The sequence below is a fragment of the Diceros bicornis genome, chromosome 20, assembly GCF_020826845.1.
Source record: "Diceros bicornis minor isolate mBicDic1 chromosome 20, mDicBic1.mat.cur, whole genome shotgun sequence".
Classification (NCBI taxonomy): Eukaryota; Metazoa; Chordata; class Mammalia; order Perissodactyla; family Rhinocerotidae; genus Diceros; species Diceros bicornis.
This window is the reverse complement of record NC_080759.1, coordinates 3,244,621-3,316,069: the sequence shown is the minus strand read 5'-3', so window position 1 is coordinate 3,316,069 and position 71,449 is coordinate 3,244,621. Positions and strand designations below refer to the sequence as shown.

General features: G+C 47.1%; 1 protein-coding gene and 1 long non-coding RNA gene across 4 annotated transcripts; both read left to right on the top strand.

Annotated features, from left to right (window-relative positions):
* The first annotated feature begins 24,432 nt into the window (after nucleotides 1-24,432).
* On the top strand, nucleotides 24,433-50,357 carry LOC131418834 (ral-GDS-related protein-like). The gene is made up of 5 exons (XM_058563429.1): nucleotides 24,433-25,339; nucleotides 25,420-25,919; nucleotides 48,371-48,683; nucleotides 49,453-49,668; nucleotides 50,346-50,357. The coding sequence occupies exons 2-5, from the start codon at nucleotides 25,645-25,647 to the stop codon at nucleotides 50,355-50,357; spliced, it is 816 nt and encodes a 271-aa protein (XP_058419412.1). The 5' UTR covers nucleotides 24,433-25,339; nucleotides 25,420-25,644.
* A 149-nt stretch (nucleotides 50,358-50,506) lies between these two features.
* Nucleotides 50,507-61,904, top strand: LOC131418971 (uncharacterized). 3 transcript variants are annotated; one of them, XR_009223114.1, is made up of 3 exons: nucleotides 50,507-50,710; nucleotides 60,662-60,783; nucleotides 61,739-61,904. It is a non-coding gene; the product is annotated as an uncharacterized LOC131418971 (long non-coding RNA). The 3 variants fall into 3 exon arrangements; XR_009223115.1 differs by lacking the exon at nucleotides 50,507-50,710 and adding an exon at nucleotides 51,634-52,320; XR_009223116.1 differs by lacking the exon at nucleotides 50,507-50,710 and adding an exon at nucleotides 53,852-53,905.
* Nucleotides 61,905-71,449: the final 9,545 nt, after the last annotated feature.

Sequence of the window (71,449 nt, the reverse complement as noted above, 5' to 3'; positions counted from 1 at the left end):
TCAGTCACAGCCTCTGGCTGCCCCCTCACAGGGTTGTGCCTCTCAAACACTGCTCCCAAGGTGAATGGATGTTGAGGGTGAAGAAACCTCCTACCCATGAGAACCGTTGTGATCACGGCCTCCCACAAGAGGCCTAGGATGATGAGCAAGGGACAGAGGGACTGACCCACACGACTTCCCCTCGGATGCTGAACATGCTTGTGATTCACGGGGCCAATCAGTATCTGTCCTTCTCCTCCACTCCTCTCTCCCCAAAAGGACATGTCAGTGTTTACTGTGACATCCACAGACACAGCAAGGGCATCTGGGAAGAATCATGTGTACATCTGGAGAGAAGGGAACTGTGAAAACCAGTAATATCTGCATCCGTGTGTGCAGATACTGACATCTACATACAGCTGTCACATTCCTCCAGCAGCCCTGGAATACTCTGCAATTATGTTGGCGGATTTTGGCACATGACAGCCAAACCAACTGGTGGTGTCCCTGAATGCCACCACTGCTGGGGCCTACCTTGAGGTTGAGGGGAGGCAGGGTGCCATGCCCTGTCTCACAAAAGTCTGGCTGGTGTCCAGGAGGGTCTCACAGCCTTCCCCGAACACGCCCTCCATGGCTATGTTTTCCGGGATGCTCTCTGCCTCGTTTACTTCATTGTGCATTATCCTGTGGGGACAGAAATTAAGTCAGAGACAGGCTGCCCCCACCTCTCAGGGAGAAAGGAATGCCGGGCCTCTGGCCAGACCTAGGAAGAAGGCCTGGCACCCAGGATTCTCAGGTGGAGAGTGTGGTCACGAAAGGGGAGAGAACATGCATATTGAATGCCCACTGTGCTGGGCACTCTATGGGCATGATCTCACATCATCCTTCTGACAGCCCAAGGAGACAGGTGTTCTTATTTCAGAGAGAAGGAAATGGAGATTAATAGCTAGAATGCAGGTCTGATTTAAAAGTCTGAGCCACGTGGAACAGAGATGGCAAAACAAGGAGGAGGACGGGAGTACAGGAAACAACCTTTCTTCATTACTCTGCCCCCACCACCACTACTGGCCTTATCTCCATCCATAGAACTCCACTCACCCATCCTGCCTCAGGGCCTTTGCACTTGCCATCTCCACTCCTCCCCCAACTGTACTTTATACAGTTGCTTCCTTAATGTTTGGGTCCTGGAATGGCTTAGTTTTGGAGCACCTGGCAATCGCGCTGGCTCATGGAAAGACTGACTTCAGTAGGCTCCAGCATGTCTGGGGGGGAGCAGGACACACCTTGTCCCTTAATCTGAGAATAAGGACAACTCTCCTATTTGTCCTGTTCTGACTGCCGCAACGCCCCTCTTCCAGGAGTTAGCACCATTTAACTGCTTTTTAAAAATAGCATTGGTGGGAAAAGAGGCGTGAGTTGCCAACTTTGCTAAGAGCCTTGGTGGGTTTTCAGGAGTCTTAGGAAGTTAGTAATTTTGGAGGGATAAGTGTTTGGAAAAAGTACCCCACCTACTCCAAGAAAAGCATAAAACCTCTTATTTGTCTGCTGATGCTTCAAATTCTACAACCACGACCAGATCACCAAGAGGGCTGGTTAATATGCGTGGCTTACGATGTTCTCTAGTAGACACTGTCCAGTTTAACCCTCCCAGCAATGAGAGATGACACTGGTCGAGCTGGATCTGTGATTAATGAACTCAGCGTGATGAGCAAATTACTGGGCCCCTCTGACCCTCAGTTTGCTCACCTGTAGAAGGTCGGAGTGAGGATGGAAGAGAACGCATTTCACGTGCTGACCTCAGGCCCAGCACACGGCAGGTGCTTGAGTAAAGGGCCGTGATCACTGTTGCTATTATCACTGGTTGCAAAGTGTTATTATAAAACTACTATTATCGTTGTTTTCTGGTTATCAGACTGGGGCATGGAGATGGGGTCTCTTCCCTAGGAGCCTCAGTCCCTTCCTTCCAGCAATGCTTTTCTCAGTAGCCCAGGCCCTAGCCCTCTTCTGGAAGGGACAGGGGACAGGGAGGCACCTTTCAAGGATATGCTAGTTCCCTGGATAGGGATTCATTTTTGGAAGTTAGCAAAAGTAAGCAGAACCATTTCTTTTGACGAGGGTGGGGATTTTGCTGAGGAGGGCTGTATTTGCTACAAACAAGGGGGCGATCCCAGAGTAGCAACACTAGTTTCACTGTTAGACAAGTGCCAGCTGCAGCTGCTCAGGACTGCTGCCAGCCCCGGCTGGGGTTTGTGCTGAGAGCCACACTGTCCACGCAGCTGGCGAGGAGTTCCTAGGGACGCAGCCTCCCAGGGGAACTGGAAGTGACGACCTGGGTTACAGTGAGCCCAAGAGATGAGGTTCAGGAGAAAAAGTAGGACAAAGGCCAGAGGTAAGAGAGAGCCAGCCCCTGGGGAGGAGTGTTTCTGAGCACAGCCAGGGAGGGTTGGTTATCTGATAGCTTCCTGCCAGGCTGGGAGCTTTCCTCAGTCCCCAGAAGGAGAGAGGAGCATGAAAGGGCTGCTGTCAGGCCGATAGGAAAACCGTCTTCTGTGCCAGTAGGGCTGTGTTCAGGCCAGGTACAGATGATCAGGTGGGACAAAGGACGAGTAGGCTGCGGGAAATGGGATCAGAATCTTAAAATAAATGCCTTGGCACCCATGTGCCTTCCTCGCCACTGCCCGCACTGGGACAGGGCATCCCACAGGGATGAGGAGCCTCGCTGGAGCCCCAAGTCTTCTCCTTGGGGAAGTGTGCAGGATTTGGCTACTTGTGGTATGAGAGGACTGGGGTCCCCACCCCACAATGGTTTTTGTTAGTCTACAATCATGCTCTGATTACATCTGCTCCCTGAATGAACCCCCACTCCGGGGCCTGTGCCCTGCCCTGGTCCAGCCTGGTCCTCCCTCTGCCCAGCTGGGAGCCGTGGCCCTACTGGCTGCCTCTTGCTGGACTCGGGAAGCCATTTAGGGCACTGAGTGGTTGGAAGAGCTGGGAACAGCACCTCACACGCTGCAGACCGACCCTCCTTTGCAGCTTCTGGCAGCCCATCACTGAGTACAAGGCTGCTCATCATCTCTTGGCCTCCATAAGGTGCAGAGCCCAGGGCTCAGCTCCTGGTGCGCATCTCGTTCCTGCCTAAACTCACTCCCCTGGTGATCTCACCAGTCTTGTGACTATAATCCCATCTCCATGCTAATGGCTCTCTAATGGCTCACTCCCTTACACTCCAGACTCAAACGCCCTCCTCCCTTCTTGTCCTCTCCACCACTGTTGTCCATCTCAAGTTCAACATGCCCCCAGTTAAGCTCCAGTGAAGCAAGAAAGACTTCCCCTCCACACCTGCCCCTCCTGCACCTTTCTCCATCTCGGTTAGCAGCAACTCTAACCTTCTGCTTGCTCAGCCAAAAACTCTGGAATCGCCCTTGCCTCCCATTTTCTCTCTCCCCACATCTAGTGCATCAAAAACTCTTGTTGGTTCCATCTTCAAAACACACCCCGAATCTGAACCTCCTCCTCACCTCCACTGCCACCACCTGGTGCCGGCCACCGTCAGCTGCTGCCTGGGCTGTTGTAGGTGCCTCGTCCCTGGTCCCTCTGTTTCTGCCCTGGCAGAGGAAGGTTCCCCCTGGGCTTTGGAGACTGAAAGAGGGGCAGCAGAGGGGCCTTGACCAGAGGGCTGGGGCCTCTGACACTGGTCAAGTCATGGGCTTGTCCACCCGTGACACTGCCTGCTGTTGACTGCAGTCTTGGGCTCATGAAGGCCCATCACCCAGGCTCCCCTCTGGGGCTCCTATACCACAGGTTGTGACACACTGACACTGGAGAACAAAGGAAGTTGGCAGAGTGCCTGGGAGTCCCTGGGCGGATCCCCATCATGGCAGGTGGGCCCACGTGAGTGCCCAGGGCCCTTCCTCGAACCCCGTCTGTGCCAGGGACAGCACACCACCCACACCACCCCACCAACTGCCCCCTGGGCTTCAGCTGTGAACTCCTCAGATGGCTCCGGGGACCCTGCTTCCAGGTGGGGCAGGCTGGGTGTCCCCCAAACCCCACCTCTTGGGATCCTAACCTGAACATGAGATTTACCATCTGGGGTTCAGCAAACTCCTGCTGGGGAGTATCCTCAGCCCTGGCCTGTTCACTGGCGGGGACACCCAGGATCTGGGCTCACCCAGACAACCCCCCCCAGTTTAGCCATGGCATCGTCCAGGCTGTTGGCTCGATGTGTTTGTGAAAAGTGGGCCAGAAGCTCGTGCAGTGTCAGACTGTGCCTGGGAATCTGCAGCAGGGAGAGGCAGGGGGAGAGGGACAGAGGCAAGGATGGGGAAGGAGAGAGACTGTGATGAAGCAAGTCAGAGAGAGCAGCAATGTAGAGAGGGAGAGAGAAAGCAGATGGAGAATGGTTCTCTCAGCTCCCAGCACTCCCACGAGCAGGGCTGAGGACGGACACCCACAGCACTTCTGATCTCAGACTCTAATGTGGAGGCTTTTCCAGGGTCTTGTCTGGGGCAAAAGCCCAGAGCTTGAGGCTCTAAGCCGGCAAGAGGAAGGGCCTGGAGGTGGGCTCAGGACCCAGGAGCTCCCCCTCGCCTTCCCACACTGCCTGCTCTGTGGAGCTGGACAGGCCTGTGGTCCGCTGGGTCAGGGGCTGGCTCTAACCCCATTCTCCAGGCAGCCCAGAGCTGGGGCCTGTTAGGGCTTAGGATCTCCCGGCCATGGCCCGCTGGTGCCCCCAGGTGTGGCTTCCTCCCAGCTGTGGCCCTCACTGTCATGGCCCCCAGTGGGTTCCTCATGCATTCGCCCTCAAGGACAGGGCTAAATGCCAGCTGGAACATGGGGTCAGTGAGGAAGATCTCCAAAACTCTCTCCTTGCAGTCAGTTTGGCCTCATAGTGCTTCAGCAGCTTGTCAGTCACTGTTCTGCTTGCAGCTGGCCAGGGTCTGCAGGCTGTACTGCTGGCTGGATACTAGCTCCTGATAGAAATTGACCATGGGCAGCAGGATGGCCAACAGTTCTGCTCGGTGAGATGCCCCACAAATGCTCGGTCACCCAGCACGACCCACGGAGGTCAAGGCCAGGCTCAGACCTCCCACCCAGAGACACCCTTGCCTTTGGGGATGACTCTGGCACCACTGCCCTATCCAGGGCCAGATAGGTGGCCCCAGACATTGGGACCACATCAGAGTCACAGATCTTTATAGAGATGGGGCTCCGTCTACTCTGACACCTGTGTATTGGAAGGTCGGAGAGGGCTGTTGTGGGTGCTGTGGTGTGCCTCACCACCTGAAGGGTCTGAAGGGCCATCCAGCTCCGGAGTTTTGGGGGTTCAGCTGAGGCCTCTGTGGTAACTGAATTGCAGCTCCACATCCCCCTCAGCCCTGACTCCCCCAAGAGGCCTCCCAGAGTGCCCCACCAGTGACAGAAGTGACAAATCCGTGGTCATAAGGTGAGTCAGTAGCTGGCCTGGAACCAGCTCTCTTGAGTCCTCCATTCCAGTGCTTCCCCCACATGACATGCCTTCCTGAGTCATGTCCCCTCAGCTGTCTGTCCCTTTATCTGTGTGTCTCTGTCCTTCCATGCCTCCCCAGGTTCAGCAATGTGGGTCTGCTGCTGGCCCGCTCTGTCCCAACCTCCTGGATACACAATACCCTGTCTTCCAGCCCTTGAAAGGCCAGCCAATCTCCCCAAACCTGCCCTTCAATACTTGATTGGCAGGGATGAACCCACTGAAACCTCTGCTTATAAACTCCATTAAAAAAGAAAAACGTGCTTCCTTTGCGATAAACTCTCAAGTGGGAGCTCTTACACTACCCAAGGGACAGCCCGTTCAACGACACAACTACAGAAAGTGCAGACCTTTTCATTCTAAGGCGTCTTCTCATTGTGACCTTGGGGAAATGCGGGGCTTTCTGACTTAGGAAAGTGAACAATAAAAGGGTCACACTCAGTGTGGGAGAGGCACAATGCAGGGGTCCTGCTGTGCAGGCCTCAGGGCCGTCAGGACGGTGCAGCCAGCTCGGAGAGCAGTGACGCAGGGTGGACGGAGTGGGAGCCTTGACCCTGCTTCTACCTTTTGTTTCAGTCATTCTACTTTTAGAAACCTGTCGCAAGGAGATGCTCTCTCATATGAACATTTCAGATGCAGAGATGAGTGTTTCTAGTAACAAAAAGCTGCGACAACTCTAAGAGCCAATGATGGGAGATGGCTGCATGGATGAGGGCATGCTCACAGGTACTGGAGCATCATACAGCCATCGAAAAGCATGTGCTAATCTTAAGTAAAAAAAAAACACATCAATATTCAAATTCAATATTCATATGTGTGACATTATGTAAATGAAATGGGGGGGGGAATCCCAAGATCTGTGTATAGAAAAAAGTTTGAGGAAAACACATCAATGTGTTTACAGTGGTTATCTTTGGGAAGGAGAACTATTGACATAGCTATTAACATTTTCTGCTTTTCTAGATTGTCAAATTTTCTCAAACGTGTTCATATATATTATTTTTAAAGGGAAAATAGATAAGAAACTAAAAATATATCTCTTCCTCCTAGAAAAACAGCTTTTGCCAACTTGTCTTTCCTCTTCTGCCCCCTCTGAGGGATTATGTGAGTTTTTAAGGGGCCACTGTTACACTCTGGGAGGATGGAAGTGCCGCCAGCCTGGAGGAGTGGGCCCTGGAGAGGGACTTCTCAGGTGGAGGCGGGGGCAGGAGGCCTGGGGACCTCTACCAGGGCTGCCTGCTCACCCAGGCCCCAGTGGGCCAGCTGGAGATGCAGGTCTTCAGGCCTTGGCAAAGATCTGGTGCAAACACATGATGGCCTCACTGACAGAGGAGCCACAGGGTAAGCTCTGGCCACGGAGTTCCTGCCCCTTCAATGGGCCCTCGCCCCCAAGTCCAGCAGAGCTGAGGGACCCAGGAAGAGGGCAGGGGCTGGCACCACCGGTAGGACTCTAGCAGCAAACGCCTTTCTCAAGTGACACCTTATGTGAAAACCCCATCAGCAGGATGGACTATGTAACTTGTGGGGCCCAGTGCAGAGCAAATATGCAGGACCCCTTGTTAAAAAATGACAAAATTTCAAGATGGTGACAGCAGAGCTCTACACCAAACACAGGCTTTTCTAAACATGGGTCACACGCCCCGGAAGCTGGCCGAGGATGGGAGCTGCTCTCGCTGCCAGCCTTCTTTGCACCCCCAGTGCCCATCTGCTGGGATGACCCTGAGGGGTCTTAGAGGATCTCAGGTCTCTGGAAAATTCAGAGGAAATGCCACTGATGATGTGAAAAGAGCTAGGGCTTTAGACCCACACAGAGCAGGCTCAAATCTGCCTTATGCTGCTTCTCAGCTATGTGACCTCCAACAAGATGCCTAACATCTCTGAACCTCAGGTCTTTCCTGTAAAATATGAAGGTGAAATGAGGTCACTTGTGCAAGTAGTGGGACAATTTGAGGGCCTGGTGCAGAGAAGGTGCTCAGTAAATGCTAGCTATCCACCACCGCCTTTTGGGGGAGAACTTAGAAAAGCAAAAACACCCAGCATCTTCCAAACACCTGCCCTGTCACCACCTGAAGAGCGCTGGGGAACATGCCTCCTCACTGGCAGCTTAGTACCAGGCTGGGCAATGGCCCTCTGAGCACCCCTGGCAGCCACATTTTCCATGGCTCCCCTCCCAGCACCCTCTTCCCCACCCATGCTCCCCAGCCAGCCAGCTCCAGAACACAGCACGGGTCTCCTCTCCCAGGATGAGCTGTAAGGATACCAGAGAGACTTCTGCTACTTTCTGCAGCCGCTTCCCCTCCCAACTGTTCCTCCTCTGCCCCTGCTCATCATCCGCAGCTCCTACCACCCTGGAGACCTCGGAACCTCCCCAATGTGTCTGGGGTTTGAGCTGAAAGACAGAGGGGAAGCCAAAGGGACTATGTCATGTATCCCATTTGTGGACAGGAAAACAGTCCCAGAGAGAAAGTGTGAAACCCCCAGGAGTCAGGGCAGCCCCAACCTAGGAGCCTGTCCCCCTCTCCCTGCAGCTGTCTCTCTCTTTCTCTGCCACATCAGATGCCCCTCCCTGGTCCCATTGTCTACTTGTGCTCTCTGCTCCCTCCTCTGTGATGACCCAGAACTTTGACTGTGGGAGGCCCCTGGTGTTGTCCTCCTCGGGGATGCGTCACAGGGGGCTGTCCCCTCTCCCAGCAGTTTGTGCCCTGAGGGCAAACCCCCACCCGGGGGTCTCACTCCCTCAGTACAACAAGAGCAGGAGTGGAAGGTGCTGAATGGGCACAGAGACACCCCTAAGCTGTGTGGCACACGTCCAAAGATAGTAGCTCAGGAAATCACAAACATGCCACAGAGTCAGCTCTGCTCCCTTTTCAGGGCACGTGGCTTTGTCCCCTCAAGGCCACTTGATGAACCGCAGGGTGAACGGGCTCTGACAATTGAGCGAATGGAGCACTTTGAAAGCAAAATGGGACAGTTACCCTCTCTCCACTTTTGGGTTGCTAAAACTACCCCGGCCTGTGCTTGAAGAGTGGCTGAAAATATCTAATGGAGTAATATTCATTGCTGATGCAGGCTTTTCTATTTTTTCGATTCTCTGAGAAAATTGGCACATGAAAAAATGGCTGTTCTTGGATCTGAACTCTAAAGAGCTAAGGGATTCACACACACGGGCTTGTGGAGAGCTCAGAGACACGTGGATGCCCAGTCAGCACCCTCACTGCCCTCATGTCATCACCCCCACGCCAGTCTGCTCTCTTTGCCAGTTCTGGGATTTGCACGTTGTATCTTTTTCTCTTTAGGATGGTGGTGTGTGTGTGTGTGTAACAGTAGTCTGTATGTAAAACTGATGGCACTCTTCTCAGAGACATCTACAGGACATCTACTCCCCAGGGACAAGAGCAAAAACCAGATGCAGTCAGGTCAGGTGCTCTGCTCCCAGCACAGACAACACTGGCAGTCTGGGAGTCTGATTTAAGGATCGGGCCGGGTGGGCAAAGCTCTGGAGAGCTGTGAGCCTGGGGACCCTGCAGAAGCCTTGGGACACAGTCCACCCCTGCTATGAGCCAGTGTCAGGATGGTGGCAGGAGCCCCAGCCCCACTGAGATCGCAGAGGCCTCCTTTCCCTTATCCTGCAGGTCCCTTCTGGGGATGCATTTGCTTTGGATCTGGGTTTGCTTGGCTGACATCAAGGCCTGCTCAGCTGACCCTTGTCAACGATGTCCATGGAGAGCTCGAACTTTGGCTTACACCCCAACTCACCAGCTAGAGTCCAGCTCTGTCTGCCCAACCTGGGTCAATGCCTGGTGTCTCAGCTGACCCCTGCCCACTTTCCACCCCACAGTCTGACCTTCTTGGCCCATCAGAGGCAAACCCTCATTTGTGACACTCCTTAGCAGCACTGCTCATCGGCTCCTGCCACACCCCAGTCCCCTCTCTGGAGACAGTGTCTTTAATCCAGAATGCATTTAGTCAGTGCAGTCATTGGTGGAGGAATTAGTCCTGGGTTTTCTCTCTTTTGTTAGCAAAGTTTTGCTAAAGATCTCTGTACTTCTTGCTTTTCAAACAGCTGCCACACAACTCAGTTCTCTCTCCTTCCTCCATTCCCTCTGGCCTCTTCCAAGCCTAAGAGATGCCCATCTCTGTATCCCTTTGTGCCAATCCTGTCAGCATGTCCTGATGGAGTCTCTGTGGTGGGCACCATGCTGGGCACGGGTGAGACAGAGCCAGAGGTAGATAAGTCAGATCCCTTCCCTGGAGGAGCTTCCAGCCTAAGAAGCGGGTCAGATACCCACAGAGGTAACTTATACTCCAACAAGGTGCACACCTACTGCAGTGGGAGGGTCTCACCATGGAAGCCACAAGCGCTACCCAGAGGTTTTGCAGGACAAAACAGGAGCCCAACTGCACTGGCCCCGTGGTGTACCAGTTAAGTGCATGAGCTCCACTGCTGGCGGCCCAGGTTCAGATCCTGGGCCTGCACCGATGTACCTCATGTCAGGCCATGATGTGGTGTCATCCCATATAAAAGTGGAGGAACATGGGCACAGGTTTTAACCCAGGGCCAGTCTTCCTCAGCAAAACGAGGAGGATTGGCATGGATTTTAGCTCAGGGCTGATCTTCCTCACAAAGAAAAAAAGAAGCCCAACAGGTGTGTTATAGAATGGAAGGAATTGGAGCAGAGGGGATGATGTGAACAAAGATGCAGAGTATGACAGGGTGTTGAGTGCAGGACAGCAGGGGTGGGGATGGCAGGAGGAACATGGGAAACAGGACTCAAGGCACAGAGTGGGCCCTGCAGTGGGGCTGCCTGGGGGAGGGGTCAAGGCTGCCGTCTCCATGTCAAAGTTGGTTTGCAAACCTGATTCCATGGCTACAGTTTTACCTTAAACCCTGAACTAAAGATCTCTGCAGTTTCTTGCAGAGTTAGGCTTGCAGGATTCTGAGTGCTACCAAGTCAGGAAAATATCACCACCATCTCTAAACTCCTACTCTGCCCTTTAGAGCTGCCTGAGCCATCCCAACTTACTTCCAATCATAAATGGGAGAAAAATAGCTATTAAAACAATGAAATGGTGCCAAACTGAGGATTCTAGAGGAGGGGAGGATTCTTCTCAGAGGCGGATGTTCCCTTTGTTTTAGATGGTCCTTGGAGCTTTTTGGTTACAAAAGAAGAAGCCCAAGAGGGCTGTTTAGATGGAAAAGAAGAGACTAAGCAGAGCTGGATAGTTTTGCTTAATAAATTTTGTGCAGACTTTTGTTTGGGTATGCTCTCCCGTTACCTCTAGGGAGACATGGCTGCGGGTGGAGGCTCCAGGGATGGAGCATTGGACAGGGCCAGTGTCCTTGATGTGTGACCTGTCCACAGCCCGCTTAGAAGGGCCTAATGCCTGGTTTCAGGCTCTGCTGTTGTTGCCTTGAAATTCTTAAGAGCCTTGCATTTTCATTTTGCACTGGACCCAGCAAAGTATTTAGCTGGTCCTGAAGAAAGTGTAGACAAGGGTATATTGGTAAAGGATTAACGACCAGCTCTCTGAAAAAAAAACTCTGACTGGTAGCACTGGCCGATTTCCATGGTGTAAACATTCCAACCTTGGCCCATTTTAAGCTACCAAAGGGCGAATAACAATCTTGAAAGATTCTTGAAAATTACAACAAACTTGCAAATTGGTATAAGCCAGCTCCAACACATCACTGGACGGGGGCGAGGGTCTTGGCAGATAAAGGGATTATGAACACCCCCACCACCAACAAAATGGTGTTGGAAGCATGTGGAGAGAGGCCAGCGTGAGGAGAGGAGGTCAGCAAGAAATCCGTGTAGCAGGAAAGGCTGAGTGACAGAAGGGCAAGGATGTCTTCTATTCACCTTTAAGCCATTTTCTGTTTCAGTACTGGAAACCCCTTCTACTGTATCTAAGCATTTCAGAAAGTCTGGTCTATACTTGGCTGGTGTCAGGGGCTTGGGGACTGAAAGAGGAGCCAGTTGGGTGTCATTACGTCTTTCCTGGATACTCTGATTCTCCTCCTGGGACAGGGCAGGACTGTACTTCTCAAGCCCCTGAAGTTGAGTGTGTTCATGTGACTCGCTTTGTCCCATGAAATGTGAGCAGAGCTGTCAGTCACCATTTGCCACGTTGCTTCCCCTGTCATGGGACTGGTGAATTTCCTGATTGTGGGAGACCCATCAGCCTGTGACCCTGACTCTGAGTGAGAATGTTGTGGAGCGGAACCCACAATGGACGCACAGTGTGAGAGAAAAAGCAATCTTTGTTGTTTTAAGCCACTGAGACTTGGGGGCTGTTTGTAATTGCAGCAGAATCTAGCTCCACCTGATGGACACAAGGAGTGCCCATACAGGGGTAAGGAGCAGTCAAGACCGAGTGAAGACAGCCACTGTGAGAAGTGATACAAGAAACCAGGAGAGCAGTATTGGAAGCCAGACGTGGCCATGAAAATGGAAGACCCTGAAAATCCTCAGGAATAAGTGGGATGGGGCTTGAGGAATTTTTCTGGCTATCAGGTGGACCATGAGTGCTTGAGGCCATCCAGGTGACACAGTGGATCCCGAACATGCACCTTTTATCTGGCTCGTCTCCCCAGCAAGGAAGGAATAAATTTTGGGGCAGGCACAGGCCAAGGATCCGCAGCCAGGAGACGCAAGGTTAAGCCTGGATTCTAGCACTAGAAGTGACCTTGGAGTGACCTTGGATAAGTCCCTTCCCCTTTGTGGACCTCAGAGTTCTCAGATCCCTCCCAGCTCTGACGTTCTAAGACACTCTATCTTTGTCACGGGCGTCACTCATCACTTACTTGGCTTCTCAGTGCCTCCTGCCTACCTGATGGCCTACTTCCTGGGAAATGTGCTCTGTTTCACCTTCCTGGAGCCCCTCCAGAACACACAGGTGCCCTCTGTCCTGCAGGATGTGTATGTGTGTGTGTGAGAGTGAGTGAGAGTGAGAGAGAGTGAGAGACAGTGACAGAGAGAGAGAGACTACAGCCAGAAGGCTTTACCAAGCTGTTCTTTCAGTCTTAAAGAAATCCTTTGCCCTGGAGAGTAATGCACTTAGTTGGAAACGTTGCTCCAAATTCCCACCAAACAGGCCTCTGCTGCCACACTGACAAACACACACACACACACACACACACACACACACACACACACACACACTTTCACTCAAAACTGACCATTTTTGTGCTCCCCAGCACCAGAGAGGGCCCTGCCTTTTGCACCCAACCCTTCTCTGGCCTACCAACCCCTGAAACCTTTCAAGGTCATATGCGACATGAACCCACACTCTCTTTGGCCATAAAATGACTCATTTTCTAGCTGGGTTCACACCGCAAGCTCTATTATGGCACCAATCACACTCTACCCCAATCAGACCTTAAGGGTAGAAACTTCCATCTCTTTACTGCCTATCACAGAGCCTGATGCCCATTCATTCATCAAGCCCTTACAGAGTACCTACTATGTGTGAGTTGGAATGAACAGAGTGATAAAGAACACCCCTGCTTTCAAGGAGGTCTCACCAGGCCAGATTGGGGACAGACACCCAAGGACCTTGCTCTGACATGGCATGCTGAGGGTGGGAAAGCCATGGGAGCAAGGGGCAAGAAGAGCATTCTGGGATGAGAGTCCCCAGGAGGAGGCATTCGAGCTTGGTAGGATCCCACCAGGCAGGGAAGCGTGGGGGTGGCAGGGGCACTCCAAACAGAAGCCCCAGCATGTGCAAAGGCCAAGATGTGCACAGCTCATGACCAGGGAGCACTGGCTGGAGCCCCAAGTGATGAGGGAAGAGGAGCCTGGGGAAGAGGATGAGGCAGTGGTCAGCTGATCTTAAGCAGTTAGTGAACGAGTGAGTGAGTGAATGAATGACACCCGACACCCTTGATCATGATGCCACTAACCTGGTGCTGGTCCCTAGCAAGGACTCAGCTTGGTTTCAGGGATATGTGTAGGGCTAGGATAGATCTCAGAATGAACCGTATGGTTTAGACTCGGGACAAGCCCCCATCCCAGGGGCGACATGGGAAGAGGCTACGAGTAGAGTGGGAAGACTAGCAAGTAGACATGGAGACGTGGGTTCTAGTTCTGGCTCTGCCACCTTCCAGCTGTGTGAGCTTGGACAGGTGACTTGAGTTCTCTTAGCCTCCTTCCTCGTTCAATCCTATGATTATAGTTATGGGGACTGACTAAGGAAGCATGTCTGACAGTGCCTGGTGCAGGGTAGAGGAGGTATGTGGAATCTGAAACTTTTGTTCAACCTCAAGTTCTGAGCTGATGTGACCATCAGTTCAGAGCTTGGCAGTGGCACCATAAGGTGGAATTGGCAACTTCAGATCTCTGAACATTCCAGGCAGAGCTGGCTTCAAGGGCGTGTGATGAGGTCCTATGCTCAGAAGGCCCCATGCTTGGGGCTTCAAGTTCCGCAGTTGCAACCTTGAAGTTCTTAACCATTTCTCTCTTAATTTGTTTTCACGAGTAACATCTGACGGAACAATGGAGCACACCCAAGGGGCTTGGAGCCTCAGACCACATGTGTTCCTGCCTCCTGCTGCCTCCCTAGGATGTTCTCTCAGCTACTCGCTCCACACATGTTAGCACCCCAGAACCCATGACCTCCTCTACCCTCTGTCTGGGAGCAAATGGGTCTAGTCAGCAAGGAAAACTCACATCCCTCCGTGAGTCACCCTCAACCCTCTTCAGGAGCCTCGGTGTAGGTGCAGTAAGAGTGAGTGCAGTGCACTCCCGATGGTGTCTCAGGGCAGGGCAAGGAGACAATGCCTGGGCACTAGGTGGGTGACTCAGCATGGGCATCTTGCCCACCCCTCATCTAGGTACCAAGTGTATCATGGCACAGAGGTTAGAGGAGGTTGGAGGTTGAAATTGGGGGGGGCGCCTGTCTGCCATGGGTGGGTTGGTGGGCTGTGAGAAGGGGAGGTTGACTTCCCTGACTCCACCCAGGGCCTTGCATTTTTCCCTTGCATCAGGCCCTACAAATCATGCAGCCGACCCTGGTTAGAATCTGTTTCCATTTTCCCATCCTCAGCTCAGAGTCCACGGTCCTCGTGTGACGTGGCCAAATGGCTCTGAGCATCTGGTGAGCATGGTGAGATGAGGGGGGAGAGGCAATCACATCATTCGGCGCTGGGGTAGACAGCTGGTGAGGGGCGTCTAAGGGACAGAGAGCCAGCGCCTCCCAAGCTTTAATGTAAATGGCAATCGACTGGGATGTTGTGAAAGTGCAGATTCTGATTCTGGAGGTCGGGGCAGCGCCTGAGATTCTGCATTTCTAACATGCTCTTGCTTCATGGACCACATTTTGAGTAGTGAAGTTCTAGAAGGCTTAACCTAACAACAGCATGGCCTCCAGACCGATGAGCCTGGAGCCGGTGAGCCCCTGTAGGAGCTCTTATGACAGGCAGAGAGAACGACTGCTTGGAACTGTGCCAGGAGCCCACACTATGATGACCTACCAGGGAATCTGTGTCCCCGGACTCTTCAGCTGATAATGTGGGAATGCTTAGTCAATGTGGTCATCAGCAGAGTAACTAAAAACTCGCCCATAAATAACCTCACTCAATCCTCACACCCTTGTCAGGCAAGTATAAAAGGCTGTTTTATAGAGGAAGGAACGGACGCATTGAGGATGGGGGCGGTGCCTTCAAGTTGCAACTGTCAAGTGGCAGAGGTAGGATCTGAACTCAGATCTGACTAAGGCCCTTCCCACTCTGCCAGCATCACTAAATTTAAGTTTGGAGGCTGGCTTAGCTGTGGCTGGAAGTTGGTCCCCCTTGCCGGTCATGTGCCCCCCCGATCCTGCAGGAGCCTGGAGTGTGAGGTGTTGGGCCTGTGTCCTGGGCACCCCGGCCACCCTCCTCTGCACCCCTAGCCAGCAGTCACTTCTGCCTTCAGCCGCTCGATATTGATCTCCCCATCCTCGATCTGCTGCCGTAGCTGCTTGGCCACTGTCTTCTCGTCTCCACGATGTGCAGCAGGTGCAGGTACTTCTGCATCAACGCTTCATGCTCCCTGGCCAGGGTCTGGGAGCTGTGGACAGACAGACGTGGTAAGACACTGCCTTCTTGTCCCCCAGAGATCCAAGCAGAAGTGGGGCTCCCCCACTGACTGCAATTAGAAGATCCTGACTCCCAGGCATGGTGCACAGGGCCTTGACCTGGCTGCTGTGCTGTTACCCACTGCTCTAGCCCCTTCTCCAACTCCTGTCTCACACTCTGACCTCTAGTTCCTCTAACTGATCCTGTTCTCTCCCCTCCCCCTCCAATCCACCCCCCCCCCCGGGCCTTTGTACAGGCTCGCTCTCTTGTTAGGGGTAATGCATCCGATGACTTTAACTTAGAGTCAATGCTCAAATGGAACAACAAAGCCTGGATTACAGCACATCTGTTTAGTACATCGTTCACTGAATATTTTGAACTCACTGTTAAGACCTACTGCCCAGAGAAAGAGCTTCCTTTCAAAATATGACTGCTCACTGGCAAGTGCTGTGGTTGCCATGGAGAGACTGATGCTGGTGTGTGCCCCCCTCCACACACACACAGAAGTTAGCAAAAGTCTTATGACTCACATAATAGACGTCTCTGAGGAGAGCAGGACCAAAATCACAAACAGCTCTGAAATGGCTTGAGGGAGCAAGGAAAGAAGCCAGGCCTGGGTTTTTATTGTGGTTGGGGGTTTTAAAGAAAAAATATTCAATGACACTTGTCAAAAATGGTAAGGCATATTTTATTCAGAACCACTGCAATATGTAGAGGCCACTGTGATGGGATTCACAGCAGGGAAGAAATGAGATTGGGCTCGACTCTGAATGCAGCATGGGCAAGTGAGCATTCATGGCCAGGCAGCATGGTGGGGGTCAGGAGATGGAAAATTACTAAGAGAAAAAACAAGTGTTGGGGTTTCTGTCTAACCTGACCTAACAGAATTCTTACCGAAGACAGGCCAGAGTTATCAGACACCACCTGAGTGATGCGGGGGGACGTGGAGGAGCCCAAGCAGATCTCGAGGGTGATCAGATCTACGGGTGTGGGTTCTGCTTAAACTGACTTAACAAGGTTCTTACTAAAACTGGATTTTACAAGGAAGTGCACAGACAAACCTAGGAGAAGGTTCAGGATCCTGACTAAAGTTTGGTCAAAGCAAGAAATCTTTGCCAGGGGTGAGACCAGGACGAGAGTTCTGCACACAGACAGGGATTGTGTGGTTGGATCCAAAGCCAATGCCAGAGAAGGGAGACTCTGGACTTGCTCTTCAGCTTGTCCAGGTGTGGACATGAGGTGAAGAGGGAGAGGAGAGGCGTCAGTTGTCAGCACACACCAAAAAGTGCGGAGTCTGACTGCTCATTACAAGGACAAACATGCAAAGAAAAGCATGCATTTGCAATGGCTTGTTTTTATATAAAGAAACACTAACAGAAGCTCAAGAACGATCAGAATTGTGCACTGGGGGTGGCTGGAGTAACAGCCCTGGAGGGGACCCAGAAATGTTGGCAGTGACTCTTCTGAGGTTAGACTTTTCTATCTTACAGATTTATCTAATATAAACAGAGAAATTTACACATACCATGTTTTCCCATTTAATAGTTTTCTTTAATTATAACTTTTGTACATAGGAAACCAATCTAAGATTTAATTCCTTTAGCACACTTATGGTTACAAAAGAGTAAATCATAACAAATGAAATTTGCATATCTCTCTCTAACTAAAAGGAAAACTGCATCCTAGTCTGTCCTTCCACTGTCCTGTGTCTCACACAGGCAGTATTTTCTGGAAACAGTGGCATATTATAATGCCATAGGGGTTTGGGTTTAGCTCCTTAAACATAGTAGGATTAGTTTGATTAGTTTTCTTCACATCAATTAAAATAGAAATTCCATTGCTTTAGCTTTTTAAATCTCTATATTCTATAGGGACACGCACACGCAAACACTGATGTAAAAATGCAAACTGAACCTGAAAACTTCAACACATTCATTTCACATCTTGAGATTCTCTTGCCTAAAAAGAACAAAAATTCTATTTAGTTCCACAATTTTCTTCCCTTACTGACATTGTATCTCTCCATCAATTCACATATTTAAGCCCAAGAAACTCAAAATGTTATTTCTCATACAGGAAATAAAATTACAAAGAGCCAAGGGAAGCCAGAAGCACAGGGCGGCAGGGTTCAAGCAGTACAGGAATCCAAAGGAAAGAAACACAAATATTGGGATCAGCACAGATAAGCAGCCTGCTTCCCACAGGACAGAGGGAAAACCACATGCAGAAAGTTAAACACATTCTAAAATCTCCTGGTGGAGACAGAAGCCCTGGAGTGGGTCAGTCCCTGGTGCAGAAGGGTGGGGATACCTGAGCAGCCACAGGAATGGACTCTGGGAGCTCACACACCCTTCTCTGCCTGGGGAGGAAGAGAAGGGCTCATTCTCTCAGCTTCCACTCTCACAAGTGAGGAGACTCTCGGCAGGATGCAGTTTAAGGTTGTGACTCAAATGAACCCTAAATTCATAAACCCTAATCCAGACACAGAACTCCTGACATTCACAGACTTTTTCAATGTGCACACATCACACTATGTGGGCACCTACACTGTGGGTGCAAAACTCCACCCTACATGTGGACACAGGCCAAAAAGGAGCACAGGGACAACCTCAGGAAGGGCAGCACCCCCCAGCCCCTGTGGAGGTGCCTTCCCAGCTTTCCAGGGCTCTGTAGCTTCTCTCAGCAGAAAGGCTCCTTCTGCAGTGGGTATGGGCAGGGAGGACACCCAGGAAGAACGTGTGGGCACTCAAGTACTTCCCTGTGCAGGCTCAAGGGGGGCTTAGCTTAGAGACCCTGACCCCAGGCCTCTGCTCCCAGTCACGTTGCTTTGGACCACAGTGATCATGTAAATGGCACAACCCAGTGTTTGAAGAATCCAGCAAATTCACACGAACCTACAGTTTACGTGGAAAGGAGGGAAGAAAGTTGTAATGCATTTTTCTAGTTCAACAAGAAAAGCCACATGTATTTATTACTTTCAGAAAATAATGTTAATTGTTATTTCCATGGCAAGACCCTGTTTTATAAACAATTAATCATAGTTAACACTTGCTGTTCAAGTGTAAGCACTGGAATTCCATTTGAAAACACTGAATCCCAAAGAAAAGAACAGAACTAACAATATGACTACACACGCTCAGGGGAGGCAGAAAGGGAAACAAGAATTTTTAACACATACAATGTAATACTAGAATCTTTTACTTTTTTCTGAAATTTGCCTATTTCTTGCCTCTTTGGAAATATTTTATACTGCTTTTCAAGCCCACTTATTACATAAACTTTAACTTTTGAAAACCTGAGGCTCAACTAAGTGAGTAAATATTTTCAAGGTGACAAACCCAGGGAGGGGCAGTGCAAACAGGCCGGAACACCCAAGAAAGTTTGCACAGAGGAACCTCCACTCCAAGACCTTCCCGTAGGATGTCTGTGTCAGGAGGGAGCCTGGGAGGGGCACAGGGACTTCATACGACGGATTCCAGGCGGCCATTCTCTGCTCTCTTGTGGAAAAGAGCCACAGACAAAATATAAATCTCACAGTCTGCTCAGCCAAAACCAAACTCCGAACATCTCCCCACCAAGCAGGACCTCCCCAAGTCTCCCCAGCTGAGTTTCTTACTTCTTGGCTCAGGCCATAAACTCAGCACTGACTTCAAGTCCTCCCTCCCCAGCCCCACCCCTCACCACTTCCCATCTGTACATGGTCCTACTGTCTCGACATCCAAACACACCCAGAATTCAACCTCCTCTCCCCACCCTGACCTAAGCCTCCAAGTCCTCTTGCCTGGCTTCTTGCAATAGCCTCCTAACTGGTCTCCTGCCCTCTGCCCTGGCCCCTCTGTGGTATATTCTCAGCAGAGCAGCCAGATGGAGTCTGCTAAACATATGCCTGGCCATGTTACTCGTCCTCTCAAAACATCCAAAGGGTCAACATCTCATTCAGAATAAATAAATGCCCGAGTCCTCACTATGAACAACAAGGCCCCATGATTGGGCCCAAGTCACCACTCTGCCTTCAGCTCCTGCTGCCCTCACCAGCTGTGCCCTGGCCACACAGGCCTCCTTGCTGCCCCCAGAGCAGGCCACTTGCCCTTCCTCCCGCACTGCTTTTGGGCCTTGTTCAAAACCTACCTCTGTGGTAAGACCTTTCCTGGCCCTCCTGGCTACAACTCCACCCCCATCCAGCCTGGCACACATCACTCTCCCACATGAGCCACACTATTGGTGTCACATCCAGAATGTCACCGAGGGCATCCTTTTTGTGTTTTGTTCTCTTCTCTGGCCCCAGGGTCTAGGAAAATGCATGAACCAAACCTTGCGCTCAATAAGAAATGCAGCTTAATGAATGGATGACTATAAAAACAACCAGGAACAGCCTAACCCTTGGGCAAGGAAGGCCGAATCTGTAAGAACCCCAGGGGCCAGGGGAGGCTGGTCCATTAATCAGCCCCAAAAGGACTTACAACATCATGTTAGAAAGAAAGCTCCCTACCACATCCTGCAAAAACCATACATGTTTTTATCAGCATCAATAGAGACCTTCAAGTGCCAACACCTTTTCTACTTTGAAGCAGCCTTCAGTGTCCCATTACCACTCATCACATGCCTACTCCTAACTTGAACATGATGATTTTCACATGTAACATAATATGACTGACATTAAACTGTTTTCTACCTTAACCAAGTCTCTCCTGGGAATAGTCGTAGGTATGCAAGCAGTAATAACCTGAGAACAGGTGGAGAAGTAAATAATTCTATTCCTCCCCCTACCCTGTGCCCCCAGCAAACAGTACAACACTGTCTGATTCTTTGTCTTTTTTAAACAAACTTCACAAGAAATACATCTGCTGAACATGCTCCTTTGGAAGTCAGGGCTACGGTTTCCTCCAGCCACTTAACACATTTAAGTGGCCAGATGACACAAACCATTGAAATATTGCCTACACGTCTACCGTACAGTTCCCAATCTGAGATTTCAGTAAACTTATGTTGCAGCTGCCAGGAAAAGAAAAAGGAGGCAAAAACAATGCCATCCTCAAAGACAGGTGGAATTAAACCAAATGAAAGTCTTCCTTGACAGATGCAGGGATACTTGAAAGCAAATCACTCCTTACAAGGAATGAGGGAACTAAAATTGCTGTGGCAAGAAAAAGAGAGCCCGTGTACAAATGCTTTCAAGGCAACTTACAAAATTCCAAAATATCCTGCCGGCAGAAATTAATGAACTGTCTCCTCTGGAGCAAAAGCATGCTAGTAATGGTGCTCAGGGCAGGTGACCCCAAGATGCACCTCTGTGGTATGTGGATTATTTCGAGCTGAAGACAATAAAGACTCAGAACACTCAGGAAGAACATTTGAGTTTCCCCTCCAAAACTGCCTAGAGAATTTAACATGGAAGACCTGTTTCAGGAAAGAGCCAATATCATATGATGGCTGTAATATAATATAAAATAGATGTTGCAATAGGAAAGGCACCTACAAGCCCATTCTATCAAAATGTCTGTCTCTCCCTGGCCACAGTCTCTATAGCTTGCCCTGAAAAGAGTTGTCAGACAAACATTTGCATTTCTATCTCCATGTGAATTGTCTTCTTCCCCTCTGAATTCCCAAACCACTACCCCTCCAACACCTTCCATGCCTTTAGCTACAATACAATACTTAAGCAAGCAGCTTAGATAGAATGACGAGCTGCTCATTTCCAAGTTTCTCCCATGTATACATGTTATTAAACTTGGTATTATTTTCTGCTGCTAACCTGTCTTTTAATTATTTGGCCAGCCATAATAACCTTAAGGGAAAGGGCGGAGGGGAATTCTCCCTCTTCCCCAACACTAGCATTGACCAAAGCACCAATACCCAACCCCTGCCCCCAACACATTGTATTAGGACCCCAAGAAGTTAAGGCCCAACGAGATGGATTCAGTTTCTCTTTTTCATCACAGAAAAAGAAGCTTGAATGATCTATCAGTCACTGAAATAATAGAAATACATGCGTGTGTTGTGAGCATTGGAGTAGGTTCCTCCCCTCCAGCCTACAACATAACTTCACAGGAGTTACAGAACTTCCACTTCTTAACTTCTGGAGGGGAAGGAAAAAGTCTCCCAAGAACCGACAATGAAGCCCCGCCAGCACCCCTCCCTCCCCTCCCTGATGCCCCACTGCCCCTCCCACCCCACCTGCTGTGGGCCTGCCAGGCCGGTGCCCCAGCCCCACTGGCGCCCTGCCTTCACTCTCTGACACCCCGCTACCCCTCCCGCTCCAGCAGCCAGACAGGAAAAGCTTCCAGACCTGCAGGGACTGGGCTGTCAGATGCGCTGGTCTCACCATGGGTGCTGCCCCCGCCCACTCCACCTGAGGGCCCCGCTCCGCCCCACGGTCTCACTGCAAACCGCACCTGCGAGTCCCTGCGGCCAAGGACTCAGGTGAGCGCAGCCTCCCAGGCCATCCCGGGTGGGTGTGCCCTCACCCGCGTCCCTCTTCCTGCTGCCCGGGAGAATGAGCGTGATGCCACGGGCAGCCACCAAGTCCAATCTGGCTGAGCAAAGCAGGCGGGGCCGGAATTGCGGGCCGAAGTGCATCGGTCGCCATCTTTGCGTATGGAGGGTCCCCTCACGGAGGGCTGGGCCACACTTTCGGCTCCCCCACAGTCTGAGTCATTCACTCCGAGCACTGCAGCAGCGACCCATTGGGCAGCAGAACAGAAGTGTTTAGGCAGCGTGAGCCCAGGATGCATGCGGCAGCAGGCATTTTGCTAGGCCCACAGGCGTGGCCATCTGGCTTTACGGAGGACGGGTGGGCACGTGCTGCCATCTTCCTGCCCTGTAGGCCACGGGGACCAGTTCCACGTCCCATAGAGTGTTGCCCAGAGCTCTACTCTCGTGGTGGTCCCGCTCAGGGGTGGTGAGGAGGGGCACGGAGCCTGGCGGTGCAACAGCCTGAGGCCTGGGATGGTGATCGTTGCGTGGCCACGAACTGCTCCCATTGGCCAGGCAACGAGGAGAAACCACCTTCTCCTTCCACAGGTACCTGGCCACCACTGTCCGGTCAGGTCCCCATGAGGTCCAGCCCGAGGTGGGCAGCACTTTGTGCTTGGGGCCTGTCCAGCAGGTGAGTCAGCGCTGGGTGCTGTGTAGCCTTGGTCTGCACCACCGTCTCTGCTCGGGGCACCTTGGGCCACCATGGCCACCCCACAGCCACCAGCGCCCACCTTATGGCCTCCACCACCCTCTCACCCCCACCCTGCAGCCACCCTGCTCTCCACTGATTTGGGCTAGGGCCAAAAATGTCAAGTAACAGGGTAGTCTGGAAATGCTCTTCCTTAGGTCACTATCTTCTTGGATTTGCTGTGACTTTTCTGCTCTTTTGATGGCAGGGAGCCAGCCTTGATCTCTGCAATCAGGAATGTGGCTGAGCAAATGCAGCTTGTACCTGCTGGATGGATACACCTCCCAGATGCTCTGTTGCTAGAAGGTTCTTGGCAGTGCACGTGGAGGTGAGTGCTGGAGAGGTGTCTGACAGTATCCTAGGCAGAGCAGGTCAAGGCCCACTCCTCATGGGGAGGCTGACCCTGTGGACTTGGACTTGGACAGCATCCTGGGAGGAGCAGGGTTCAGCCCACTCCTCAAGGAGAGACTTACACTTGGGACTCTGCATCTGACAGCATCCTGGGTGGAGCAGGGCGAGGCCCACTCCTCACGGGGAGGCTGACCCTGCAGACTGGGCATCTGACAGCATCCTGGGGGAGCAGGGCACAGTCCACTCCTCATAGGGAGGCTGACCATGTGGACTTGGATTCTGCATCTGACAGCATCCTTGGTGGAGGAGGGCACGGCCCACTCCTCACTGGGAGGCTTACCTCGGGGATCGGTGAAGGGGCTCCTCTCTACACATCTTCCTTGGGCTCCCACAGCAGTGTGAGTGGTTTGCCTTCCCCCTGGCCTGGCTCCCTTCATGAGGGCTTCTGGAATTCAGCTAGTTCAATGAGTCCTTTCCTGCAGACTCCACACTGGAGGTCCCAGAACAGTGCACTGAAGACATTCTACTTTGAAAACCTCCTGGCAGATCATTTTGTTTCATGTTGCAGGTTGTTATTGAATTTTGAAAGACCTGAATGCCACTTGTTGTCTGTAGTCTTGTTGAAGGTTTACAGTGGTTTGTTCTAATTTGGAAGTTGTTACAATCTATCCAAAGAACTAGTAACATGAACTTGTTTCAGAGGTCAGCCACCACGCTTTCTTGAGGTATCCTTCAGAGCCTGTGTCCCAAAAGTTTTGTTACTGTTTTTGAGAATGAGGCAAAGCACTGCAGAGAAGGTTGCTCTTGGCATGTGTCATTGTTTAACGTGGTCTAGGGGCAAAGGAGGTGGTGGTCCTTTGGTAACTAGTCACAAAGCATTGAGAAAGGTTAGAAAGTCATGTTGCTTGGAACTCCCTGAGGACCTAGTATCCACCTGGTCTGGTCCACAGTGGCCTCAGGCGTGTTAGATGACCTCAAGTGGAACAGAAAGCCCTCGGGACAGACCCCCCCAACCCCCCACGTGCACAGTTTGGTCTAAATAGAGATTTTACCTTAATGAGGAGAAGAGATTATGAAGTGTCTTGGTCAGTACATTGCAGGGGCTGGTTGATTTGTACAGGAAGCAGCTTTCCTTCTGGTAGTGGGAGGACAGGAGGAATACAGATCCACAGCTCTTGGGGCTGACCTCCCCTTAGCGGGGGTCTCGCATCCTCAGCTGCTTGAGCAGAGCTGGGGACAGGCACCCTGCTGAGTGCCTGGGAGGCTCTGCTGGCCAACACCTGGCCTGGCTTTGAAATAGGGGGACCAACCTTCCCCGTTTTAGCACACAAAGTCTTGCATCCTAGGGACAGCAGGAGGATTGTGCAGCCATGAGCTTCTAAGAACTATTTCAGAGGCTTCTTGAAGCCTTTCCTGTTGTCTTGATGCCATCCTGTGTTATCTGCCAGAACGTCTGTGTCCCTACAGGGCACTTACCACAGCCTGGGAGGAGGTCCTCACCTTCCTTCCTTCTCTGTCCTACAGATGGTCACCTCCTTAAGGTAGACAGTGGGTCTTTCATGTTTCTATTCCAGTAATAAGTTGCAAGCAGGTGTTCCTTAAATCTTTACTAAAGGTTTAAATGGGCAAAGTGGCTACAGGTGTGGGTGTTCCCAAAAACACTTGTTTTGCTTTTATAGTTGATTATTTTAGGGGGAAACATTTAATTCTTTCTTTCTAATTACTTTTTCATTTATCCTTGCAGGCTCCACATAATGGGCTCAAAACCTCTGGTCCAATGGTTAAAAGCTGTTCACAGGGATGACTGGACCCCACTAAGCATTCTTTCATCTGTAGTGAACATTTCACCAAAAAAAGCTCCAGGAAAGGCTGGAGGATCAGTACTACGTGCTCAAGCCACGGCCACGCCCTCCATCTTCCACCTGACTGAGAAGAGGCTGCTGAAGGCCACAGCCGCCCCAGGAGAAAGGACACCAGGAAGGCCACCGGGGTCCTGTGGAACATGAGCATGAAGCAGATGGGAAAGGAGCTCCAGGTTCATTGTGGTCCTTGAGGGAAAAGCTGAGGGCCCAGCCTTGGTCCCGCAAGTTGAAGTAACCCGCTCTACAGGGTGAACACGCACCCAGTGCCGCCCAGGAAGCTGCCAGTCAGGATTGGGCACAGAGTCTCTGGAAGGAACTCCAGGAGACAGTGTGGCCTCCACAGCATCAGGCAGCCAAGGAGATGCAAACACGTCTGCTGTAGATGCTGGCGATGAGACCCCCTCTTCCCAGCCAGGGCCTGCTGGGTAAGAGTGGCATTTCCGTGGGTGACTTTATCCCTCAGGATCGGGGCGTGCAGATTTATTGGCTGGTTTCCTTCTTACAGTTTCTTCTCAGAGCACACTCAAGAGAGGCCATCTGTCCCTTGAGAGGCTGTTGACCAAAAGAGGCTGAAGAGAGATGTGGAGCCCAGCTGCAACAGGACCAGCCTGGGGCCTGATGAGAGCTTGGCCCAGAGCCCCCAAGTTCATCATTCACAATGATGCCTCAGAAACCCTCCCAGAGCCCCTCCACCCTCCAACAGATGTCACCCTGAAGCCAGCCGCAGAAGATGTGCAGGGCGAGCACAGCGACACCGGCCCCACGTCCCTCAGCGGGCTCATCCTGTCAGCACTGGGGGCCCAAGAACTCCTCGACTGCTGCACTCCTACTGCTTCTGCTCCCGGGGGAACAAGAGCACGGGTGCCGCCTGCGGGAGCAGGTGGAGAAGAACGGCGAGCTGAAGAGGGGCAGCCGCCGACAGCCAGGTGCACACGCTGCAGGAGGAGCTGGACGAGCTGAAGGGAGGGGACTCCCTGCCTTAGCAGCCTGCTGCCCCCAGCCGAGGTCAGTGCCGGTGCTCGGGGCTCCCCCACTGCCTGCTCACCATGAGGGGTTTCCTGCTCCACAGCAGACGGCCCCTGAGCACTTCTGTGTGCAGCATGCCTGCTGCTGTCTTGGGAGAAGGCTCTGCTGGTAGCCGCCCCTCGCAGACAGGGAGCCCAGGTTGCAGAGCTCACCCCGCTCGCTCTAGGGCGCTCGAGAGGCAGCGGTAGTTGTCAGGGTTTAGCAGGTGGGGAAGGAGGCATTGCAGGTCAGCTGTGAAAGCCAGACCTACACAATGAATGATCCCTGGACGGTTGGTTTTCCACTTGAACAGGAGAAAATCAGCTTCTGTTGCATCCCTCACACAAATGTAAATTCCAATGAGTTAGGATCTAAATGTGAAATAAAATCGACATAGTAAACTATTAGAAAAGTTACAGGAGACTATTAAAGTCATGGGGGGGTTCTTTCCCTTCATTTTTTAATGAATATCCTTGAACTGAAGTCATTTTGAACATTTAAATAATTTCTTTAAAATTTGAAACATCTTTTTGAGTAGAGTACATTCTCTTTTGTAAAAATTAAAACACTCCAGAAATATACAAGCTAACAAGTGGTAAAAACTCCTATTTCTCACCTACCTCCCAACTTTTATTCCTGGTTGGTAGTAAAATTTGGTGTGTAATCTCCTAGACTATTTCCTGTGCTTTACATACATATTTCTCTACCTGTACAAATAGGTTGGATATATTGTTGGTGTGTTTATTGGCTATATTTCTGATTTTCCTGCTCTTTTACGGTTTAGTCCTTGTAAACATTGGTTTCTCGATATTCCTTATGTATTGAGGGTACCATCTTTTGCCTGTTATACACCCATGGAAAACATTTCCCTACCACATTGTTCATTTAATCTGGATCAGTGCTTGTCTTCCCAGATGTCAGTAGCACTTCAGGCGGGAAACGGCTCTATGTGACAGGCTGTTCAGGAACTCCTAGACCCTCAGGGCAACAACCATTAAGAAAACACAAAGCAAGAAACAAAATCCATCCTGCGTGTTTCCAGATGCATCCCGGGGGAAGGACAGCTCCAGTTGAGGACCGCTGATGTCCTGGTCAGAGTTATCCCCTATGTTCTCCTATCACGTTAAAGCTGTTTCTGTAGTTTCTTGTACCTGATGGTACAGTTTGGTGCCTTTGTCTGTTCCTTTTGGTCAGATTGTGCAAGGTTTCTCACTGGTACAGGTCTTTCCAGACAGTCAGCCCTGACTCCATTGCTCAGGTCTACATTGTTTTTCCTGTCTTGTGAATCCTCACTTCATTCTGCTGATGTTGGTTTTATTGTGGTGTTGTTCTGGCTCCTGGAGGGAAGTGCTCAGCTTCTTCGTGTACTGTTGATATTCCCTGATACTTGCAGTGGCGGCTGTGTCCCTTCTTCTGTCCCTTTGTCCCCACGCCATAGATTTGTCTCATGCTCCTCTCATTGCTGTTCATTTCTAAAGAGGTTGTCCTGTCTGTCTGGATTCCCTCTTTAACCTGAGAGATTTAGAAGGGTTTGGATAGATGTTCAAGTGGATAGCTTGGGGGAGGGGAGCCAATATTTTGTGATTATTTTTTACTTTTATTGCTTTAAGGTCCGGTAATATGGTCACTCATAGATTTCTGCTTTTTGGACTCTTTTGAGATTTCACTGTGGCTTAGCACACAGTCCATTGTGATGACTGTTTCATTGTGGTTTGAGAAGAATGCTTCCTCTCCACTAGTCGCTTATGTTGTTGTCCCTGGGGCTGAGTCTAGATCTAGCTTTTTTGTGTTCATCATCAGATCTGTTTCCTAACTTACTGTATCACTTGACATGTGGATTTCTAAGAGAGGTAAGGTAGGTTTCCCTGTGATTCTGGAGGTGCCTGTGTCTTCTTGTTTGTCCAGTTTTTCTTTATGTTTCAAGACCATATTGTTAGGTGTATAAGTGTTCCTGACAGTTATCAACACAGAGAACCCCTTTTTGTCCCATTTAAAGTCTTATTTCTTTATCTCCTTATTTTCAACCATATTATATCCCTTTATTTTATAACTATATTTTAACTCAACTTGAGAACCTTCATCTTTTTATAGAGCAATTTGATCCATTTACAATTGTGATTATCGATAAATTGGAATTTGAGTCTACCATTTAATTTAATTTTTAATTTGTTAGGCTTTCTCATGATTTTTCTATTCTTCTAGTGGGTGTCTTTCAGCTTTTAGGAACAACCATTTCTGCCTCTCTTTCTGTAAAGGCTTAGAGTTGATCAGTTCCTGTGTTCTACACTCCCAACTCATCACCTTCCACTCCCCAGCTCGAGACTGTCTGATCTTACTTAGTTCTATATTCTTATTTTCCCCATCAAGCAACAATCGTTATATGAAGTAGACTTTTTATTGGTTACTTTGTTCACTACTATTTATTGTTGCCAAATTTTTCCTCCTTTATGGAAATATTTGATGCTATTTTGGAACTCATATGACAGTAAAATTTTGAGAGGAATCGAGTCTGAGATACTTCTTAGGTGCCGACACTGGGGAGCCAGCACCTATCCTCTTAAAGTTGCATCAGTGTGTCTGCAGAGTCAGGATGAGGTCAGAGATGTTTAAAACCATGGAATTGAATGAGGTTTCCTGGAGACACTGCAGCTGTGGAAGGGCCCAGGGCCCAGCCTAGGAGCAGGCAGTGTTTGCAGAGGTGCAGCTGAAGAGGGTCCAGGAAAGGGGACTGAAACGGTGGAGCATGGAGTCGCAGGAGACACGAGGGGAAAGGGTATTGCAGAAAGGAGGGGTGCTCTGCTGGGTTGGATACAGCTCTGATCAGAATGGAGAAAAGATGGCTGGACTTGGCCACAGGGGATCACTGGTGACCTCAGTCTCCTTGAGAGGGTGGGAATGAAGCTGGGTCTAGAGTGGGTGAAGGGGGGCCATGGGAGGGCAGTAGGGATGAGACACTTTACTTAAGAGGTTTAGTCATGAAGGGGAGTCAGGAAAGTGGACAGTAGCCAAAAAGGAGCATGCGTCCAAGGGAGAGTTTTGTTTGTAAGGTGGAGATGAGCTAACAGTTGCTGCAGGTAGGACCGGATGGAGAGGAGGAGCCTGAGGGTCAGGGAGGAGCAAGCTGGGCCCTGAGGAGGTGCAGGGCTGGGCTTCACTGCCTGGGGAGGTGCAGAGAGCAAGAGGACAGATGTGCTGGTGGAAAGGGCACCCTGTGCCTCTGTTCCTGTGTTCCTGGAGTGTGATGTGGGCAGTGGCTGGGAGTGGAGAGGCAATGCAGGAGGTGTTAGGTGAGCAGCAGGGGGAGGAGGGGGAGAGGGAGAGGGCTCCCTGGCTTGGTTTCCATGGCCCACCAGGAGCTCCCCATTGGGGTCCCCGGTCACCAGCTGCTGTCTCTCTTTGATGTCTTCCTCAAAATGTCGGCTCTCTTGATGGTTCTCAGGGCTATTATGAATTTGTTCATCAATCAAGGAATCTTTGGGTAATTTTTTAGGGACTTTATGTCAAGGGGGCTCTACATGTGTTTATTCAGTCCATCATCTTTACCCAATACCTTTGTTTTTGGACAGATTCCATATAACAGAACAGCCGGGCCAGTGGCCTGCAAGTTCCCGGGTTCGAGAGGTTTGCCCTCCAGAAAGCCGGTGATGATTGGCCTTCTCACAGGACCTGGTACACTGTCCCTGAGCCCACTCTAACTGTGAGTGTCACAACTTTGTAAATCCTCTGGCAGTTCTGTCAGGGCCCATCGTTGGCATTTCTGTGACCAGTGAGGGTGAAAATTTTTCCGTGTTCATTATCTGTCACTTTCCTGACTGTGCTGTCACCTGCCTTGCTCACTGAGCTCTGATCCTTCCTGGTGGAACCAGGACGTTCACTCTCTATCCAGTGTGATTGCACGTTCCCTCAGTGTGCCCCTTGAGCACTTGCTTCAAAAATATCTGTTTTCTTCACATTCTTTGATTCTTTGTACATATAATCTAGATTTAATCTGGAGCTTTAAAAATGTTTTATTGTGGAAAACCTTGAACATTCACAAATTAAACAGAAAAGTGTGATAGCCCCGCATGTCCCTATTACCCAGCTTCAAAATTTATTAATAGTCTGATATTCTTGTTTCCTCCATATTTCTACCCACTCCCTACCTTCCATTGATTAATTTTTAATTAATAGATTGTCTTTTAGGAAAGTTTTAGATGGGCAGAGAAATTCAGCAGATAGTGAAGAGCATTTCTCCCTCCTTCCCCTCAGTTTCCCCTACTGTTAACTTCTTGCATGACCACCTGTGTTAGTGCGGTTCATTCCTTACAAGTGAGGAGCTGATGCTGCTACAGTGTTCGTAACCAAGTCGGTGGTTTACATTAAGGTTCACTGTCTCACTGTCACTTACTTGGATTTTGACAAATGCATAATCTCATGCATCCACCGTGACAGTATCCTACAGAAGAGTTGGATTGCCCTAAATCTCTGTGCTCTGCCTCTTCATCCCTTGCCTTCCAACTCCTGACAACACTGATCTTTATACTGTTTCTATAGTTTTGCGTTGTCTAGAATGTCATGTAATTGGAATATATGAAAACTATGGAACAGAGTATATAACCTTCTCCAGTTGGGTTCTTTCACTTAGCAATATGTATTTAAAAGTCCACTATGTCTTTTTGTGGCTTGATAGCTAATTTCTTTTTTTTTTCCTTTTTGTATATTGAGTTAAAATATACGTAACAAAAAGTGTGACATCTTAACCATTTTTAAGTGTATACTTCAGTGGCATTAAATACATTTACGCTGTTGCACAGTCATCACCACCATTCATCCCCATAACTCTTATAAATCTGAAGCTCTATACCTATTAAAGAGTAAGTCTCCCTTCTCCCCTCCCCCCAGCCCTTGGCAGCCACCATTCCACTTTCCATCTCTGTGATTTTGACTACTCTCAGTTCCTCATGTTAGTGGAATCATACAGTATTTCTCTTTTTGTGACTGGTTTATTTCTGTTAGCATAATGTCCCCAAGGTTAACACACATGTAGCATATTGCAGAATTTGCTTCCTTTGTAATGCTGACTAATATTCTGTTGTGTGGATATACTACATTTTGTGTATCCATTCATGTGTCAGTGGACATTGGGGTTGTTTCCACGTTTTAGCTATTGTGAATAATACTGCTATGAACATGGGTGTGCAAATATCTCTTCAGGGCTCTGCTTTCAGATCTTTTGGGTGTATATCCAGACGTGGAATTGCTGGATCATGTGATAATTCTATGTTCAATTTTTTGAGGAACATTCATACTGTTTTCCATAGCAGCTGCACCATTTTACATTCCTATCAACAGCGTACACGGGTTCCCATTTCACCGCATCCTGGCCAACACATGCTGTTTTCTGTCTTTCCTGTAGCACTCATCTTAGCGGGTGTGAGGTGGTGTCTCATTGTGGTTTTGATTTGCATTTCCCTAATGATTAGTGGTGTTGAGCATCTTTTCATGTGCTTATATGCCATTCATAAGTCTTTGGAGAACTGTCTCTTCAAGTCCTTTGCCCATATTTGAATTGGCTTGTTTTTTAGTTGTTCAGTTTTAAGACATCTCTGTATATTCCGGATACCAGTCTCTTGTCAGAAATATCATTTGCAAATATTTTCTCCCACTCTGTGGTTTGCCTTTTCACTCTATGCACAGTGCCTCTTGATGTACCAACTTATAATATTTTCGTGGAGTCCAATTTGTCCATTGTTTTTCTTTCGTTACCTGTGTCTTTGGTGTCATATCCAAGAAATCATTGGCAAGTCTGGTGTCACAAAGATTTTGTCTTGTTTTCTTCTAAGAGTTTTCTTATTTTAGGTCTTACATTTATATCTTTGAGTTAATTTTTGTATATGGTGTTGGATGAGGGTCCAAGTTCATTCTTTTGCATGCAGATATCCAGTTTTCCCAGCACCATTTGTTGACAAGAAACCTTTCTCCGCGTCTTGGCACCCTTGTCAAAAATCACTTGACCATATATGTGAGGGTTTGTTTCTGGGCTCGCTATTCTACGCCATTGGTCGCTATGTCTGTCTTTATGCCAATACCATACTGTTGATTACTGTGGCTTTGTAGTAAGTTTTGAAATCAGGAAATGTGAGTCCTCCAGTTTTGTTCTTCTTTTTCAGGATTGTTTTGGCTGTTCTGAGTCCCTTGAGATTCCATGTGAATTTTAGGACGGGTTTTTCTATTTCTGCAAAAATCATCATTAGGATTTGGATAGGGATTACATTGAATCTGTAGACTGCTTTGGGTAATATTGACACTTTAACAATACTAAACCTTCCAATCCATGAACATGGGATATGTGTCCATTTATGTATGTCTTCTTTAATTTCTTTCTGAAATGTTTTGTAGTTTCTATGGTGCAAGCCTTTCACATCCTTGGTTAAGTTAATTCCTAAGCATGTTATTCTTTCTGATACTATTATGAATGAATTGTTTTTGTAATTTACTTTTGAGAGAGCTCCCGGTTCATGTATAGAAATGCAACTGATTTTTGTGTGTTGACTTTGTATCCTGCTACTTTCCTGAATTCTCTGTTAGATCAAACGGCTTTTTGTGGAGTCTTTCAGATTTTCTACATATGAGATGATATCATCATCAGAGACCGTTTTACTGCTTTCTTTCCAATTTGGATGCCTTTTATTTATTTATTTTTATTGCCTCATGGTTCTGGCTTGAACTTTCAGTACTGTGTTGAATAGAAGTGGTGAAAGTGGGCATCCTTGCCTTGTTCCTGATCTTAGAGCTTTCAGGAAAAGTTTTCAGTCTTCCATCACTGAGTATTGTGTTTGCTGTGCGTTTTTCCTCCTATTCCTTGTTTCTCGAGTGTTTTATCATGAAAGGCTGTTGAATTTTGTCAAATGGTTTTTGTGCATCAATCGAGATGGTCATGTTTTTTCCCCTTCATTTTCTTGATGTTGCATATTACATTGATCGATTTTTGTGTGTTAATCTACCCTTGTATATCAGGAATAAATTTCACTTGGTGGTAGTGTATAATTCTTTTAATACGCTGTTGAATTCAATTTGTTAGTATTTTGTTGAGGATTTTTGCATCTATGTTCATCGGGTGTAATGGTCTGTAATTTTATTTTCTTTTAGTGTCCTTGTCTAGTGTTGGTATCAGGGTAATGCTGGCATCGTAAAATGAGTTTGGAAGTGTTCTCTCTTTTTCAACATTTGACAGAGTGTAAGAAGGCTTGTTTTTAAAACTTCTTTAAACTGAAAGCTTTTTTTTTATAATTTTATTTATTTATTTATTTTTCCCCAAAGCCCCAGTAGATAGTTGTATGTCATAGCTGCACATCCTTCTAGTTGGTGTATGTGGGACGTGGCCTAAACATGGCCGGAGAAGTGTTGCGTCGGTGCACGCCCAGGATCCGGACCCGGGCCGCCAGTAGCGGAGCACGCGCACTTAACCACTAAGCCACAGGGCCGGCCCTTAAACTTCTTTATATGTTTGGTAGAATTCACCACTGCAGTCATATGGTCCTGGGTTTTACTTTGTTGAGAGACTTTTTTTTTAGATTTCTTGAAATATTAGTGACATATAACACATGTAAGTTTTAGGTGTTCAAGATAATGATTTGTGAAAGGATTACCACAATACAGTGAGTTAGCACCTCCATTCCCTCACATAATTAACTTGTTTTTTCTAGCGATCACTTTTAAGATCTACTCTCTTAACAACTTTCAAGTCTATAATATGTTATTGTTAATTATGGTCACCATGCTGTACATTAGATCCCCAAAACTTATTCATATTACAGCTAGAAATTTGTGCACTTTGACTTACCTCTCCCCCTTTCCCCCACGCCCAAGGTCCTTGCAAACACCATTCTAGCCTCTATTCCTTTGAGTTGGGCTTTTTTAGATTTCACATATGGGTGAGAATATATAGTATTTGTCTTTGTCTGTCTGACTTATATCACTTAGTGTAATGCCTCAAGTTCCATCTGTGTTGTTACAAAATGCAGGATTTCATTCTCTTGCATGGATAAATAATATTTTATTATACATTTCATGTATATATACATATGTCTGACATTTTCTTTATCTATTTATCCATTGATGGACACATGGATTGTGTCCACGTCCTCAGTTTGTGATTAATGCTGAAATGAACATAGGGGTGCAGATATCTCTTCAGAATAGTGACTTCTTTTCCTTTGGATATACAACCAGAAGGGGAATTGCTCATTTATATAGTATTTCTATTTTTATTTTTTTGAGAAAATTCCATATTTTTTCCATAGTGACTGTAGCAATTTACATTCATACCAACAGTGCACAGGGTTCTCTTTTCTACACAGCCTCGCCAACACTTGTTGTCTGTTGTCTCTTTGAAAATAACCATTCTAGCTGGTGTGAGGTGATATCTCATTGTAGTTTTGATTTTATTTCCCTGATGGTGAGTGATTACGAGCATCTTCTCATGTACCTGTTGACCATTTTTATGTCTTCTTTGGAAAAGTATCTATTCAGGTCCTTTGACCATTTTCATATTGTTTTGTTGGTTTCTTTGCTGTTGAGTTGTAAGAGTTTCTTATATACTGTGGATATTAACCCTTTTAGTTTGCCAATTATTTTCTTTGCTGTGCAGAAGATTTTTAGATTGATGTCATCCCACTTGTTAAGTTTTACATTTGTTGTTTGCACTTTTGATGTTATATCCAAAAAAATCATTGTCAAGACGAGTTTCTTGGGGCTGTTTTCTCTATATTTTCTTCTAGTTGTTTTATATTTGGTGTCTTGCATTTAAGTCTTTAATACAATTTGGGATTATTTTTAGAGTGTTGTAAAATAGGAGTCCAATTTCAGTTTTCTGCATGTGGTTATCCAGTTTTCCCAACACCATTTATTGTAGAAACTATCTGTTCCCCATGGAGTCTTCTTAGCTGACTCATCAACTTTTAGCAAAGTGTATGTGTGTGGTTTTATTTCTGGGCCTTTGATTCTGTTCTATTGGTCTATGTGTCTCTTTTTACACCTGTATCATTACCGTTTTTATTACTATAGATTTGTAATAAAATTTGAAATCAGGAATGTGATGTCTTCAGCTTTTTCTTTCTCAGGGTTGTTTTGGTTATTGGAGGTCTTTTGTGGATCCATATGAATATTAGGATTGCTTGTCCTATTTCGGTGAAAAATGTGATGGGAATTTTAATAGGAATTGCATTGAATCTTGAGATGGCATTGGGTAGCATGGACATTTTAACAATATTAATTCTTCTGATCCATGAACATAAGATATCTTTTCATTTCTCTGTGTCTTTGATTTCTTTCATCAATGTCTTATTGTTGTCAGTGTCTAGATCTTTCACCTTCTTGGTTAAATTTATTTATGAGTATTTTACTGTTTTTGATGCTATTGTAAATAGGATTTTTTTCTTTATATCTTTTTTAGATAGTTCTTTGTGAGTGTACAGAAAGGCAACAGATTTCTATATGTTGATTTTGTCTCCTGCAGCTTGAGTGAATTCGTTTATTAGTCCTAAAATTTTGGGGGGGAGTCCTTATGTATTTCTCTATATAAAATCATATCATCTGCAAACAGAGACCACTTTGATTCTTCATTTCCAATTTAGATGTATTTTATTTCTTTTCATTGCCAAATGTCTCTGGTTGAGACTTACAGCAGAATGTTGAAGAGTGGTGTTGTGACTGGGCACCCTTGTCTTGTTCTTTGTCTTAGCAAGAAAGCTTTCAACCTTTCACTGTTCAATATGATGTTAGCTGTGGGTTTTGTCATGTAAACCTTTTATTATGTTCAGGTATGTTCTTTCTGTAACACTTTATTTAGAATTTTTATCATGAATGGCTGTTGAATTTTGTCAAACTGCTTTTTCTGCATCAATTGAGATTATTTTGTGATTTTTATCTTTCGTTCTATTAATGTGGTGTATCACATTCATTGATTTGCATCATGTTGAACTTGATCATGTTGTTTGATCCTTTTTTTGAGTTCAGATAGTTTTGTTATAATGTGTCTTGGAGAAGAAAGTTTTAGTTTGAAATTTTAGGTTGACAGATTGGCTTCAGGACCTTGGATGTGTAAATCTCTCTCCAGATTTGGGAAGGTGTCAGCTGCTATTTTTTTTAAGTAAACACTCTTTTCCTTTCTCCCTGTCTTCTCCTCTGGTACTTTAATAATGCTTATCTATTTCTTTTCATGGTATCCCATAATTCACACTGCCTTTCCCCATTCCTATCCATTCCCATTTTTCTTTTTGCTTCTTTGACTGGATGATTACAAATGACACATCTCCTAATTCACTAATTATTTCTTGTTATAGTTGAATCTGATTTAGAAGTTCTCTATTGAATTCTTCAGTTCAGTCATTGTGTTCTTCAACTCTAGGATTTCTGTTTGTTTTTCCTTAATTATTTCTGTTTCTATAGTGAACTTCTCACTTGTTCATGCACTGTTTCCTTGTTTCATTTAGTAGTCTATCTATGTTTCCTTAGAGTTTTATGAATTTCTCGAAGAGGGTTGTTCTGAAGTCTTTGTTACATAGTTCCTATATCTCCATTGCTTGGTCAGTCATTGGAGTTTTATTCTTTTTCTTTGGGGGTGTCATGGGTTTTTGATTATTCATGATCCTTGTGGCCTCCATTGGTGTCTGCAAATTTGAGGAAGTAGGCACCTCTTCCACTCTTTACAGACTGGCTTTAGCAAACCAAAGCCTTCACAGTCATCCCATCTAGGGGTCCTGGGTAGGCCATCTGGTAGTGTCCAGGGGCAGGCTTGCTGCTGGAGTCCTTGGGCAGCCTGGTACTGGGGTGAGTGGAAAGCTTGGGTCTATGGTATTGTGTCTGGCCCTGGGCACAGCTGGGACCCTGAGTTCATGAGTAGCCCCACTGGAGCCTGTTTTGGCAGGTCCTCATTGAGATCCTGCAGCCACAGGAGTCATCCAGGGCCATGAGAGTTCGCCAGTGCTGGGATGAGCTGAGAGCCTTGGTTCACGGGAGACTGCCAGGAGCCTGGCGCCACGAGAGACAGCTTGTGCTGTGGTAGGCCAGAAGTCTGGATTCCTGGGAGCCTGCTGGGAGCCTGGGACCACAGGAGCTGCCTGAGGCTGCAGAAGCCAGCAGGCACTGGGTCAAGATGGAAGCCTGGGTTCATGGGAACCTGCCGGTGCCTGGTGCCATGGGAGCTGCCTGGGACCGCCTGAGTCAACAAGCACCTGGTTGAGCTGGGAGCCTGGTTTTGTGGGAGCCTGCCAGGAGCCTGGTTCCATGAGAGCTGTCTACAGCTGCTGGAACTGGCAGGTGGTGTGGTGATCCATGGGCCTGAGTTCCCCAGCAGCCCCTGGGGAGCCTGGTGCCATGGAATCTACCTGGGGTTGCTGGACCCAGCAAGTGCTGGAGTGACTTGGGGTCTTGGGGGTGTGGGAGCCCACTGGGTGCCCTGGTACAGAAGCTGCCTGTGGCTATGAGTGTTGTCTGTGGCTGCCTGGAGTAGGCAGGACCTTGGGTGAGCCAGGGTCTGGATTCACCAGAGCCCACCAGGAGCCTGGTGCCAAGGACACCACTTGTGGTCACAAGAGCCACCTTGGGCTGTTGAAGATGGCAGCCCCTAGGCTGAGATGGGGCCCTGGGTTCCCAGGAGCCTGGTGGGAGCCTGGTGTCAAGGATGCTGCTTGAGGCCACCAGAGCTGGCATGCTCCAGGGTGAGCCAGGGGCCTGGATTTGCAGAAACTTACAGGGAGCCAGCTAGGTCCACGGGAGTCAGCCTGGGGCTGGAGCAGGCTGGCTAAGGTCAGGCAGAGTGGAGAAGTCCCTTCTCGTTGGGAGGTATTTGATTACTGATTCAGTCTGCTTATTTGTTACTGATCTGTTCAAGATTTCTATTTCTTCATGATTCAGCTTTCATAGGTTGTTTCTAGGAATTTATCTACTTTGTCTAGGTTACCCAATTTATGAGTGTACACTAGTTCAGAATAGTTTCTTCTGATCTTTTTCTTTCTGAAGCATCAGTTGTAATGCCTCCTTTTTCATTTCTGATTTAGTTTGAGTCATCTATCTTTGTTTTCCTAGATATTTTATCTAAGGTTTTCTCAATTTTATTTTTTCCAAAACTCCACTTTTACTTTTATTGATCTTCCATACTGTCTTTCAATTTTTTTCCACTCTCCTCTTGGTGACTTCCGTCCTTCTGCTAACTTTGGGTTTCATTTTTTCTTTTTTTAATGCTCTGTGTTGTAAGTCAGGTTGTTTCGTTGACATCTTTCTTCTCTTATAACGTACAAGTTTATCACTATAAACTGTCCTCTTACTACTACTTTTGCTGCATCCTAGAAGTTTTGGTGTGTTTATTGTTTCTTTCTTTCTTTTTTTTTTTTTGCTGAAGAAGATTGGCCCTTTGCTCACATCTGCCAATCCTCTTTTATTTTATTTTTTTTTGCTGAGGAAGACTGACCCTGGGCTAACATCTGTGCCCATATTCCTCCACTTTATATGGGACGCTGCCACAGCATAGCTTGCCAAGTGGTGCATCAGTGCACACCCGGGATCTGAGCCGGCGAACCACGGGCCACCACAGTGGAGCACACACATTTAACCACTTGCACCACCGGGCCGGCCCCTTTTGTTTCTTTTTGTATGTTTTGAGCTATTTTCTAATTTCCCTTTTGATTTCTTCTTTGATCTACCTTTTTTTTTGTGTGAGGAAGATCAGCCCTGAGCTAACATCCATGGCAATCCTCCTCTTTTTGCTGAGGAAGACCAGCCCAGAGCTATCATCCTTGCCCATCTTCCTCCACTTTATGTGAGATGCCACTACAACATGGCCTGACAAGCATGCATCGGTGCGTGCCCCGGATCCGAACCCCAGCCACCAGCAGTGAAGCACATGCACTTAACCACTACAGCACCTGTTGGCCCCCGATCTACTTTTAAGTTTAAGAGTTTTTGTTGAACTTCCATGTATTATGAATGTTCCAGTTTTCCTTCTGTTATTGGCTTCTGGTTTCATGCCACTGTGTTTAGAAAAGTTACCTGGTATTATTTCAGTCTTCTTAATCTTGTTAAGACTTGTTTTGTGACCTAACACGTGATCTGTTCTGGAAAATAGTCTGTGTGTCCATGAGAAGAGCGTGCATTTTGTTGCTGTCCAGTAAAATGTTCTGTGTGTGTCTGATAGCTCCATTTAGTATTTAATGTTTTCATGTCTGCTATTTCCTGTTTTCTGTCTGGATATTCTATCCATTGTTAAAAGTGGGTCTTTGATGTCTCCTACTATTTGCAACTTATATAAGTGAGAAGGCTCTTATTTTGAGAATATATAAAGATCTCTTAGAACTAAATTATAAAAGACAAGTCAATGAAACGGGGTAACCAACTGGAATAGACATGTCTCTAGGAAATACATAGATGGCCAATAAGCACAAGATAGTTGCTCAGTATCATTAATTATTAGGAAAATGCAAATTCGAAGCACAGTTTTCATGCTGAAAATGAAGGCTATATTCAACATAATGGAAAACAACAAGTGTTGGTAAAGATGTGGAGAAAAGGACCCCACATACATTACTGGTAGGAAAGTAAAATGATGCAGCCACTGCAGAAAAACAGCTTGGCATTTTCTAAAATCTCAAACCTAGAATTTCCATTGACCTGGAGAGGCCCATGGTAGATATGTCCAAAAGAGGAAACTTGCCCATAGACACTCAAAGCAACAGTGTTCACAATGGTCCAAAAGTGGAACAAACCCAAATTTCTATCCAGTTATGACTGTATAAACCAAATGTGGCCTATTCATAATATAGGATAATATAGGCCATAAAAAGGAATTAAGTACTGCTACATGCTCGGACATGGGTGAACCTTGAAACATGTGTGCCCACTGAAGCCATCCACCAAGGCAAGAGATAACATGATGTCATTTGAATGAAATGTCCAGAATAGGGAAATCCATAGGGGGAGAAAACAGATGAGTTGTTTCCATGGGTTTGGGTTAGCAGAAACTAGAGTGTGAATGAGTATGGGTTTGTTTGGGGGTGTTGAAAATGTTCTGGAATTAAATAGTGGTGATAGCCACACGACATAATCATTGTGCTAAAAGCCACAGAAATGTATACTTTGAAATGCTTAAAACGGTGTATTCTACGTTAAGCAGATTTACCACATAAAAATTTTGAATTTTTTAAGTTAATCAGGGAATTGGTTAATTTTAAGTTGGTTAGTATATTTAATAAATAAGTGTAATTAATGGAGTTATTAGGGGTAGGGCAGGTTGTAGCCAAGAGAGTAAACATCCGACAAGGGCTATAGTAACAAATCCTATGATTATACAAGCAACAATCTAAAATCCAGTCCATTTCCATTGTCCACAACTTGGAGAGACCAGCCACGAAAATAGGTCAGTGATCTCGGGGGCCTTTGGTATCTATTCCAAGATTTGGGTAATATTATGTAATATTTTAACCTCTTGGGCCATTTGGTGGAGGTAGGTTTGAACTTCTCTGTTGATGTACACTCAGCAAGTGGTTCTAGGAAAGGCACCAACCCCTCCTTCCTTGGCCGGTATAGACATTCTAGGGCCTGGCCATTTTCTAAAACCATTTACACGAGAGACTCATGAGACTGTTGTTCAAGGGCTAGGATATGTTCTTATGGAGTTGTTGTCCATGTTGTGTTAAGGTTGTTGATACCTCTTAGTTGCCTCAGTTTCCTGATTTTGTGTGGGTAGGGCCACCACACCTGTGCCCAGTCCAGTCAGTCAATCCTAGTAGAACTGAACATCCAGTGCTATAGGACTGACATTGTTTCTATGGGTTGGTGGTAGCTAGTCAGGGCAGGAAACTCAAGGGACCTGCGACCTGAGAGAAGCAGGCTGAGAGAGAGACAATAATGCATTGCACAGTATAGCCTGGAGAAAGCTGTTCACGGGGTTGGGGAAGAGAGAAGCTCACTGGATGAGAGCCTTGTGATATCAGCCCACAGTAAAACCCAAAAGTGGCTGCTCCTGGTGTGAAATATTCCTTAGGTGTCTTGAGGTAAAACCAGTAATTTGCACCCATTCACTGGTTACCTGTGCTATATGATTTCAGAGGCTATGGTTAAAGTGTTTGTGGGCCAAGAGCTGTCTGGGCCTGGGCACAAAATCATCAAGGTGGCCTCAAAGGCGACCACAAAATGACCCCTCAAGGAGCAGTTGGGGCAGAAAGTGGGGGGAGAATTTTGAAGGAAGCCTGGGGCAAAGATGTTGTTGTTCGATGGAGTTGGCTACTATTGAGTGTCTCCGCAGGGTAAGCCCTTCAGTTGGGGTACAGTAGGTGATTGGAGGCCAAGTGACAGACCCTATGACTCCTGATTCCCAGTGTATTGGCAGCCCTCTCAGCCCACTGGACATAAATGGTGATGGTGTTTGTGAAGCATCGATGGCTGTATGGAAGGTATAGGGGACGTGTGGTGGGAAATGTCATGATAGTGTCGGGAGGAGCTGTGTGTGAGATTACGGTGTTGAAGGGGAAGGATTGGAGGCAGGTGCAGTGGGTGTGTGACCAACAATGGTCAGTGAAAGGACAGCTGGGGTGTAACTGGGGAAATTAGGGACCAACAGAAGTCATGTGTTTAAAACAAGACACCAGGGCCTGCCCAGTGGCTTAGAGGTTAAGTGCGCATGCTCCGTTACTGGGGGCCGGGTTCGGATCCTGGGTGCGCACCGACTGGCAGACCCAGTCCTTGCAAATTTCCCACATGCATTTTACATGCATTTTCTCTTCTGTTGATGGTCGATGAGTTCTAAGGAAATGGTGAAGGCACAGTGAGGAGGAATTGTGGGTTTCTGCACGACTACCTCGAGGAGTGCCGCCCCCTCAACCTGAACAACCACCCAGCACTACTAGAAATGAAAGACATCCCATCACCATGGATTGGAAGACTCCTTATTGTGACCATGTCAACATTATCCAAAGAGATCAACAAATCCAGTGCAGTCCCTACCAAAATCCCAAGGACGTTTTGTGCTGAAATAGAAAAAAACCCATCCTAAATTTCTTATGGAATCTCAAGTAAGCCCAGATACCAAAAATAATCTTGAAAGAAGGTACTAAGTTGGAGGACTGATTCTTCCTGGTTGAAAACTTACTACAAATCTACAGTATCAAAACTGCATTGTCATAGCATAAAGACAGACATATTGACCAATGGAAACAGAATTGAGAGCCCAGAAATTAACCCTCACCCATGTGATCAAATGATGTTTGGCAAGGGTGCCAAGATTATTCAAAGGGGAAAAGCCCTTTCAACAAGTTGTGCTGGAAAATGTGGATATCTACATGCAAAAGAATCAACTTGGACCCTTACCTAACACCATATACAAAGCTTAATTCCCAATAGATCAAAGACCTAAATGTAAGAGCTAAAACTATAATAATCTTAGAAGAAAACATAAGACAAAACTTTACAAGATAGGATTTGGTAATGATTTCATGGATATGGCCCCAAAGGAGCAGCCAATAAAATAAGAAAATACACATGCTGGACTCCATGGATATTAAAAAGTTTTGTATCTCAAAAGACATTATCAACAGTAAAAGCACAACTCACAGGATGGGCGACCATATTTGCAAACCATGTGTCTGACAAGGGCTTAATATCCAGAATAGATAGAGAACTCCTAAACTCAACAACAAAAATCAAACAACCCAAATCAAATTTGAACAAAGTACATGAGTAGACATTTCCTCAAAGAAGATCTGCAAATAACCAATAAGCATATGAAAAGACACTCATCATCAGTAATCATTAGGGAAATGCAAATCAGAAATACAGTGAGAGACCACCTCACATTCATCGATCAAAAAAAAAAAAAGATGGTATCTAAAAAAAAAAAAAAGAAGAAGAAGAAAAGAATTGAACCAGTGTTGGTCAAGATGTGGAGAAGTTGGAACCCTGTGCACTGTCTTGGGAAGATAAAATACATAGTTGCTGTAGAAATCAGTATAGCAATTCCTAAAAAAAATTAAAAATATAATTATATAGGACCCAGCAATTCCAATTCTGGGTATATACACCCCCAAAGAGTTGAAAGCATATTCTTCAAAACATATTTCAACACCCATATTCATAGCATCAGTATTCATAATAGGTAAAACATAGAAGCCACCCAAGTATCATAACCAAGGAAGGGCTCGCTGCCCAATGCACCCCCTAAGCCAACCATGAGATACCGCTCTTGTAGAAGGGAAAAAGCTTTATTACGAGGTTGGCCAGCAGGGAGACAGGAGCCAAAGGTTAAATCCTTCTCCCCAATGGGCAGTTGAAAGGGCTTTTTAAGGGCAAAGGAGTGTGTGCAGGAGGTTGGGGGCAGTCCTACGCATTTTGCGCAAGTAGATTTTCATGTTCTGTCATACATCCCACGGTCAAATGCAGTGTCCTTAACATGATTGGCAGTGGAGTTCTTGGTCCCCTACCTCATCCTCCAGTCACTTGACTCAAACACCACTGACGGTTTGAGTCTTGCCAGCCGTCTTGTGATCTCACTGGTTCAAACCAGTTGAAACTTGCTCAAGGAGGAAAAACGGAGTTTCTGAAAAACAACTCATGGCCCAAGACTAGATCCTTAGTAAATATATGGAACGTGGCTTAAGAAAGTAGTCTCCGGGGGACCGTTGATAAAAGTCTGATTGGGGCCCCATTTTATTTTGGGCTTGGTTTTGGGCCCGGCTAGGGTATCTGTCCAGGGATGTATGGATATGCAAAATGTGGTATATACATAAAATGGCATATTATTCATCCTTAACAAAGGAAGGAAAGTCTAAGATATGGCACACCATGGATGAACCTTCAGGATATTACTCTAAATGAAATAAGCCAGTCACAAAAATACAACCTTGTGTGATTTCCCTTCTATGAGGTTCCTGAAATCGCTAGATTCAGAGAGACAGAAAGTAGAATGGTGTTTGCCAGGGGCTGGGAGGAGGAGGAATGGGGGGTTATTCATGAATGGGTATAGAGTTTCAGTTTTGTAGGATGAAAAGACTTCTAAAGATGGATCGTGGTGATGATTGCACAGCAATATTAATGTCTTCAATACACTTAAAACATACTTAATGTATCTATGGGGCCTGATGACTTGTCCTGGCCGAGCACACGCTTGTGCTGTTGCACATCTTACCCCTCACTGTGCAGTTGGGAAACTAGCCCAGAAAGAGGCAAGTACTGGCCCAGACCACAGGAGGTAGTCCGGGTCCCAAAGACTAGACAGAGCTCCAGCTTCCTTGGCCAAGGCTCCGCCCCTTCCCTCAGGTCTCCTTTGGCAATGAGAGGCATTAAGATCTTAGAGGATTGCTGCCCACCCCTCTCCATATGAGGTCATTTTCCTCTCCTCATCATCGCATGTGCATAGGCACCCCCACTCACACTGACTTCTCATGTGGGGGCCATGGAGGTGCAGTCAAGAAAGAGCTGACCCGGAGGAAGTGACAAGAGGCAGGAGGGAGAGAGATTGGGGGCAGCTCTCCCAGGGGACCATGGCATTCGTTCTCCTAGATACATGCCCAGGGGCCCAGAGATGAGCAGAGGAATCCCTAAGGTTCCTAGGTTTCTGCCTGTTCCAGACCCAACCTTGTCCCAGCTTAGGGATCACAGGACTGGGATCCTGCAGTCCACCTCTGTGAGCACCCAGAACTGTGATGAGTCCATCCTCCCCTTGTGTAGGCATTGGGAACAGGAGAGAATACCTCAGTGAGGGTCCTCCTGTATAAAATGGAGTGCATCCAGCGGGTGACTCCAAGTGTTCCATGCACTCGCAATGTGTCCATTGGACCAGGTTCTCTGTTGATGACCTACTGTGCTCTGAAATGTTGAGAAGATGCTTTCCACCCACTTGAGATCATTTAGAACTGAGGAGACATGGGGGCATGGGTGGATGAGAACTGGGGATAAGGAAGAAGATGCCAGAGCACTGGACACCAAGTCTAGAGATGAGGGAGAAGACCAGTTCTTGTTGGACCCTCAGGGTCCTCATCTGGAGGCAGGGGGGAGTCATTGTTCTGGTTGAGCTTGGATGCCTCAGGAATGAAGAAGACACCTGGTGGGGGACAGCAAGATGGGGGGAAAGGTAGGCTCCCAAGATTCACCCCACTCTCTCGAAGGCGACAGGTCCTGCTCCTTTACCTCTGGGATCCTGGAGAGCCTCTGCCTTGAGGACATCTGAAGAATGGTTCCTTTCTGTTTGGTGGAGTTTTGGTGAGGGCTGCAGTGCTAGTGCTGGCCACCAGGGGGCGGGCAGCCTCTTGTGTCAGTGGTGGCAAGTTAGATTTTGTTTTTATTTTTTTCAGTTGTATTGAGATATACTTGATATACAGCACTATGCAAGTTAACATTGCTTTGTGGTACATTTGAAAGTTGCTAAGAAAGTAGATCCTAAAACTTCTCATCACCAGAAAAAAATCTTTTATGTTTGTTTGGTGATTGATGTTAACTAAACTTATTTTGGTAACCATTACATAATATACATATATATCAAGTCCTTTCCTTCTGCTGTAAACCTGGAATTTACACGGTGTCCACTGAACTTTTCTTGACCTCCTGGAGCAGAGAAGAGTCAAGCAGAGGTCTTTCTGGCTGTCCCTCTGCCTCAGAAACAACTTGTACCTCCTATTTCTAGTGTTCATCTCCACAATCACAGTTGGTCAGAAGCAGGGGGCGGGGTGCAAGATCTTTCCATGTACTCATTCAGCAGCTGTGCACTGAGCACTCACCCTGTGCCAGGTGCTCTGGTGGGCCAAAGTGCAGGATGAAAATGACCAAGTGGTCCCTGCCTGCCAGGAGCTCACAGTCTAGAGGGGAAATGGACAAAAGCAAAAACAGGAGCAAGAAAAGAGCAAGTGCTGTAGAGAAACACAGCAGGGGGCTGTGAGGGAGGGCTGGGCGTCACTGGGTAGGAGAGTCTGAAAGGCCTCACTGGGGTGACGTTTTCTGGGACCAGAATGACAAGAGGGAGCCAGCCCTTCAGGGGTCTGGGAGCAGTGTGTCAGGGAGATGGCACCACTGGTCCTGAGTCTCACAGGCAGAAGTGAGTTTGGCCAGAGGAGGTTAGAAATGTGGCCAGTGCAGATGGAGGGAGGCTGGGAGGAGAGAACAGGAGCTGGGGTGGAAGGTAGGGCCAGGGCCTGGTAGGCTGTGTCAGTTACCTTTCCCTCTCTGACTTCATTGCCCCTAACCTTGCATTTCAAAACTACAAATGTTGACTATCTCACAATTTGTGTGGATCAGCAATCAGGCACGTTTCAGCTTGGTGCCTCTGCCTCAGTGAGTTGAACAGGTTGGGGCTGTGGCCTCAACTGAGGCTCAACTGGGGGAGGACTAGCCCCAAAGGTCACTCTCAGCCTTCAGGGTTCAGTTTGGACTGAGAGTCTAAGTTTCTTTCTGTCTGTTGGCCTGGGTACTCCCGTGCTTCTCTCCTCTATAAGCCTCCACATTGGGCAGCCCCAAAACACTGGTATTTGATTCCTCAGTTACAGGGATTCGACAGAGTGTGAGAGAGAGAGATGGAACATGAGAGAGGGAGTAAGAGGAAGTGAGAGACTTGTGTAGTTAAAATTTAGACAAGACATCCCATCACTTTGGCTCTTATTATGTTCATAAGCCAGTTACTTACCACTTAGTGGTTCCACGGGGATGGCTATGCCATGGGTGAGGCTTACTAGGTACCATTGTGGGGGCTGCCCACCTCATAGACCAAGATGAGGCACTTGGGTCTCATTCTCCATAAAACAGGAAATAATTGAATGGTTTAATGCCGCAGGATGGCAGTATCTAAATTTGCATTAGTTTCAACCCCCTCATGATGCTGACCTGAAAATGAGGCCAAGTTGGAAGTGACTGTTCCAATAGCACATTGCTAGAATCCAAGCCTGTTTTGAGCGGTGTTCTGTGCTACCTGTCACCCCTTCTTGTTATTCTTCCATCTCTAATTTTGTGCCTTAGGTACATGTGACACCAGCCCACAGGGGTAATAGATATTATCTCATATACACCAGGTGAGGTCCCTAGGAAGTAGATTCTAGCCTGATCCCCCTGGTGTAGGTTTGGAGACTGGGGAGGACCTGAGAGGTACAGGGACTATCCCAGGATGAAGAACTGGTAAGTTAAAGGAAGTCTGCATTCATCTCTGTCTCCGCAAAGCAAGGACCTGAGTTAGGTTTCTAGGGACCTGTGGCTAGGGCTGTGTAGGCTCCTTGTGTACAGTTCAGGAAGTGACATGAGAGAGGAGGGTGAGCAGCCCGGGCTCAGGGGGAAGCTCTGGAGAAATCTGATTGAGGTAAGGGGCCCAGGTATAGGAATCTTGAAAAATGACCCCATCTCCTTGGTCCTAGGTCTCAACAGATCTTTGAACTCTGGTAACCAGGCAACCACTGTCCCCCATCCAGCTCACTTGACGGGAGACAGTCAAGAGGCAAAAATGTTTTGTTGTTGTATCCCAACTTTTGCAGGCTCTGGGCTCAAAAAAGCCCAGAAAGAGAATCTTTTTGATTGTTACCTACATTGGCTCAGCCCACATCCCTGACACCTCTGGGTGTCTGACAGGAGGCAGTGAAGGGTAACATGGGGCAGCCCAGGAAAGGTTAGTGCAGGCCAGAACACAACTGTGATCCCACCTGATCAACCCCAAAATCCAGGCCCCTCATCGTGTGTTTGTGTGTGTTTGTGTGTCTGTGTGGTGTGGGGAAGGCAGGGTATGTGGGGCAGGCCATTCCTGGGCAGGAGCTGGTTGTTAGGTGTCGGAAGTCTGGTGGGTCTGTCACCTTCATACCCCAGGTCATGGCTGGCAGCATGAGAAGGTGAGCTCCTCAACTCCTATGTTATTGAGCCCTAGAGGTTTCATCCCCTTCCCTTCCTGACCAGAGTTCTTTGCCAGGATGCCCTCTGTGCCTGAACTGAGGAGCAGACTTTCTCTTGGGGGTTGACCACAGTGGCAGTGTGCAGGCAGCCCCTGATTCCCTCTGGCCCAGCTCCCAGGCAGTCTTTGCAGAACTCCACTCAGGAGGTCGTCGAGTAGCTGCCCAATGGCTTCAACTCCACCAACTCACTAGACAAGGAGCAGGTGCATGAGGCCACCCACACCATCCAGTGCTGCTCTGAGATGAGAACAGGAGCAGAGGGCCTCCACACTCAGGACCTTGAGATGATGGGGTTGGACCAGAACTAGGGTGGGACCAGTCAGGGGCTGTCTCTTTTTCAAGCTAAAGGGGATGTACATGCAGGTCACCTTGCCTGGTTCAGAGCTGAGCTGCTGTGACCCTCTTTCCTTTGACTGGTGTGAGCTTCTGGAGGCCACTGAGGCAGAGCCAGAGGGTAAGGGGGACTGCAGGCTGGCTATTCCTGGAAAGGAAGTGGGATCTTTCCTGTATTTAGAAGGACACATGGAAAGTCAGCTATGTGAGTAAACCTTTCTCTTTATCCCGCTCCAGCGCCAGGTGCAGAGCTCCAGCCAGCAGCAGAAGCAGAGCAGTGGGCAGTGGTGGAGGTAGAGCTGGCTCCAGCTCTGTTGACACCACCCCTCTAGCACTGGAACCAGTATCCCCTCCACCAGCAGTGTTGGAGCTGGAGCAAGGGCCGACGTCGGCTGCAGCAGGAGTGGGAGCTGCTGAGCTGGAGTCACCTGGACCATCATTTCTAGTGGGAAGTCCATCTCCACCTGTGACTAAGAAGCATGAGAAGAAGCCCAACCTCACGGCCTTCCCTCCTAAGCTGGTGGTGGAGCAGTTGACCATGATGGATGCGGTGAGCAGCTGGGCTCTCAGGGTGGGGTGGAGCCGGCCTTCCCTCTGCCATCATTGCCCCAGACCTGATCCAGTCTCCTATGATCTGGGCCCGAATCCTGGCTCCACCCCTTACCAACCATACGACCTGGGCAAATTTCTGAACCCCCAAACATTTGCTGTCCACCTGTAGACCGTAGAGGTGGACACTAACAAGACCTGCTGCACAGAGTGGCTGTGCCGGCTCCATGAGGTAGAAGAGATGGAAGGGTGAGCAGGGCCTGGCACATCAGTGGTGGAGGGGAACTCACTGTATGCAGCCAGGTCCCTGGTGGCCCAACCTTCTGCTCAGGAGGCTCAACAGCCTCAGGACTTATTAGACACCTGATGTGTACTTCACTATGAGGGAGACAGACAAGGCCCGTGGTTGTAGCTGCCACAGGGGAATGTGCATCAGAATGGGAAGTGGGACCAGAGGGGGGATCAGGGTGGTGGAAGATGCCCCCTTGGGATGAGCTGAGCTGAGCCACCATCTGGAGCTTGGAGTTAGCCAGGACGGGCTGGATGCAAATGCCTCTCTCCCTTCCCTGCCAGTATTGGGTCCTGGGTCATCCTCTGCTGGGTGCCTGCAGTGACAGAGAAGAAAAGCCAGGGACTCTAACAAGGCTCAGGCCACATCATGAGCTTCCTGAGCTCCAGCTCTAAATTGTGACCCCTGTGTGGGACTTTGTGGGCCGTGGACACAGAGCTGGGGTGTGGCAATCCTGGGTGACACTCACCCTGTTCCCCAGGAGCTCTTCCAGAAGGTGGTGCCCTCTCAGTGCCTGGGCTCCACCTGGGGCAAGAGGAACAAGCCCGGCAATGAGCACCTGGCACACGCCGTCCGGGCCAATGTCGACCACTTCAGAAGGGTGGCCAACCTCGTCATCACCACCTGCCTCGGGGACCCGAGCATGATGGCCCAGGACAGGGCGAGGGTGGTGGAGCGCTGGATCCAGGTGGCCCAGGTATGCTGTGGGAGGTCCAGTGGAGCCCCTCTCTGGAGCCTTAGGAACTGCCTCTGCCTTTATCAGCTCCCAGGATTGAAGTGTGTGGTCTAAGCCCCTGCAAGTCCCTAGGTCCTTCCTGCCAGGAGCACGCTGACCTTGACTCGAGGTCCCAGTGCGGGGATGCTCACTTCCTACCTCGCTTCCTCCCTGGGTTGAGCTAAAATCCTCCTCCTTGTGAGTGTTACACTTTGGGTCCTAAATGTGCCCTTCTGGGGATCCCTGAACATCTGTCTCATCCAGGAGGGGAGATTTAAATAGAAGGGGACTGAAGCTAGAGCAAGCAGGGCTCCAGCGCCCCACCTCACAGCTCATTCTCTTCCCTTCCTCAAGAGTGCGAGATCCTGAAGAACTTCTCCTCGCCCCGCACTGTCATCTCTGCTCTGCAGAAAACATCCATATGCCACCTGAAGAACACATGGGGGAAGTTTCCTGGTGGGTAGGCCTCTCTCCATAGGAAGACCAGGGTGGATGCGGGATCTCCTGTATGTCTGCCATTGGCCCCTCAGTCAGGTGGGAACTCCTGGGAGGCAGCAAATGCTTGGGACAGGGCCTGGGCCTCGGCGGTGGGTCTCTAAGTCTCCCGGTGTCCTTAGTGCACCAATTCTGCTTCAGGACTCGGTTTCCCTAAATGCCAGGGACTGGATTGAGCTACATTGGAGATTTTCAAGTGTTTATAGCAACAGAACTCTATGCCCAGTTGAAAATCAAAGTGGTCAAAAGAGAGCTGCTCTGTATAGCAGGCGAATGGAGACCCCAGTGACCAACAGGAGAGCCCCCTCCCAATCCCACGAGACCTTAGCCCTCAGAGGAGCCCAGTGAGAGCACTCCTCCAGGCAGTTTGAATCTCTCAGGTTGTCAAAGAAAAGGATTTGCACTTAGACCCCTCACATTATCCCTAAATTTATCCTTCCCTCTTTCCCCTCCCCTCAGGGAGAGCTCTGAAATATTTAAGGAGCGCTATAGCCAAGACGAGTCCTTGAACAGAGAACTGATGACCAAGGTAGAGTGGAGGCTGGGGGTCTGGAAAGAGAGGAGGGGCCACGGGGGGAGGGGGACTGAGCAAGCTGTGGTTTTGATAATTTCTCACTTGAACTTTCTCTGAAACGTTCCCGTCTATCTTGTCCAGGTTAACAAGCAGAGGGATCTTTTCTGCCCATGGGCAGGTGGGGTGCCATTTTTGGGCAGGAGGCCTTGGTCATGGGACACAGTGGTGTTGGCTGGGCTGTTCCAGGACGAGTTGCCGAGCTGGCGCCATCAGCAGGTCTCTGGCTTACATGCACGTCCATCCTGCTGGATGTAGCTTCTTCCAGGCTGTTGGGAGGTTGGGTGGGTTTATCCCTCAACCTAAACCTGTCCTCAGGAAGCCAGGCCCCTGCTGCTCTTCTATCTTCACCATGTCTCCAAGGGGAGGGCACACTGCCTACCCCAGGGACGGGCACAGCAAGGGATTCCCCTGGCCCAGGTGGACAAACAGGCTGCTCATCCTTGGATCTGAACAGCTGGACCAGAGACAGATGTGTGTGCATTGTGGGACTCCCCACTGGACCCCTAGAGCAGTCACTCGAGTCAACAACAGGAGTCTCACCTGAGTGCCTGGTTGGCCATGATATAGGCCCTAGGTGGCTTATGAGTAGCGACTAGGCAACTGATGGATTCTTAGTGGATCCTGCTGAAAGGACGTTAGGAGCTTCATGTAAATGGGGAAGCAAAGCGTCCTGTCATCCCCTTCCCTGTTGATCAGAGGTGGCACCTTGTGGGTCCAGTTCCTGAGTGGATAAAGAAAGAGTTCAGTGCAGGCGAATATCCTGAGTGGTTCTTTGGGGAGGAGAAGGGTTTGGCATTGCCTCTGTCCAGCACGGGGGAGAGACACTCCACGGGAATGGGACAAGGAGCCACTCAACAAGTAGACTCCCAAGACACCCCATCCTCTCCATCCACAGCTCGGCCCAGGGCCAAGCTTTGAGAGCTCAGGGGACAGGACTGTTGTCAGTGGTGGGGCTGGGGGTTAGGCGAGGATGTTGGAACAGGGCCTCTGGCTGAGAGGGGCAAGCGGCCTCTCCTCTGTTGGCCCCTCAGCAACTCACTGCCCCTGTTTGGGCCTCTGTCTCCCCATCAGGGAAATGGAGGTATGGTGATTGTGTGGTGATTGTGTGGTGCAGGCCTCACAGGGTGGTAATGAGGTAAGAGGGAGGAAAGGAATGTGGGACCTTTCTGCCTGCTCCACCTGGAGGGGTGAGGACCAGAACAATGATGACAGTCATGCGACAGTGAGTCCTCAGGAGAACCTGCGAGGTAGCTGGAGTTCTCACACTTTCCAGATGAGGAAACAGGCTCGAGGAGGCCAGGCCGAAAGCCCAAGCTCACACCCAGAGTGAGAGTTGGAGCTGGGCTTGTTCTGGAATCACAAGACCTTGCAGGGTGGAGTGGCATTGGTACCAGTTCACTCGAGTCAGATGTTCAGGGTCAGAGGACAGTGGTGCTGGAGAGAAATGGGGTGAGGGGAGTATGGCCTCGCTGACACTGTCCTCGACTCTGGCAGGAGGGGCCCTCCACGTTTGTCCCCCGGAGAGCAACCCCCAGAGAGTGCAGGAGAAGCAGCAGCAGCAGCAGGTGAGTGTGCCTGTGGGGGAGGGGCTCTGCGCTCCCAGCTGGAGGCCTCAAATCAAGAGAGGAGGTCCCCTCCTCCTGGTGCCACAGTGTCTGAATCCCCCAGTAGAAGTGACCAGGAGGGGGGCCTGGAAGAGCTGGTGTAGGATGGATTTGTTTTGGGGAGGGCCAGGGACCGCATACCCTGTGATTTGCCCGAAGCCGGCCCTGGGAGGTGAGGAGGAGGAGTGTGGTGTTCTTGGGGTGTGAAGGGAGGAAGAATTGAGGGGAGGCTGCTAAGGGTTCGAGGCTGCTCCCCGTGGGAACCCTGGGGTGGGCCAGGAGGCTGTGGCTGTGGACTTTTCAGGGGAGGGTCTGCAGGGGGCCGACTTGAGAGCAAGGGCTCATCCCACCCTCACCCCGATGTCACAGGGTGTTGTCCCCTATCTTGGCACTTTCCTCGGTGATCTGCTGGTGCTGCACCTGGCGATGGGTGATTATCTCGAAGTGGATGAATCTGAGGACCAGGCAGGAAGGACCAGGATCCTGAGCCTTGGGATGCGGGAGCCCCCGAACTGAGCCCTGAGCTCTCAGCACTTGGCACATCTCCTCTCATGAGAGCCTCACAGCCGCCCCTGGGAGCTGGGGCATCAGGCCCATCTTAGGGATGAGTGAACAGAGGCTCCGCCTGTGACATCCATTCCCGTTCCTCAGGCTGGGGAAGCTCAGAGCTGCCTGATGGCACAGCTGCGTGAGGTTTTATCTGAGCTGGACTCTGCCTGTCCCTCCCATGCTGCCCGTGGAGGGAGAGAGAAGTTGGGACCCCCAAGTCAGGCAGCACATAAGTGGCTGAGCAGTCCCCTCTGCCTGAGGCCTCAGCCTCCAAGTCTGTCATCAGAGAGGGTAGGACTGTCAGGTCCCTCAGCCTCACCCCCATGTCCTTCTCTGGAGCCCAGAGACCGTCCTAGGTCCAAGTCCTGTTTTCTCTGCATGCCCCGCCCCTTCTGGGGACCTGGCAGTAGTGCCACATGAGAAGGTGTGGGCATAGGGGGCTAGTCAGGCTATGGCATTCTGTCTGATGGACTCCGGCTGTCTGCCTTCCAGGGGAATGAGATCAACCTTGAGAAGAGGACTGAGGTGAGCAGCTGTGGCACTCCTTGCAGGGGAGGGGAAGGAGGTGGAAATCAGAGACCCTCTGGGCAGAACAGTTTCTGGCTCCACCCCTTGTATCTTACATTGAGTGGAAGATTTTGGTAGAAGTCGAGACCCATCCAGTTGGAGCGTGGGTTGAGGGGAGGATGGCATCAAGGAAAAATTCGTGGAGGAGGGGCTGATTATTCCCATTCTGAGAACAGGTAAAGCCTGGATGGAACTTGAGGGAAGGAGAGTTCCCAGGACTGGTCCTCTGCCCCAGTTCTCACCCCCCACAAGGCCCCTGCAGCATCCCCCTGCCAGGCCTTGTCTGCATCCTCTCCTTCCCTCTGGTCCCAGGAATACCGAGTCATAAGCGAGATCCTGCTGCTCCAGGTCGCTGCAAAGAATTATAACAAGACCCCAAGGAGTGATTTGGGGTCTGGTTCCAGGACATGGAGCCCCTCAACGAGAATGAGTGAGGCCGGGCAGGAGTTGGGTGAGGGCAGGGTTGGATTCTCCCCGTTGGCCAGTCCAGAGAGCCTGTCTCCGTGGCCCCCTGGTCAGCCCCAGGCCTTATTGCATGGCGACCTCTGGGACACCCAGGCCCCAGCTGCTGAGGCTTCTTTTGACCAAATTTTGGGAACTTTTAGTTTTCTAGTTGAATCTCTGGAATTGCATCAGCTCTAAGTGGGGAAACCAATGTAAAAAAATCAAAACGTGCACGTGGAGAGGACAAGGCCCGAGGAAGATCGTTTGAAAATGGACTAAAGGCAGGCAGGACTTTCCCTCCTGAGACCCCTCCAGGGGCTCCGAGTTCACCCCTGACCTAGATTTGAATCCTGCTGGGATCCCTGTCCAGGACTCTGAATTCCTTTTCCTGCTTGATTTGTATCCAGGAGGAACGATTTGTGATGCAGCTTTTAAGGCTACAGCTGGGTCTTGTTACATAAACATGACTGCTCCCTGTGAACTAGGATTTTCAGCACCCCTGCCTTCCTTATGCAATTCCCTTTAGGACAGAATTTCCCTAGAAGGCCCCCAGCCTCCTCTCTGACTTGGCCTGATGGATCCCAAGTGAGCTCTACTTTGCCAGGATGAGGGACCATAATCCTGGCCAGTCAGTGACCCCACATTGTCCCTTGCTGTCCAAGGTGAATTCTGAGCTCGTGTCCTTCTGAGGTCCAAGGTCTTGGGCAATTCTCCAGTTTACACACTCAGTGTTGGTGTTCCGAACTCGTCCAAATGGGGTAATTGGGCCCGAAACATTAAAGTGTGTCACCCCTGGGTGGCTGTGTTTTTTTCCCCAGTCTTGTGCTGTGGTTACATTACAACCACCTGATGGGGTGTGAACCCTGTTTGGAGCTTTGAAAAATGAGGCATGACAGGGGTGTTGGGAGGTCCAGCAGGGAATGCCGCGGAACTGATGATCCATGGTCGTGCATGAACACAGCCTTACCAATTAAAATACTGAAATGCTCCCCATCTGGTGGTGAATAGACACTGCTCTGATCTCACACCAAGAACCTGACCAATGACTAGCAGCTTTCAAAGGGTTACCAAGTGGCATTTTGAACATCTTCCCTTGGGAACACCCTGTAAGACAAGGGCCAGATGAATCGCTTGGCACTTGTGTGTTATCGCCTCCTTTCTGATGGCTGCAAGTGTCACCCAGACACACAGGCTGGACTCTGCCAGGGAAGCCTTCTCAGGACAGCCAGAAGCTGAGGATGAATTCTGGTTCCCGGCATCCCAGGCCCTTCCTGACACGGCACAGCCACCCAGGAAAGTGATTTGGTAATGGAAAGACTGGGAAGGCCGTACTTTCCCTCCTAAGAGAAAGAGAAATGCCAAAAGTGAAAGCTTGATCCCTCAAATAGACAATTAAATCCCAGCAAGCAGTGGGTTCTTGTCAGATTACTGATGCTGAAAAGGCCTCTTTTGATAATAGCACGATCCCCCAACTGCCATGTCCATCTTCATGAATCAAACTTCCAACACATATGGATCTAAAAAACTGAGGGAAATCTGGTATTTCCTTAGATGCAACACTGAATTAGCATGCAACAAAGAACATAAAAATGGAGACTTAGAAGTACATACCTAATTTGAGTACATAGACATCAAAGTGCTTTTGAAACAATATTTTGGAATCTATTGGAATATTACACAAAAAGAATAATCCACTTTTAGTACGTTTTACTGTGACTGTCAGGGGAAAAACTGAATCATCTCGTGACGGTGATAACTCGCTGCTGACTTGAAAGTAAAAATAAATAATGTACGTAGTAAAAGAAAATGAGAGAACAGCATGAAAAAGGAAGATATTTCTCTCCTCACCTGAAACTCAGCCTCTCACTTCAGAAAGAAACCGCTGTCTATATTTTCTGTCACACAGCAGAGTTCAATAAAAGAAACGTATTGGTATGTTTTAAAGTTTCAAGAGCTCAAAGCAAGGAAACATTAGGGACGCTGCCAAGAGACCTCACTGAGGTGCCTGCTCCATTTCATCTGCTGTCAGGACGTCCTTCTTGGCCCCTCACTTTCTCTGCCTCGCTAGCAAGTCTGTCCGCCATCAGTGCTACCACCAGTCTCTCTCCTGTGCTCCTCACTGCCCTTTCCTCCTTCCTGATACCTTCCTCAGTCACCAGAAATTGTTGGCAGTGGAGCTGTGGAATGCCCAGATCAGCTCCTGGAATCATCTCTGTCAAATCTGAAGACCGGCAGGAGTGGGCATGGGACCTGGAGTGCAGACCACCTGTGAGCACACCTGGCAGGGATTCACCTGTGTGACTAGGTGCAAGTTTTTGCAACGCTTTGGCAAGATTGAAAGGACTTACCAGTTGTCCTGCACTGCTGCAGGCCTGGAGTCCTTGCGGTCTCTCGGGCCAGCAGACCTGGTGGGGCTGGTCCAAGGTGTCCTCCCAGAGACCCGTCACTGCCAGAATGGGATGGGATTCTAGTAACCGGCCCCTTGACTATGTCACTGGACATCCTCAAAGGGATGGAGGTGCTTAAACCAGGCTTTGGTTTGGACTGGTTCCCAAAGTCACGCTGCTTCCTCTGTGAAGACATGACTATCATCCTTCTTTTCCTCTTACCCTACAAAAATAAATCATGAAATTGGGTCAAATGATAAAGGAAGCCTGCCATTTTAGGAGAATTATCCTGGCTGTTTTGTACTTCCACCCTCCCTCTATCTTCTGGGGATAGATCTGACCTGTGTCCTGGGATGTCATCTGGCAGATTTGCATCAAGAACAGAAAGCTCCAGGTCAAAACTCAAGGTTACTCCAGATCATATCTCCCCCTCCATCCTGTTAACACCCCTCCTTGTTTGAGTGTGTGTCTATTCTCTTCTTGTCCTTGTCACTCTCAACCGCACAAGTCCTGGCACTCCCTCTCAGGACAGTCAGTCCCCAGTCCTTACTAAATCCCAAATCCCACCATTTCTGTGTTTTCTGACTACTCATTTGCTTAATCCATTGACCACTCGGTGTCCATAGAAGTGAAATCAATAGTGACATTGTCAACCAGCCCTTGTTAGCGACTTACTCCCACATCCCAGATGTTCACATAATCCAAATGGTTATGTTCAAAGTAAATAATTCAGAAAACATATTCACTCACTACAAATTCTTGATCTCTAATACTTTTATTCAAACTCTCATACAGTGGATACCTGTGCCTCAAGATAAGAAGTAATGCCAGATCACCGATCCTCACCTTAATTTCCTCCTACACCTATCAATCTTGGATTCCATGGACTATGATCTCAATAATTTCCTTGGAATAATGAAAAATTCCTTACCACTTAGTTATGTTGTAAACCTCCAAACCCAGAAGATCCCGATTGTCTGCCATGCCGCAGCTACTGCTGGTCTTATAACAAGCTGAAGAAAAAGCACGAAACATGATCTTTTGGTACCACTGTAAACACAAAACCATCTGCATCAACTGGGAAGCACTCATAATGCCTGAAAATTTTGTTCTCTTTTTTTGTGTTGGGTCAATAACAAAAAGAAAAATTAATTAAAAAATGGTCAAGGGACCGGAATAGACTTTTTCCAAAGAAGACATACAAGTGGCCAATAGGTGTATGAAAAGGTGTTTGGCATCACTAATCAGGGAATGCAAATCAAAACCACAATGAGCTATCACTTCACACCTGTTAAGATGGCGATTATCAAAAAAACTAAAGGTGGCAAATGTTGGTGAGGATGTGGAGAAAAGAAACCCTTGTGGGAATGTAAACTAGTACAGCCATTATGGAAAACAGTATGGAGCTTCCTCCAAAAATGAAAACTAACATATGATCCAGCAATCCCACTTCTAGTATATACCCACCGGAATTGAAATCAGGGTCTCAACGAGATACCTGCTCTCTAATGTTCATTGCAGCTAATTCACAATAGCCAAGACACTGAAGTAACCTAAATGTCACTGATGGATGAAAGGATAAAGAAATGGAATATTAGTCGACCTTGAAAAAAGAAGCAATTCCTGCCATTTTTGACAACATGGATGGACCTGGAAGACATTATGCTAAGTGAAATAAGGCAGACAGAGAAAGGCAAATACTCACTTATATGTGGAATCTAAAATAGTTAAACTAATACAAGCAGAGGTTAGAATGGTGGTTGCCAGGGCCTGGGAGGATGGAGAATTTGGGATCTGACGGTCAAAGGATACAAAATTTCAGTTATCAAGATAAATAAGTTCTGGAGATGTAGGCTACGGCATAGTGCCTACAGGTAACAAGACTGTCTTGCATACATCACATTTGCTAATAGAGTAGATATTAAGAGATCTTACCACAGAATAATAGTAATAAAGGGGGTGAGAGAAAACTTTGGGAAGTGATGGATATGTTTGTGGCCTTGATGGTGGTGACAGTCTCAAGGGTGTATACTTATGTCCAAATTCATCAAGCTGTATATGAAAAAGTATGACATCATCGTTGATTCTTCTGCATCTTGAAATATGCCATGTTCTCATCACATGAGAAAATTTTGTAACTATATGGGGACAGACGTTAACTGGACTTATTGTGCTGATCATTTCGACATATATTCAAACATTGAATCATTAAGTTGTACCTCTGAAACTAATATAATGTAGTATGTCAACTTTACCTCAATTATAAAAACACAACAGACAAAATGATTTGAATATTGTAAATGAGTTGCGTGAATCCCTGAAACTGCCCCATTCCCATATGGGAGTTACAGGAAGCAGAGAGGATGAAGTAAGATGGAAGAAAGTTGTACAAAACAGTATTCAAATTAAAATCATTTGAGTTGCTATCAGCTCCTTGTGGCAGAGTTCTGTGAGTCCTGATCTTCTTTCACATTTATCTTGGAAAAGTATACTTTCAGATCCAACCCATGATAGTTCATCATTTGCTCTAATACGAAAATCTCAACTTAATAAATAAAACCAAAAGCATCCCTTATGTATGAATAAAGTTAGTGAACTTTACAGAGAAAAGAGCATATTTGCACAATCTCAATAAAGGAAACAGAAGAACTGAATGATGATCGAGTCTCAGTCAAGCTTATCTTTGAAAGCCAGTGAAACCAGGATATCTTTTCAAGGATGTGTGTAGAGCTGTCAGCCTTGGAAGATAGAAATAGTGGCCTCCTCTGGAGCAAAGGGCAGGCTTGCTTACTGCCCAATATAATAGAAATAACACCCCTCCCTGGGGCAAAGATCAGCAGACTTCCTGTCCATTATCAAAGATTTGAGTTCCTTAAGCTCTGAGCTCTTGCAACCCTCTGCATGTCACCTGGCCCACTGTGTATCACCTTGTAGGAAGTGGGATTCAGTGAACCAGTGCAAATGCTGATACTCTGGCCACTGCTATTGCTGTGTCATTAAGTCCTTTGTCTCTGACCCATGGGTCTAGTTTCTTTTGCCAGCATCTATAAGACCATGGTAGGCTGACATTACCTTGCAGCTGGGGTAAAATATCATACTTTTCACGGTTCCTGACAAGCCCTTAATGTAACCAGTACTCTTAGGAACAGAGAGCTATCCAGAACAATATGTATGGATATTCTTCATCGAAGACTTCATGCAACCAAAACTTTAATAAGTCTCTCTGATCTCTTTTATTTCTACCCCAAGTAGAAGGAGAGGAACCAAACTATTACAGACCTAGGGCTTGTGCAAGCCACCTGGAGACCCAGTGACCAGAAACTTCCCATGGGGAGCAAAGACAGATGGGCATATTTCCAAAATGGACCCATCTGCCTCCCTATCATCCAAAAGACAGTACATTATCTTAATTTATGATGATTTCATTCATTAAAATCTTGCGATGGGCCAAAGATGCATATCTAAGAGGAGTGAGACACATGGTAGTTGTAAGCAGATTAACACATTTGGTGAATATCAAACTCTGAACTAAACTTAGTGTTCTAATCAATTATAAGGTACAACAAATTTAATTAGGTCAATTAAATGATATTTAATGGTATGCCTGAATATTACTCTGCAATAATGAACAAGAAACTCATGTAAACAACAATAATTGGTCTTACTTTAAAATATGATAGTCAAGACTGTTTGAGATAAGCTGGAGAGAAGGAAGGGGGGAAATAGATAAAAGTTAGCTGCTCTGAAGCCACTCTCAAGACCCCTGGATCTACATGTAACCCAGGAGATTGAGGCAGATGGCTGTGTGCCTAGATCCTCCTGCACTGTGTTTCTCAGGGATGTCACAGGGCTGAAGCAGCTTCCTGAATTGTGTTTACACGTCCACGTGTACAATACCCCTGACCATGGAGATGAAACACCATTCAATCATCCCTTACACCCCTCTAATTAACAATTAGATTTCAGAATCATTGTATCATTACATGATAATTTATTCTTCAAACCTGTAGGATGCCGAGCTAAAAGAAAATCAAATTTCAATGGCTTCTTTTCTTTCAAGGACCAAGATGTTCTTTCACACTTGGAATCCGGATTAGAGGATAAATCCATCAAATCAATGGAAACAAGTTAAGAAATGGACAGAGGGATATTTCATTCATATATACACAGTTTGCACTGTGGCAAAAATAGAGTTATATTTTAAAAAATTAGAATTTTTTGAAATTTTAGAGATTTTAAAGACTTTGTTCTGCTTATACTCCCTTTGGTTCACCAAATCAAACTCACTCTTTAATGGGTATTTCTAGCATTGAGTGCTAATAACAGCAGCTTTTTTAAATTCTTATTTTTCCCAGGTCAAACACCAAGGGTAGAGGTCGTCAAGAGATCAAGTCTAATCTACCTACGGGTGTGGCAGGCTTAACTATGGATGTTCAAGCCAGACATTGCCAGAAGAACTACATCTCTTCACCCATAGGTGAGTTTTTACTAGTAATCACAGAAACTTAACGATATCAAAGGAAATTTTTTATTAAGATCCCAAGTTATAGATTCCTCTCTTAGGTTCGTACTTTGAATTTTTGACTCAAATCATATATATCGATTGGACCATGTTCAATTCTATGATCTTTAGAAGATGCAGCCTACAGCTGAAGAGAAACAGATACAACACCAATATCTTATCCTCTCTAGCCAAACTGAGAGGCCCTGGAGTCAGAAGTTTTCAAGAAAAGAAAAAGACATCCATCTTTGGAAGAGAGACAGTAGAGGCTATTCAAACATTCAACTTTAAATTGTTAACATGACTTGTTAGAATGTGATGGAGCACACCTTCTAAGTTGCATGATTTTTCTCCAGAATATTGAGATGGATGACCTTGAAGTCCAGTTTCCTCATAAATGTATTTATTCAATGATAAAATTAATTTCCCTATAATTACCATGAAAATCTTATGTCATAGTCTCTGACTAAAAGGAAACAAAGCAAATTGAGCAGTTGAATAGCAGTGTAATTAATTCCATACAAGGATCTTACCGCAGCATTATGTATAATAGTGAAACTGGATGTAATCCCATTTCTGTCAAAGAAGAAGTAAACAGATTATGGTTTTCCTGTTCTTTAGAATACCTCTAAAACATCTAAAATGGTAAGTTAGAATGATGTGCACTGATAAGGGGAGACGTCTTTGATATATGATTTGGGAAACAACAAATTGCAAAACGATGTAGTTATGTAATTTATGTTAAAAAACTTTATGTGTATTTATAAATTCATAGGAAATTTCCAGAAGAATAAACCCCACCCTGTTAACAGTAGTGTCTTCTGAGTAGGGGAGTGAGTTTTCAGGGAAGGGGATGAAAGGAGTGGGTTTCACTTTATATAGATCTGTGTACTTTGACATTTTTTGCAATATGTATTTCTTTCATAATTAGAAAAATGAATGATGTGACCATTTGGTGCAGGACAACAGTATTATGTTCACCAGTCTCTGTACTGTATGTTACTGCACAGCACGGACTGTAGGAGAAAGCCCAGAGGAGCAATGAAGACAAAGAAGACACGACACCTGCAAAAAGTCAGTGGAGTATTTCTACATAAGAAACCTTGCAGGTGAGTGACAGTCAGTATCTTCCACTGCTCCAGCTCTCGCAAGAAACCTAGTACCTTCCCAGGGTAAGCTGGAGGACCACGGCCCACTAGTCCACTCCCCGCCCAGGGCCTGTTTGTGCAGGGTGACTGCCATCAAGCAGACAATGGACTCAGGATGGGGCGTGTGCCTTTGGGGAGGCTGGCAGAGAGGCACAAAGTGGAACACCACCTAAGGGCACACACCTGAGAGGTGGAGTTCCAGGTGGAGACTCAAAATGTACCAAGAAACTGCGTGAAGGAAGCTACTCCACCTCTCTGAGCCTCAGTGTCCCCCCCCTGTAAAATGGGGATCACAGGCCTACTTCACAGAGCTGTTGGGGAAGATACATAAAAGTGCCTGTGACAGCCAGTGTCCACATTATTAACAAAGTCGTCTCCGACTTCAGAATAATCGATGAAAAGAGTAATGTTGATGAGACCAAAGACGAGATGCCCAGCTTCATAACAGCCCCAGCAGCATGAGAGTGAGAGGAGCTCCGAGTAAGCAGGGTTCTTCACAGCTCCACTGGAGAGGACGAACACGGGCTACACCAGGATAAGTCGCTGTTGTACAGTGACTCGTGTAGTGAGGGTGTGTCCCTAAAGACACTGTGAAATACAATTACACACAGTGGCTCCTAGGAAACAACTAAAAGCAATCAACGCAGCAGATAGGAATAGGAAGGGGGCGAGCAGAGGAGGGTCAGAGCCACAAAATCTGAAGGAAGACACTGAACCACGACAAGAGCCCAGGTCTGTCAACAGCTGCTGTGGTTGCACCAGGAGATCAAACGTCTGAGACAGCCATTGTGGGGACTGCTGGGAGCACAGTGGTCACTGCGGCCACACCCCAACAGCAGTGCATCAGAGCACACACACCCTGAGACTTTCCTCTCCATTAATCCTTGTTTTAAGATGATGAGGGCCAGCCCCGTGGCTTAGCGGTTGGGTGCACGAACTCTGCTGCTGGCAGCCCGGGTTCAGATCCCGGGCACGCACCGCTTCTCCGGCCATGCTGAGGCCGTGTCCCACATACAGCAGCTAGAGGGATGTGCAGCTATGTAATACAACTATCTACTGGGGCTTTGGGGGGAAAAAATAAATAAACTCTAAAAAAAAAAAAAATAAGATGATGACTATCCTCACGTTACAATGTCTCTTTCCAACGCTTGTGGACGAGTGTCATCAGAACCCCCTGAAGAAGGCACAGGCCAGAATAGGATGGAACACTGGGGGCTGGGGGAGTGGCGCTGCACCTGACCACACAGACTATCACCCGGGCCTATTGAACACGAGAGAAGAACACAAGGATGTGGTCTAATGAGAATTCCCCGTCTTGCCACATTCAGAGACACTACAGAGTTTCTCTTCTGTTCTTTACAAAAATGTCAAAGAATTCATGTGTCATTAATTCATAAAGAGGCAAATTCTTGACAAAGTGACAGAGTCCAGATCCCATGACCAGGTTTTTCAGTTGTTTTGATAATATCCCACATTCAAGAATCAGAAATGTAACCTATTGGGATGTGTAATATAAACAAGGACTTTTTTTCATGTAGATCAATGCCCAGATTTTTAGAGATGACATAAATCATGAAAGCTGCTAACCATTCCTCCACAGGTTTCAATAAGACTTTTAAGTTAATTTACCAATCTCAGGAAAAAAGAATTTGGCAATTCAAGTTTTTTGTTTCTGCATTCAAGCGTACAGTACAGGCAAGAGAATGAGCAGAAAAAAATTAACAAGAAGGTCTTGTGCCTGCCCGGTGGCTTAGCGGTTAAGTGTGCGCGCTCTGCTATTGGTGGCCTGGGTTCGGATCCCGGGCACACACCGATGCACCGCTTGTCCGGCCATGCTGAGGCCACATCCCACATACAGCAACTAGAAGGATGTGCAACTATGACATACAACTATCTACTGGGGCTTTGGGGGAACAAAAGGAGGAGGATTGGCAATAGATGTTAGCTCAGAGCCGGTCTTCCTCAGCAAAAAGAGGAGGATTGCATGGATGTTAACTCAGGGCTGATCTTCTTCACAAAACAAAAGAAAAAAACAAGGTCTTGGTTGCATTTCATCTTTTGCAAAGAAGCAGGATATTTTATGTTCTGTTCCTTTCACTACTCTAAACAATTTTTAAATAATATGGTACATCTGACTATCCCTAGGCGTGTTTATCCTGGAACCTTGCCAGAATCCAAAGCAGAGATGTTAAAGCTGATTGGTTTCAAATGCTGCCCAAGTGCTGTCTACCTTGAACATCCCTCTCTCAAAGCTGGACCACCAGTCTCTTCCTGAGGGATCAGAGTCGTCACCCATGTCCCTGAGAGACGGCCACTCAGGCCTGAGCTGAGATTAGGCTATCAATCTAAATGGCAAAATGCTTAAGCTATTCTCATCTTAAGGATGCTGTTTCAGAGGCCCTTGCACTGGAATGTGTTGGTGAAAATGTTCTACTAGGTACTTGCCTGGGAATTGGGTTGTTCTCCGATGCTTTTGGTGGATTATGAGGAAACCAATGATGAACCTCACGGATGCCTCAACTTCCACTTCTGCGAAAAAGGCAAGCAACAGCCACTGTTACCACCCTGCAAAGCTCTTAAGTTGTGCTTGCAAGAGGGGCCACAAGGGCGAATTTCTCCCAAAAGCTGATGAAATGATGGCACTTTGGCTGGAGAAGGCAGAGGGCAGCAGGCAGAGGAAAGTTTCTGGGATGTCAAACCAGTTCCCATAAGCACTTCAGAGAAACACCTGGCCTTGGACTAGGTAGGAGGCTGTGGAAAGACCCACAGACATGCAGGTGGGAGGAGGAATCAAGCAACGGAGGGAGGCGGTGTGGAATAGCTGTGAGTCTGGCTTCAATGTTGGACAAAAGCAGTTGCACGATGCAGGCCCATGGCTGCCCATGCAGCCGCCACACCCTCCTAACTCCTTGGTTCCTCTCGTCCTGTCACATCCCTCTGAGACTCAGTCCACGTGGAGCAGGTGCAGGACCACAGTGCAGAGCACACCTCCTTGCTCCTCCCCTCAGGGCTAGGCACCGCCCTGTGCCCAGAGCATCCGGGGAGTTGTAGTCCTGTAGTCCTGCAAGCTCCCAGCCGGGAGCGTTGAGAAACAAAAGCTCCCAGCATGCACAGCTAGGGCCCCCAACTCCCTCCTTGTCCCTCCACCTCTGGGCCCCACTCCTCTCCTTGTCCACCCCACCCTCTATCCTGCCTCTTCTCTCTACCACGCCCACCCTCCATGCCCTGCCCACCGCCTGGAGTATGCGCAGCGTGGTTGGGCTGCATCCCTTGAGGCCGGTACTCAGGTAGGGGTGGGGCTCACCAGCCTGGCTGTTGCTGAGGATGCTTGCAGCCCTCCTTGAAGCACCCTGGCCAGTATTTGAAATGTAAATTCAATATCTAAAATGGAAATACCGGGTGACTGGGATCCTGGAATTTGCCTTTTCAAGGCCACTTGTCCTACTATCCCCTCCATCCCTCCAGGCTGCCATGATCCTCCCTCTCGACCCTGTGGTCAGGGTCGCTGCAGAGATCCTCCCTTTGGACCCCACCTGCCTGAAGGGCCCATACCTTGGTCAAGCATCTTAGAAGGACTGCCGTGAGCCATGTCATAAAAAGGAGAAAACATCACAGTGGACAGCCCCAATTCCTGCATATACAGACGGGAAACTTAGGTGCACTGGTAAGTGACTCCTAAGCCACTTCAGGGGACCACACGCACGCCCCTTCTCCAACGCTGCACACAGGCTTGTTCACTGGACTTCCTTATCCCAGTGTGGACCTCTTGGCCTCATTAACACAGGCAACAACACTGAAACTTCCCGTTGGTCCTTCCCACAATGTCAGGGAAGTTTGTGTAGGAAGGTAATATGCAATTTCTGCTCTACTATAGGGCTGGCTCCTTGGGAACCAGTTTTATTATCTCTTTTTAAATATACCCACAGAATCACAAAATAATTAAGCAAAATAATTTGTTGCTCTTCGGGGTTATAGCGATAATTCTCTTGAGTCGTTTTTCCATTTAGCTTCTCTGATTGACTCCAAATACTACAGCACCACATGCTTCTAGACTGGTGGATGTGCAGCTCCACTTCTTTGCAGGGAGGACACACAACAGCAGAATATCCGTGGCCCAACTCTCTGGAGCACCAGTATTACTACAAGATTTGGAAGAAGCAAAGTTATGTCATTTCCAAGGTAAGGAATTAAAAACTTAAGAATAAGATGAGGTGGGAAAGTCATATACCATTAATATTTGTCAGTAATCTGTGCCTGAAATGTCAGACTTTCTCTGAGAAAGAACTCTGAGACTCTATTTCCCATTGTTTTAAATAGGAAACATTAGAAGGCATAGCAAATCTATCGAAAAATCCTACCAATTTCCTAAGTCACGATATGGCACCTAGACATAAGTTATGAACATCATTGCTCCTCGTTTTCTTCCTCATTCAACCCAGTTCCACAGGTCTTGAGTGATTGCTGTGAACACTGCACTGTGCTAGATGTCAAGGCCTTGGTGAGCATCATTATGGGGGTGGACATTGATGGAAAAAGATTGCATCATAAAAACTCAAAGCCATGCCACTTGCCAAATTGAGGCAAAAATGGAAAGACCTAGGGCACCAAGGAAGGGTGAGGGCATTAATAGATACTTGAGAGTATTAAAATCCATGTGATGATGTCATGAGTGAACGTGTTCCACTTTAAAACAAAACACTGCTGTTGTTCTCAGATATTGAGTTAGTATCTTTGTGCAAATATGCAGGATTTAAAGTGTTTATTGATGTATAACATGCATACAGAAATATATGCAGAGGTCATCTGTGTAAACCTCAAAGAATTATTATAAAGTGAACACACTTGTGTGACCAAGAACTAACACCAGCTTCATTCAGACCCCGACAATCCCTTTCTCCCTCCTTCCTCCCCAAAGGTAACCAATATCTTACCAGCAAACACTGTATATCGAGTTTGTCTTCTTATACAAGTGTTTTATTACAGGACAATTTAAACAGTATACAAAATAAACAAAATAGCATAGTAGGCCCGTCACCCAACTTCAACAACTACTAATCATCTGCCATTTTTGTTTTATCCAGACTCCATCCCATTCTCACCTCACTTTATTATTCTTTTAGTCCTTTTTGTGTGTGTGGGGAGGTAAGATGTACACACACTGAAAGGCACAAATCTCAATCGTACAGTTTTGGCAAATAAACATGCCCATATGACCTTCACCCCTTTAAGAATAAAGTATTTCCATCACCCCCAGAAAACTCCTTCCTGTTCCTTCCCAGGCAATTTTTTCCTTCCCCCGAGGCAACCACTGTTCTGGTTTTTTCACCATAGGTTCATCTTGGCAGAAATCAGCCTACGTGTATTGTTTTCTGTCTAGCTTGCATCCCTCGGCACGAGGTAGATGAGACTCACCCAGCACGTGTGTGTCAGCGTTTGCTCCTCAGCACGGCTGAGGGCGTTCTGCTCTGTGGATGCCCCGAAGTGGGCTCGTCTTCCTCCTGGTGATGTGCAGGTCATCTCCTGTGAACATTCTTGTACAAACACTTTTTGCATGCTGTTTAATTCCTTTATTAGCATTTAAGTGACACACCTTTGCATTTTTCGTGGTTGATCCAGATTACAATATGCATCTTTAACATATCACAGCCTACCTAGACTTAATAGTGCACCAGTTTAATCAATGTAAAATATGGAAGCCTTGCTACAGAACAGTTCCATTTACCTCTGTCTGTCCTTTGTGCTATGTTGTCATAAATTTTACATCTACCCATGTTATAAATCCCACAATACAATGTTATGATTTTTCTTTAAATAGTCATAGGTCTTTTAAAGAAGTTAAGAGAAAAATGTTAAGTATTGGGAGGGAAATGTTTTGAGGATCTGTTTCTTCTCTAAGTTTCACTCACAGTTTTTGCATTCATCAGCCAGTCTTGCCCACAGTAACTATTACTGTGGTGTTCTAGTGGCGATATTGTATTTCATACTATCCAGCCGTATTTATTATTTGGAATTCTGTGAGGAATATTCCCCCCCTCCCTCTCCCTGCCTTCTTCCTGTCTTTCTCTCATTCTTTCCCCCCTCTTTTTTTCTTTCTTCCTTTCTTATTTAAACTTCTTTATATCAGTATAGACTCATGGATATTTATTTCATTCTCTGGGTAATAATCCAATGCTACCATTATTTATTTTGTTGCTCCCAGTTTTCCAGCTTGAGCCATTGGGAAGTCTTTAAGATTGATTCCTTTTGACACAACTCATCATTTTCTGTGTTTTTTTTTTAAAGCACCTTCCTACTTTCTGGCACTGCAAGAAGCTCCATGGTCATATTGTATTTCCCATCCCCAGATCTAGAATTAGCCATTTCTCCAAGAAAACCTCGTTCTTTTTATTGGAGAATGATATTTAGAAACCAAAATCTGGGAGCTAGGTGTGCTCATTGATAGTAGGGTGTCACTGCTTCTAGACCCTCTCAGCAGAGCTTGGAAATATATGTATGAATATAAACTCAGGTATACACATCTACCTATTGATATATCAATCTATCAATCTATCTATCTATCTGGATAGATATATTAAAAGAGACATGGATTCATACTGATACTTCCAACTCCAATCCAGCACCACAGAGTTTATTCCAGCATTCTCCTTTTGTTTATTTGTAACTTCTTTCACCAACAGTGAGAAACTTAACTCCAGTTATCTACAATATATTTACTAACGTATCAACTAGTTTCGGAATCGCTAATCCATACCCTTATGAAAAACAAATTTACCAACTAGAGCAAAGTGTTTCTGTACAGTACTTTAGTTTTACAGTATCCCATCAAAACACTGTCTTCCAAAGTTACTTAGGTCAGGACCTTTCATCCTCACCCCTTCTGTGTGGTTATGTCACATGCCTGTAATACAGTGAGGGTCATTTGTCACTGCATTCCATCTGAGTTCCCCAGCATCCTGACTGATTTTTAAAATTAGCAGAGTAAAATTCACTCTTTGTGGTGTACAGTTCTATGGGTTTTGACAACTTTATGGTCATGTATCCACCTCCACAGTACCATACAGAGCTGTTTTTTCACCCCTAAAATTCTCTCATACTGTCTCTTTGTAGTCAACCACTTCCCCCACTCCATCCCTTGGCAACCACTGATCACTTTGCATCCCTGTAATTCTGCCTTTTCTAGAAAGTCATATAAATGGAATTATATACCATATAGCCTTTTGAATCTGGCTTCCTTCACTTAGAGAAATGCATCCAAGATTCATCCATCTTGTTGTGTGAATCAAGAGTTTATCCTTTAGACCATATGTTGGGAAACAAAGCAAGCCTCAATAAATTTAAGAAGATTGAAATCATAACAAGCATCTTTTCAGACGATAAGACTATGAAACTGGAAATGAACCATGAAAAAAAAACTGGGAAAGTGACAAAAATGTGGAGATTAAACAACATGCTACTGAACAACCAATGGATCATTGATGAAATTAAAGGAGAAATCAAAAACTATCTGGAAACAAACGAAAATGATAACATGCCATATCAAACCATATGGGATGCAGCAAAAGCGGTCCTGAGAGGGAAACTCATAGCGATACAAGCCCACCTTAACAAACAAGAAAAAGCCCTAATAGGCAACCTTAAATTACACCTAACAGAACTAGAAAAAGAAGAACAAACAAAGCCCAAAGCCAGCAGAAGGAGAGAAATAATAAAAATCAGAGCAGAAATAAATGAAATTGAGACCAAAAAAACAGGAGAAAGGATTAATGAAACAAAGAGTTGGTTCTTCGAGAAGATAAACAAAATAGACAAACCCTTAGCCAGACTTACTAAGAAAAAAAGAGAAAAGGCTCAAGTAAATAAAATTAGAAATGAAAGAGGAGAAATTACAACGGATACCATGGAAATACAGAGGATTATAAGAGAATACTATGAGAAGTTATATGCCAACAAATTGGACAATCTAGAAGAAATGGATAAATTCTTAGACTTATACAACCTCCCAAAATTGAACCAAGAAGAAATGGAGAATCTGAATAGACCAATAACAAGTAAAGAGATTGAAATAGTAATCCAAAACCTCCCAAAAAATAAAAGTCCAGGACCAGATGGCTTCTCCAGTGAATTTTACCAAACATTCAAAGAAGATTTAATACCCATCCTCCTCAAACTATTCCAAAAAATAGAGGAAGATGGAACACTTCCTAAATCATTCTACGAGGTCAACATCACCCTGATACCAAAACCAGACAAAGACAATACAAAGAAAGAAAATTACAGGCCAATATCGCTGATGAACATTGATGCAAAAATCCTCAACAAAATATTGGCAAACCAAATACAAAAATACATTAAAAAGATCATACCCCATGATCAAGTGGGATTTATACCAGAGACGCAGGGATGGTTCAACATCTGCAAATCAATCAACGTGATACATCACATCAACAAAACAACGAATAAAAACCACATGATCATCTCAATAGACGCAGAGAAGGCATTTGACAAGATACAACATCCATTTATGATAAAAACTCTCAATAAAATGGGAATAGAAGGAAAATACCTCAACATAATAAAGGCCATATATGACAAACCCACAGCCAACATCATACTCAACGGGGAAAGACTGAAAGCCATTCCACTGAGAACAGGAATGAGGCAGGGCTGCCCACTCTCACCACTCCTGTTCAACATAGTACTGGAGGTTTTGGCCAGAGCAATTAGGCAAGAAAAAGGAATAAAAGGTATCCAAATAGGTAATGAAGAAGTGAAACTCTCACTATTTGCAGATGACATGATTGTATATATAGAAAACCCTAAAGAATCTGTTGGAAAACTATTAGAAACAATCAACAACTACAGCAAAGTTGCAGGGTACAAAATCAATCTACAAAAATCAGTTGCATTTCTGTATGCTAATAATGAACTAACAGAAAGAGAGCTCAAAAAGATAATACCATTTACAATGCATCAAAAAGAATAAAATACCTAGGAATAAATCTTACCAAGGAGGTGAAGGACCTATACAATGAGAACTACAAGACATTATTGAGGGAAATCCATGATGACATAAAGAAATGGAAAGATATCCCATGCACGTGGATTGGAAGAATAAACATAGTCAAAATGTCTATATTACCTAAAGCAATCTACAGATTCAATGCAATCCCAATCAGAATCCCAATGACATTCTCCACAGAAATAGAAAAAAGAATACTAAAATTTATATGGGGCAGCAAAAGACCCCAAATAGCTAAAGAAATCCTAAAGAAAAAGAACAGAGCAGGAGGCATCACAATTCCTGACTTCAATACATACTACAAAGCAATAGTAATCAAAACAGCATGGTACTGGTACAAAAACAGACACACAGATCAATGGAACAGAATTGAAAGCCCAGAAATAAAACCACACATATACGGACAGCTAATTTTCGACAAAGGTGCTAAGAACATGCAATGGAGAAAGGAAAGTCTCTTCAATAAATGGTGTTG

What these genes read in the sequence shown, in the direction of transcription:
- LOC131418834 (XM_058563429.1), top strand. Translation starts at nt 25,645, where the DNA reads ATGTGCAGGGCGAGCACAGCGACACCGGCCCCACGTCCCTCAGCGGGC. An exon ending in GCCTGCTGCCCCCAGCCGAG is followed by an intron (nt 25,920 to 48,370) that starts GTCAGTGCCGGT and finishes ATCCCGCTCCAG; the next exon opens with CGCCAGGTGCAGAGCTCCAG. An exon ending in AGTTGACCATGATGGATGCG is followed by an intron (nt 48,684 to 49,452) that starts GTGAGCAGCTGG and finishes CCTGTTCCCCAG; the next exon opens with GAGCTCTTCCAGAAGGTGGT.